The sequence below is a fragment of the Salmo salar genome, chromosome 06, assembly GCF_965601325.2.
Source record: "Salmo salar chromosome 06, fSalSal1, whole genome shotgun sequence".
NCBI lineage: Eukaryota > Metazoa > Chordata > Actinopteri > Salmoniformes > Salmonidae > Salmo > Salmo salar.
The window spans coordinates 35556431-35628364 of NC_138296.1; the positions used below are offsets into that span (position 1 = coordinate 35556431).

Sequence of the window (71934 nt, forward strand, 5' to 3'; positions counted from 1 at the left end):
CCTTTTGAAAACGTTCTCCTTGCATTTCTCATATGTGTTAATAGAAAATAGTTTCACATTTCATGCCAAGAAAACTCAAATACTATGAGTCAGAAAATAATATTCATATGATAGGTAAGATATAAAAATCTTGCAGAGAGCCTATCCAGCTGACAATCTCTTAGAACAAAATATAAACTATTGGAACAAAGACCTGAAAATAACTGATATTGGCACATGGAGGGAATGTTGGAACACAACTAATGAAATTACAGTTAACGAAAATGTACACTTAATCCAGTATAAACTAATGTATAGAATTTATTACACAAGATACCAAATTCTACAGCACAACGGTAGAGTCATGTCTTAAAAGTACAACTAATAACGACACAATAATCCATGCCTTCTGAGAATGCTAAAGTCCAACAGATTTAGAAAGTTGCCTGTCAGAAGTATTACAATGTAAATGTACTTTCAATCCGTCTATTTGCATATTTAAAGACATGGCATATGAGGGTGCAGTGAGATACCCGATGACTTGGATGAAACTTTTTTCGTCAATCATCTTGAAAAAACGAATACTTAAAAAATGTAAATCAACCAATCCTCCATCATTAACACAATGGAAAGGTCAAATGCTTTATTATCTAAATGTTGAAAGTGTGTGGGCAATAGAGAGAAAGAATCCAAATGGTGCAGTTTGAGGCCATCCGGCAGAGAGGGATGCGGGTGCTTGAGAAGGGAGTGTGAGCAGGTGGGTTTGGGCAGTTGTCGTTTGTATGTGTACGTTTTGTATTGTAAAAATACAACTTTTCTTGACACTCAGTAACTTATCTATTTGTGGATGGAGGCTCAGTCAATACCAGACTGCTTTTCAAGTCCTTCTAATAACGCTGCCGTGCTATCAGGACTCCAGACTGCAACACTTATATCATACAAATCCAATTAAAGCTAGAAGTCTTCATAGGATCCCAAAGTGGGTCAGTCTTAAAGAGAGGCGCGGCTTCACGTGATGGTTCTGACGTTACATTCTAGATGATTCATACTGGGTCAATTCCCTGCCAGCGGAATAGAGAAGATTCCAGAGTGTGCTTTATATCATCCCTTGCACCAAAAAGGAGATAACTACTCAGAATCATGGAGCTTCTCAAGTCTGTGAATAATGATGAATGACCTCATTAATGTACATATTCTATAGCAGGCTCTCGCGCTCTCTTCATCTCGGAGTCCTGTGTGTGACCTACAGATGTCAGATGTTAATTTGACCCCATTAATCGCAGGAGGAGAATAATCCCGCAGCAGGAAGATATGAATATCTGGATGGCAGCTGGAAGTAGTGTTTATATACAATGCAGTACCATACCTCCATTGTACAGTCGTGGCCAAACGTGGTCTTGTAGCCCATTCCAGCCTTGTGTAGGTCTACAATCTTGTCCCTGACATCTTTGGAGAGCTCTTTGGTCTTGGCCATGGTGGAGAGTTTGGAATCTGATTGATTGATTGCTTCTGTGGACAGGTGTCTTTTATACAGATAAACTGAGATTAGGAGCACTCCCTTTAAGAGTGTGCTCCTAATCTTAGCTCGTTACCTGTATAAAAGACACCTGGGAGCCAGAAATCTTTCTGATTGAGAGGGGGGTCAAATACTTATTTCCCTCATTAAAATGCAAATCAATTTATAACATTTTTGACATGCGTTTTTCAGGATATTTTTGTTGTTATTCTGTCTCTCACTGTTTAAATAAGCCTACCATTAAAATGATAGACTGATCATTTCTTTGTCAGTGGGCAAACGTACAAAATCAGCAGGGGATCCAAAACATCAATATTTTGGTTCCATGGCCAGGAAACTCCCCAGACCTTAATCCCATTGAGAACTTGTGGTCAATCCTCAAGAGGTGGGTGGACAAACAAAACCCCACAAATTCTGACAAACTCCAAGCATTGATTATGCAAGAATGGGCTGCCATCAGTCAGGATGTGGCCCAGAAGTTAATTTACAGCATGCCAGGGCAGATTGCAGAGGTTTTGAAAAAGAAGGGACAACACCGCAAATATTGACTCTTCGCATCAACTTCATGTAATTGTCAATAAAAGCCTTTGACACTTATGAAATGCTTGTAATTATACTTAAGTATTCCATAGTAACATCTGACAAAAATATCTAAAGACACTAAAGCAGCAAACTTTGTGGAAATTAATATTGTGTCATTCTCAAGACTTTTGGCCATGACCGTACCTTCTGTAGGCTAGGTGCAGGCTACAGCATGTCACTCGTGAATTCTTATGTGGATTATAATAAATTTACATATTTGTAGGAGGTAGACGCATATTTTGTTAGGGAAAATATATTATTTGGGATCAATTGTTTCATTATATGTTGAAGGCAAGCAATAAGCAGAATAAATTATTGGTTTCCTCAGTGCCTTTGGGTCATCAGACTAGAGAATGGAGAAAACCTGGCACCATCCCTACAGTGAAACATGGTGGTGGCAGCATCATGCTGTGGGGATGTTTTTCAGCGGCAGGGACTGGGAGACTAGTCAGGATTGAGGGAAAGATTAATGGAGCAAAGTACAGAGAGATCCTTGATGAAAACCTGCTCCAGAGCACTCAGGACCTCAGACTGGGGCAACGTTTCACCTTCCAACAGGACAACAACCCTAAGCACACAGCCAAGACAATGCAGGAGTAGCTTCGGGACAAGGATCTGAATGTCCTTGAGTGGCCCAGCCAGAGCCCGGACTTGAACCTGATCAAACATCTCTGGAGAGACTTTAAAATAGCTGTGCCGCAACGCTCCCCATCAAACCTGATAGAGCTTGAGAGGATCTGCAGAGAAGAATGGGAGAAACTCTCCAAATACAGGTGTGCCAAATCTGTTGTTCTGCCCCTGAACAAGGCAGTTAACTCAGTGTTCCTAGGCCGTTATTGTAAATAAGAATTTGTTCTTAACTGACTTGCCTAGTTAAATAAAGGTTAAATAAATAAATACAAATAAAATAAATAAATAAAAATGACTGCTTGCTGAATGCTTTGAGAGCCCATCCCCCTTCAACAGTGTGTTCCTAGAACAGCCTGTTCCTAACCTCACCCATTCACACCCACGCATCATCACTTACACCTCTGGGGCCGTGAGAGCAACACACCAGCTCAATATCACAGCAGCTGGGGGACTATATATTCTCTTTTGCTGTCGTTCTAGTAGTGTTACACATACAGGGGAATTTAGGGGGAAATTCTAAGTAAACACATACAGTGACAGGACTCTAATATTACTTTCTGGACTCGTTAATAACTGAGAGCTGAATTGCTGGGGGACACCGAGCCATCAGTAAACACAAGTTTTGGCCTGGAAAGGACAGGACTTTTGAAAGGGTCAAAAAGTAATAGAAATGAGGCCAGACTAAGTGAGGCAACGTAGAACATTCAACTGAACAGGAGATTAATTCAACGAGATTTGACCTTCAGGTTGAATGTCTGGAGCCCAGGGAGGACTCATTTTATTTGACAACTTCCTATAAGTGACAACTCTGCACCAGAAAATATATAAAACATGCCTTTGGATGACAGAGATGATGACTTGAGACAACAGTGCGAAGCAAGGCTGCTAGATTAAGCTAAAGGCATACACTTTCTACCCAGCTCCACTCACCATTAGTAATAGGCATCACATCTGCCTTGAGAACCAGCCTGGATGTTTTGTCTAGCTACCAATTCCTCAACTTCTTCATAAGATCTTCAAAAAGGGAAGGTTTTGACCTAGTAAGTAGCCTGAGAGTTGAACTCTACCCTAGTCATGAAACTTGAGAAACTGTGATAAGGCTTCTACAGACAGTCTCAATCCCATTTAGCACAATAGTACTCAAATGAGGTGGCAATCACTCTATAACCCCCTCATATCTGTCACGTCCTGGCCAGTATAAGGATTAATTGTTATTGTAGTTTGGTCAGGACGTGGCAGAGGGTATTTGGTTTATGTGGTTCGGGGTGGTGTTTTTTCTAAAAGGGCATTTGATTTATGTATTCCGGGGTTTTTGGGCACTGTTCCTTGTTTATGTAATTCTATGTTTAGTCTAGGTAATCTATTTCTATGTTGAGTTAATTGGGGTGGACTTCCAATTGAAGGCAGCTGTGTGGTGTTGCCTTTGATTGGAAGTCCTATATTAGTTGGGTATGTTTGTCTGTGTATTTGTGGGAGATTGTTTCTTGTTTTGCCGAGTGAGCCTTTCAAGACTGTTTCGTTTTGGTGGTCACTTAGTTTGTAAATAAATACACAAGATGAGCATCAACATTCCTGCTGCGTTTTGGTCCTCCTTAACCAACGACAACCGTGACAATATCATAATGCTACCATAATGCTACTAAAAATTACAATAATTCAGAACAGCACATCAGCAATCAACGCTGTGAATAATGATGCCTTTAATAAGGCACAAATCCCTGCTCATTAAATAATTGTAGCTGTACAGTGAGTGAGTGAGTGTGAGTGAAGCCAGCTAAAGTACATTGGCAATTCCAGGATAACAGAGATTTTTCACTTTAAAATGTATGCTAAACCAAAACCAATGATTGCAACATTTAAAATAAACAAATACAACTTTGTAATGAGGCTCTTTCAAGTGAATAATTGAGTATGACAGCTGAGTGCAATTCAAATCAAATGTTATGTCCATACACGTGTTTAGAAGATGTTATTGTGGGTGTAGCGAAATGCTTGTTTCTCTAGCGCCAACAGTGCAGTAATATCTAACAAGTAATATCTAACAATTTCACAACAACACACACAAATCTAAAGTAAAGGAATGGAATCAAGAATATATAAATCTTTTGACGGGCAATGTCAAAGCGGCTGTCACGCCCTGACCTGAGAGAGAGGGTTTGTTTCTCTATGTGGTTAGGTCAGGGTGTGGGCTGGGCATTCTATGTGTTGTATTTCTTTGTGTTGGGCCGAGTATGGTTCCTAACCAGAGGCAGCTGTCTATCGTTGTCTCTGATTAGGAACCATACTTAGGCAGCCTGTTTTTCCTTTAGGTTTTGTGGGTAGTTGTTTTCTGTTTTGTTCCTTGTAACCTGACGGAACTGTTGACGGTCGTTTTTGTTGTTTTGATTTAGTGGTTTCATTAAAGTAAAATATGAGCACTTTACATGCCGCTGTCACGTTCTGACCAGTAAAGGGGTTATTTGTTATTGTAGTTTGGTCAGGACGTGGCAGGGGGTGTTTGTTTTATGTGGTTCGGGGTTTGTTGGGCTATGTGTTTATGTAGAGGGGTGTTTGTTTAGAGTGTTCTGGGGTTTTGGTTCATGTTCTATGTTAGTATATTTCTATGTTATAGTCTAGACTTTCTATGTCTATGTTTAGTTAATGGGGTTGACCTTCAATTGGAAGCAGCTGCTCTTCATTGCTTCTAATTGAAGGTCTTATTTAAGAGGGGTGTTTTTGTCATGGGATTTGTGGGTAGTTGTCTCCTTGTTTAGTGTCTGAGCACATGACAGGACTGTTAGTGGCATTAGTTGTGTTTGTATACATGTTTTGTTTGTTTTTTCCTTCTTTTACCAATTAAAGAAGATGAGTATACACGTTCCCGCTGCACCTTGGTCCAATCATTACGACGCCCATTACAGCCGCGCCTTTGTCCCCTTTGTACGACCGCCGTTACAGCGGCATAGACTAAGATACAGTAGATACATGAGTAATGAGATTAATGTTTACATATTTTGCATTACTCAAGTGACTAGTGTTCCATTGCATGCAATATAGCAGGAGGATCCACTCATAAAGACACACAGACAGACCCCTTAGCTGAGCTTTGAAGACAGAAGTCCTCCAGAAGAGAACTTTAGTGTAGAGGAAAGAGACTACAAAGCCAGCCGGTGAAGGAGGGAGGGAAATGGGAAAATAAAGCCCTCTCTGCACAACACACACATTGTCATTCCATGCAAATTCTCACTCAGTGTCCATGTGGCTTAACGAGAGCCTAAGTGGCCATGAGGGTGATTTGAGAGAAAGCCTCCTACGCCACGGCCAGTCGAGGGCGTAAGTAGTGGGGCTCCCAGGTCCAGGCCGCCTCACACAGGACCAAAGGGAGAGATGAAGAGCCACTCGACTTGGTCCTCAGTGCCAGACATGTGAGCTGGGCACTGGGATACACCAATCCATTGAATGCCCCCTATGATGAGCAATCCCACTGAGTGATGCAATACCCTCTCAATGCAAGGGAAACTCCCACTGTGACTCTGGCTTAACTGGGACACAGCAGGATGACAGAGACATAGAGATAAATTGCATGCAAGACAAATTGCATAAAAATGCATTGGGATTTGACTAAGTCAAAGTCTGGATCCTTCAACAAGTTCTTATAAACAGTAATAGTGATTAACACAGACGCTTCCAGGACAGAATCCCTTTTACAGCGCTGTTATAACAACCTCCACTTCACCTGTTCAATCAGCTGTTCATTTGGATTGGCTATTAGAAATAAAGATGCATTGACAATTCTCTAATGGAGAGGAATTCATGCATATTTAACACCATTTTCTTTCTATGCCATTTTCTCTGAGACAGTGACACAGTACCGGCATTTCCTCGAGTGGTGTGGTTCATTTGAGACCACAATCTTTCGAAACGTGCTGACCGTTTGGGTCTGGCAGGTCACAGAATGATGAGCATCAAATAACTAACCGGGATCCTGTGGGAGGTGGAGGGCTGAGCTGGACTGACCACACAGACTGCTGGAGAGGTTTATAGGAAAAGCTAGGGTCTTACTAGAGAATGAGTAGAGCTGCTTTATATAAAAGAAACTGAGCTCCTGAAGGCTCTCTCTCACACTGAGCTGAGGAATGGAGAGCAGAAGGACACAGAAGCCTGATAACCACTTGATAACCAGGCTGTGGTAAAGAAGTAGCTGTATCCATAGATACACATATGTACTCTTTAGTACAGTATCTATGTCTATCAATAGCTCAAAGCACAGTATGTACTAGGGCAGAAGCCATCCTCACAAAGATATTGGAATGTATCACACAATGCATCAAACACGCAAGCTCCCTTGTCAACACCTTTTGTAGGCATAAAAGCAAGTGAGCTTTTCATAAATTTATTCTGCCGTGCTCACTCAAGGTCCCAAGTGTTGTAAAAGATGAATGGTTAATTGCTGGTCCTTTATGATCAACATGGCATACCAATGATGTCATATAAGAAATGAACATGCAACTTGTGCTATCTTAATTTGATCTCTTGTTGCAGAGAATGTGGAATGCAAACTTGTACTGTTTGAGGTTCATTTTAACTGTATATCTGGTTTTGTGATGGCTATCGTGCTTCTTTTTCTTTTTTGGTGATGTGCTATGCTAAAATAATCTAATGTTTTGCTTTCACCATAAAGCCTTTTTGAAATCGGACAATGTGATTGGATTAACGAGTAGAGTATCTTTAAAATGCCGTATAATACTTTAATTTTAATTTTGAGATTATTTTGTTTTGAATTTCGCGTCGTGTTCTCTCACTGGTTGTTGCCCAACCAATCCCGTTAACGGGATTGTATCCCCAACAGGTTAAAAAGGCTTACAAAAGTTTGTAATTTCCACTTAACAATTTCAAACTTGATTTGCCCTAACAATTTTTTTGATCAACCCCTACAAAAATGCCCATTAATTATAATCATTCACATTTCCTGTTTCTGCAGGATTCATTTTCCTACTGTGAGAAACAGGTTAAATTAAGATAATACGTCTGTACATACATATTGCATAAAAGAACAGTCAACGTACATTCTATAGTACACAAACACATAGGCTGATTTAACAATCCCATACACAGAGCAGACAATTGCTTTTTTGTGTGCAAATGGTCTTATGAAAGTATACATCTCACTGCAAACAATGCATCCTACATACACCCGCTGGTTTGGGCTCACTCCTATCCATCACCTCCCTCCTTCGCAATCTGATTCTGTCATTTGCATGAGTCTTTCTGATTGGCTGCTTTGAATTCACTCAAAGAGACACTCCACTCTCCTGATTGGATGAGAGCAGGAGGGGGCGTGGAATCTCTGATTGAGAAAGACCATAAATAGCGTGCACAGGCAACCAGACATACACAGATGCAACTGCCAGCTACTCTCAGTGATTTACTACAACAACCTACCACACTGTCCCTGTTCACTGAATAACTCCAGCAGCTTCTGCAGCAGAGTCCAACTTCTCCATCATCTCTAAAGGTTCAAGGAGAGTTATTTTGTAAAAATAGCAGAATTGGAAGAGAGAGAGCTAGTGTTAGAGGAAGTGTGTCAGAGGAAGTCATCATGTCTCTAGAAGTGAAGGAGAAGACTGAGGTGCGTCTGGTGTTCCTGGGGGCGGCCGGCGTGGGGAAGACGGCCCTGATCAGCCGCTTCCTCCAGGACACATTCGAACCCAAGCACCAGCGCACCGTGGAGGAACTGCACAGCAAGGAGTTCGACATCGGAGGGGCCAAGGTCACCATCCACATCATGGACACCAGCGGCAGCTACTCCTTCCCGGCCATGAGGAAGCTCTGCATTCAGAACAGCGACGCGTTCGCCCTTGTGTACGCCATCAATGACCCTGAGTCCCTGGAGGCTGTCAAGAGCCTGCGAGACGAGATCCTGGCGGTCAAAGAAGACAAGTTCACACCCATCGTGGTGGTCGGCAACAAGACGGACCGGCATGGCGAGCGGACGGTGTCCAGCGAAGACGTGCTGTCCACTGTGGAGCTGGACTGGAACAACAGCTTCTTGGAGACGTCTGCCAAGGAGAACAACAACGTGCTGGAGGTGTTCAGGGAGCTGCTGCAACAAGCCAACCTGCCCAGCCGGCTGAGCCCCGCACTGAGACGACGCAGGGAGACCTTCCCCAAAGACGGCAACAAACGGCCCCCCATGAACAAGACCAACAGCTGCCTCATTTCCTAAGGCAGAGGGGCTGGAGAGGTCTGACAGATAGACAAGACAGACAGGGGCCAGAGAGGCTGAGGATGGGGACCCGAAGCTGGGTCAGTGTTACAGACAAACACAGTGGTGTTGAATGTGCTACTACTGCTGCTGCTATAGACCGTGCTGCTGAGTTGGAGTCTGACGGCTTCAATTCCTTATAAGCCTCCTCATCTAACCATCCTAAGTATCTCCACCACAGCATTTCCACTGAAGTAGAGGAAAGGAACACTGACTGTTAAAGGGGAACCAGAACTAATGACATCACACAGGTGCGGGACATTGATAAAGCTGAAACTAAATGAAAGAAGTGCAAGAACACTGAATGTCCTGAATGTGGCGGTGTCATTGTTAAAAATATACTGTGACAGTGCAAAAGTGTCAATGAGCTTACTTTGTCAAGTTTTCAATCTATGTCCTACTATGTTACTGTTGTGTTTGCCTTTTGTACGTGTCGACGGTGTTCAATTGCAATAACTGTGAAGATAGACAGTTGTGGCTAATTGGGCAAAAGCTGAATTTGGACATTGTGTCATGAGAGCTTTTTTATTCATCAAGTGAAGTTTCTTTGTGACAACTCTTTATTTTGCTGGTCATGGCAACAAAGCATAGTATGTTCTGAATCAACTCTGGTTGCATTCCTCATTCTATAATACCAATTTGTTGTTTGGAAATATTCATATGCACTTGGAGTTATTTTGCACAGATATCATTATTTATTAAAAAAACGTACAAAATGTGTTCAAATATAAATGATATAGAGTGTATTGTTTTTCTATGAAAATTTGAAGTACATGTTGATGATTAAATAATGTTTATTCACCAAAACAGTATAACAAATACGTTATGGTTTTATTACTTGTTGTATATATATTGTCTATTCATGATAAATAAAATCTGATTATATATCAAAGTATTAGTCATGGTCATTTTCGGTGGACTCATTTCGACAGGTGCTTATTGGGAAAGAAAGTGCAATAAACTAATGGCCAAGTAATAACACATCTGGTATGATGTGTGACAAGGACTCATTTATCATGCAAACATCAAATCTCTTTACTCAAGTCAACTCAACAAGCCAGAGACTGTATAACAGACTAGCCAGAGATGATATTTAGAACAACTTACAAAGGAATGCCTCAAAAAAAATCTGTCAATTTCCAGTATGATTGCAGCAGAGACCTGGCCAAGCTCTGGAATAAATAAAAAGAACACAAACAAGCATATAATCAACAAGACACAAATGTGGTTATGCTGATAATAAAATCAGCTTCATTTCCAGGGGTGTAGAATCATTCCAAAACATCATACCAGCATCACAAATCCACTTCCTCAAAAATCACTTCCTCCCAAAACCTTCAACAAGTATCCTACCTCTTCAAGCATCTTCACCATCCTACCCTTGCTAGATTACGGAGACGTAATTTGTAGATAGGCAGGTAAAGGTGAAATCGAGCGGCTAGATGTTCTTTACCATTCGACTATCAGATTTGCCACCAATGCTCCTTAAAGGACACATCACCGCACGCTATACTCCTCTCTAAACTGGTCATCTCTGTATACCTGTTGCAAGACCCACTGGTTGAAGCTTATTTATAAAACCCTCTTAGACCTCAGTCCCCCCTATCTGAGATATCTACTGCAGCCCTCATCCTCCACATACAACACCTGTTCTGCCAGTCGCATTCTGTTAAAGGTTCCCAAAGCACACACATCCCTGGGTCGCTCCTCTTTTCAGGTAGCTGCAGCTAGTGACTCAAACTGGACAGTTTTATCTCAATCTCTTCATTCAAAGACTCAATCATGAACACTCTTAATGACAGTTGTGGCTGCTTTGCATGATGTATTGTTGTCTCTACCTTCTTGCCCTTTGTGCTGTTGTCTGTGCCCAATAATGTTTGTACCATGTTTTGTGCTGCTGCCATGTTGTGTTGCTACCATGTTGTTGTCGTCATGTTGCTACCATGCTGTGTTGTCATGTGTCACTGCCTTGCTATGTTGTCTTAGGTCTCTCTTTATGTAGTGTTGTGGTGTCTCTTGTCGTGATGTGTGTTTGGTCCGATATTATATTTTTTTATCCCAGCCCCTGTCCCCGCAGGAGGCCTTTTGGTAGGCCATCATTGTAAATAAGAATGTGTCCTTAACTGACCTGCCTAGCTAAATAAAATGTTAAATAAAAAATGTTAAACTGTCACCAGTTACAGTAAGTTGTCTCACATTACCCTCTAGTGGTAGGCCTATATGTTTTTGACATTGCTTGTCTGTCACACAATGCACCTTGAAATCTATGGGGAAACCTGTTAGTAAATACAAAACCTGGCCAGAGCAGAAATAAAATACTATGGAACCTCTCACTGTGCCAGACAAAAGACCATTGTTTGTGTTGCTCAGCAGGATGTCAACTTGTTCCTCCAATGCCCAGATCATTGACATGGCTAGTAACAGAAAACATTCTGCAGGGAATCATGTCTAGGTTCCATATGAAAAGAGTGTGAAATTCTCACATAAGGATCTACTTTCCTGATCAGCGCATCATTAACCTGACACAAATCATTTCAGTTATATAATATGGTTGCATGGACATTTCAGATTTAGCATATGACTTCCTGTAGCTATCTATATCAACAATTACCTGCAGATAATGTTTCCATCGTAACAATCAGAATCCAGTATAAGTGTACTTAATGAAAGTTAAGACTGTAACAACTGTGCTCTAGTGATAATTCTAATATATAGTACTGTGCACACATGCACACAGAAATATGTTTCCCCTTTCCAGCCACACACAGAGACATGGTGAATTGTTTCCCTCTGCCCAGACGAGGAAGTGACCTATGATCTGTGACACTCTAGTTCCTCTTTGAGTCCTGTTTAAACACACAGCTGTCAATACACCAGCTGGTTCACACTCACCACCGCGCACCGACAGAGACCCACACTCAGGTGCGTACCACTCTCTCCGGGGTTGGAAGGGCTTCCGTTTACCATCTATCAAAACTTAAAGAATGTACAATTTAAGTTATAGGCGATGGGCTAACTTACAACTCCTAAATATTATGCATGCAAATTATTTTCTGTGATCCAAGACTTCATAGGGCCAACATCAGAAGTCAGCACTTCTAGTTAAAAGAGATTCTATTACTAGTCTATCATGTCTTTATCATACCTTTTTACAGTTCTTAGGAGTGGGGGTGAAGTATTTTAGCATGTGCATCCTTACCAATGTCTCCACTGCATGGGATAAGAGTTTTCTAGTCTGTCTTTGCCCCTTGACTTGGTCAAAGCTCCTCAGTGATGAGTAGAAACCTGAGAAGTTTGGAACAAGTAAAGGGTCCCTGACTTCATCTGAAGAAGTTGTCTCATTATACTGTACACTCGCTGCATTCGGTAGCTATACTACAACACAAACCAGAAGTAATGTTCTCTGATCAAAGCGTTGATAAAACTCAATGGTATTTTCCCCTGATCAAGTATAACAACTGACAATATTGGGATTGTACGATGGTCAAATAATTGTGTAACTACAAATCAATAGTTCTGGGATTTGATGAGGGTTGATGAAGGTTGACCTGAATAATGTGAAGGGTTCATTTTAACAGAAGAGTAAATTGATTGTTAAGACTAGAGATACTAGAATTCTCCAGAATAAAATGTAACTGGTTACATTATTAAACACATAACAATTTTGTTCACCAATAAAAAGTCTGGCAAAAACAAATGAAGCCAAAGGTTTATTTTAACTTACAAAAAATTGGATGCAGAAACCAATTATTCGATTAAATCATAAACTCACAAAAAGGCTACATCAAGATCAGACAACGAGGGTGAAGTAACAAATCAATGTGCTATCGGAAGACATGGATACGAGTTGGCATAGCAACAGTTATTTCTCTCCAAGGACCTTTCCTCATGTCTGTACCACACACAGGTATAGTTAGCGGTTTACAATTAGCACATCCTACAGGATAACAAAGGAACGAATGTCAACAACAAATGTAACAAAGAATGGTAAAGAGAAAGTTCTGCCGAACGGAATGCAACACATTTACATTTGCAGACTTTGCTGTACCAGAGACATAGGCACAAGCATTAAGAGCGTTTTTTCTTCACATACATTATGCATTTGCCTCAGAAGCATATCTCCCTGAGCTTAAAGCTCCAACAGAGTGTTCAGACACGACTTCCCTTGAACATCAGTTTGACTATTAGTCCACATCTTTTCATCATGACAGATCTCAGTCCTCCTGATCAGCAAGTTGATACCACAATTCCATACATTATACGGTAAAGTGTCACGATTACAATTTCTATATTCAAAACCATGACCTCAGCATGGACACATAATGCATATATTGTCAGTCTTTCTGAATGCCAATGAGAAGCAACAAGACTTTATAGGAAAGTCTACTTCAGAGTCAGGATGTCATATCCCCCTTTAATATAAAAGGTTATATCCATTCAGATATCCAGCTGATGTTATACAGTTTGCCCAACAATCTGTGGCAATCATGACATTTGTTACAGTTACACAGAGAATAGTTGACTGACTGGACCAATACAGTAACAATGACTAGGACAGTGTTTGGGATTCAAACATGGTGGGTCAAAAGTTCCTAATCTGTGGCCTAATGTGTGGTGGTAGACAATACATGTGGTCTTACTAGATGTATTTGGTGAGTCAGCCTGAATTCACAAGGCTTAGGTGTCACACAGAACACAGAACTGGTGGGGAGCTGCTGTACTAGGGTTCCTTTAGCTTTGTTCTCAGTAGGTTTTGCATTAACACACCTGCATCCAAATGCAAAGCAGTCACAGTGCTCGGTAGACCTGGAGGGCCAGGGGTGTGGGAGGAAATGATTCAAGCAATAAGTGATGTTATTGGGAAGATACTTAAACAGAGTGAAATACAGTCACCCTCCTTCATAACGGAGAACTGAAGAAAAAGACATCATTAGATATGTTGACAGTGGCTAGACCAGGGGTGAGCAATCATTTTGGCTCGAGGGCCACATTGGGATTTCAACATTTATCAGAAGGCGGCACAGATTTCTTTCAAAAGCAATTTGTGGGCCAGAAAAAGCGCAGTTGTTTGAAAAAAATATCGGTCCATTATAATATCTACATACTTTCTATCTAGCTTCAGACGTTCAAGAGTGACCTGGAGTTTTTTGACCCAAAATAATAGTTTTCATCGTAACACTCACCCTACACCTTTTATTCAGGTGGGCAAAATAGTGAACAGTGAACCAACAAAATAACAAATCCCTTCATATCTTGAAGCATGGAGGAATTAAAAAAGACATCAAAACTACCATGGAGGTGAGGTACAGTAATTCATGCATTGCTGGTTTGGCAGACCTTAGCATAGTAAGGCAAAAAAAACAGATGACCTGACAACAAATATGCACATTAAATCAACCTTTTAGTATTTCTTTACTTTTGTTTCTTTTATCACTTTTATTGAGCAACTCCATGTTATGTTTCGGGCACTAAAGCTGATGAAAATGCATTTTATTGGTTTGTAAGAGGGGATATGATGACGGTACTCCCCCTCGTCCTAGTCATCTGAACTAGGCTGTGTGTGAAGGTGCAGACTACAGGGACAGTATGTACTTCTAGCACTATGGAGAGAGGAGGGGACCATAGCGTGTATACCACCAGCCTTTCTCCGAACACCTCACATCCAGCACAGACTCAACCCTATGTCTCTGGCCTAGTCGTCCACTGTGATGTTGCGGAACAGGTAGGCCATGGACTCCCCGTTGTGGATGCGTCGGATGGCCTCGGCAAGGATCATACTGACGTCCACTGTCTTTATCTTGGGACACTGGAGCTTCTGTACCTCGTGAGGGACGGTGTTAGTCACCACCACCTTGGGGGCAGACAGACAGGGATCAGAGGACGAAAAACCATAATGAAGGTCGGCCTGGTGCATTAGATCACCTGCTGGGTGTCCACGAACAGTGTTGATATTACATGTAGAATCGCTTGGAAATAAATAGAGAATGATGGACAATGTACTGTGGTCAAAGGCGATAGGATAGCCGGGCCACCCACTGCTTTCAACCGTTCGTCGGCGTGGTCTATTTTGTCTCATTCCCAGACTGAACTGTGCCTGACTACCGTATCTTATAACAGCCTTTATACAGGCGACGAAACATCCTAGGAATCAAGTTGCAATACCTTGCACACAGGTGGTACATAGAAAGTGTTGCCACTGCCTTTCTATTGTAAAGTGATTGAAAAGCTTTTACGATGAGGAACTGAGCACTTCCCCATTCAAGATGTAGTGATAAATTCAGAACACAGGGCTGCTGTTACAGATGTAGGATCTTAATTTGATCACCCTGTTGCAGGAAATGTAATGCAGGAAATCTAAAACTTGTAGTGTATTTGAAGTTTAAAAAGGCTTCTGAAGTTTGTCATTTCCACTTGATTTTCCCTCATGAAAAATGTATCAACCCCTACAAAAAACGTCTATTAATTACAATCCACATTTCCTGTTGCTGCAGGATTCTTTTCCTGCTGTAGCAGACTGTCTGAAATTAAGATCCTACATCTGTATCTCACCTCGTCGATGGCGGACTCCTCAATAAGACGGGGGGCATCGGCAGACAGCAGCCCATGTGTAGCCATGATGTAGATCTTATAAGCTCCTCTCTCCTTCAGAATCTCAGCTGCCGCCACAAAGTCCTCCACGTCGTCTATGATGTCATCCTGGGAAAGAACGGCAACCACGGGATTGGAAATTATGTAGGCCTGTAGTTCCTTCATGCATAATCTAAGGCTGTCATATTCTGTTATTAAATACAATGTGGCAAAATGTTGCAAATTCATTTCAAGTGGCTCATTTTAGCACAGGCCTTCTAGGACAAAATCACAAATGGCCCAAACAAAGGGGCACATTTCTTACAACAATGATTGCGATTCTTCCTCCCACATCTCCTACAACAGTGATCGGGGGCTTCTCCTTGGCCATCATTACTGAAAAGGAAGAACGAACTGGTCACTGCTAGTCATCACATACAGTATCCATAGGCATAAACTGTAAAACTAACGAGGATACATCTCAGAGTAGATTGGGTAAAATGGGTTAAAAAGTATTTCCACAATTACAAAGTCCAATTTCAATCACTGTTATGATTATGTATTCTGCAATTAATAGTTGATGTTCCATGCAATTCCCCCCCTTCTGGGTAACTGATTAACATTCTCTTTTCAAAATAAGATGTAACTGGGAAATTAGATAAATTCTGTCAATTGTCCCAATTATACCCTTATAGATTTAAATGGAATGCCAAACTCATTCCAGCAAAAGGATAATCAAAATGACAGGCTTTTTACCCAGCATACCCAATCAGACGCTGATATTAAATTGCCTCCACAACACACTGTCTGCTCAGAGCTCAGTGCAGACATTTGGCAACAGTTTGCATGTAGCAATATGCACAACCTAATCTTGTCATTAATCCATCAAAAACGATAGAGGCAGACAAGCACTGATGAGGTAATCACACGCTTACTAATGTTCCAGGTTTGTCTTATTGAACACCACTGTTGTCAGTCAATGGGGAAGCACACAATCAGCGGATGGACAATCAGCCAGCCAGAGTGGGGAAGCTGATTGTGGGAGTGGAAGCTAGAGATGAGCAGGGAACACAGGTTCATGCCAGGAACACATTCCTTCCTGGAACACATGCCTTCCTTACAGGGGACCACACACAAGCAATAATAAGCACTGGAACATTTCAGCTTTTCAAAATGCATCAACATCACCACTAGGTCTTAAAACCTTCTGTAGTCTTAAAGAGATACTACCTGGAATGTTTTCAGGTAGAATATAGAAATTAATCAAAATGATCTAGTAAAAACTATAGTTAGGCCTACACATATGTTAGAGATAAACTTGTCTTGGATATATGTGAGGCAAGAGTTGAAAAGCCTGAAGATCTCAGCAATCCTCTCAATGATGCTAGAAGCCAGCATTGCTGTGCTAAGGAATACATATGCTATAATACAACTAATATGTGATAGTCATGGTTTGATGTTATAATCAGATTTGCATATTCACACCCAAACCAGTAGATGTGTTGTTATTGACATGTAGGGTCCACGTTTAGGATTTATGGTTATTTAAATGTGGGAAGGCCCAAGGTGTGTGACACAGCAGCTCTTTGGTTTGTATGGGCAGCAGGGAAGAGGGTGAACACAACATAACCCTGACCTGACCTACTGTGGTGTTCTGTACTGTGTGTTCAGCAGCCCACTGGTTTGTATGGGCAGCAGGGAAGAGGGTGAACACAACATAACCCTGACCTGACCTACTGTGGTGTTCTGTACTGTGTGTTCAGCAGCCCACTGGCTTGTAGTGGCAGCAGGGAAGAGGGTGAACACAACATAACCCTGACCTGACCTACTGTGGTGTTCTGTACTGTGTGTTCAGCAGCCCACTGGCTTGTATGGGCAGCAGGGAAGAGGGTGAACACAACATAACCCTGACCTGACCTACTGTGGTGTTCTGTACTGTGTGTTCAGCAGCCCACTGGTTTGTATGGGCAGCAGGGAAGAGGGTGAACACAACATAACCCTGACCTGACCTACTGTGGTGTTCTGTACTGTGTGTTCAGCAGCACACACAAGAACAACATGTTGCCACCCACCCAAAAATCTGGATCTTTGCTTTAGATTCTGAAAAAAAGGATTATCCTGTTTCCTCTTCCTATCATGATGTATTAGGCCTACATAACAAAGGCATGCTTAATTAGTATTCAAAACATGCATTTCTGAAGGCCAGGTGTTAATCAGACTCCTTCGCGCGAGGCTTCAATAGGGAAGCATGACGTGTTGATTGGCAAGATGAGTCCGGATGAAAATAAAAACATGTATCTGGGAGAAATGGTTCCATTTGTCAGATGATTGAAGAGAGTCTCACAAAGCAACTAACAGAGGGCTTTCAGGCCATCTTGCAGAACAGTCTGAAGTCTCTGCCTCCAGCACACTGCTGGAGTCTCTGCCTCCAGCACACTGCTGGAGACCTGACTGGGGATCAAGGAAGACATTGATCCATTCCTGATGAGGATCTCATCTACAGTATGCAGTGAGGGTACATAGGCGTCAGTACATCCACTATGGATCTGTAGCACTAGACCACATCAACTAACTGATCCATATCATTTGTAATTGGTCCATTGATTGTCTTTGTTATGCTTTCCTCAATCACAACTGAGGACCATGCACTTAAGACTGTTTGTTGGCAAGATGATTCGAAAACCCTTGATCACTACATGCACGCATTTAGGAACCATTTGGAGAGGAACCATTTGGTGGTCAAAAGGGAATTAAGTTTACGGTCGTACTTGGGAGCTCTATGCCTGGGAACGGAGCTTGTTGTTTGCTGCCAGCTATTATCAACAAATAAACACCACGTTAACACACATCCACAGAGACTCGACATAACAGACTACGAAGACATGAAGCCAGGACTGGGAAAATCCTCTTACAGGAAGCAAAATCTTAAAAGCTAACCCGTGAAGAATCCAAAACCATTCCTCTAAGCTTATTCATTCAAGAAATGTGTAGGACAGTTTGCAACTGACCAAGGCTTACAATAAGAGGATTTTTAAAGTCAAGGATAATAAATTAAGTAAATAATACAAATATTATTAAAAACACTAAAGCTGAAGGGGGACATAGCCAGTTGGGCATAATAAATACTCTGGAGTCATTTGCCAATGACACAAAGCCCAGACAGAAAGTCTGACCCTGTTTTGTCAGACCCAACTGTTTTAACAGCCTTACCACAAATGTACTGAGAAAATGAGACATATCCAATATTAAGTTAGTGCCATTCTCTCAAAATGAAAAAGAAAATGTATGTTCTCTTATTCAAAATGTCATTTTTAAACATGCAAACCATTCTAAAACGATTTGGTATGAATGCCTTTACATTTTAGGGAGGCTAAGGTCGCAACATTAGTAGAGGCAGTGTATCTGTGGAATTAGAACGTGCAGTAAATAGGCTACACAATTCAAGATCCTTTAAAAATAATGTCAGGTGTTAAAATGGTTATAGCAGAATCATCACTTATGAAGCTGTGGGTGCGGACATTAAATCCATATGATGAGGATTTTGCCATGGATATTTTGGGGGTTTGAAATAATGATTCAAATAATTCAGAGACTTGAACATTTCACACTACACTAAACATATTTTTGGATGCAACCATTGACGAGTACAGGAATCTATGCATCCATCTAGATCTTACAGACACAGCCTGACCAACACTAAAGAATTGGGGAAGCTACAGACAAAGATACGGTTTCAATTTGATCTGATGGCAGACTGACTACAACTACACCTGGCTAGTTACCAAGCTATAAGCTATATAGGGCTTCTAGAGAGGTCTTACAAGGCAGCTCCAGCCCAGGGTGTCCTGAGGTGTTACGGACACAGGGGGGAGAGTGTCGTCCGTCCGCCATGTCAGACTCTGAACACTGAGCCTCGCCATGCATCACTGCCAGGCCCAAACGCAGTCGCTCTGCATAGGACTGAGCTCTGAAAGACAGCAAGAAAACACTGGAGAAATGCAGACACGCTTTTACATTATTTACATTAGATGATCACACTCCAGGCCTCTGTAACTAAATAGTATGTTACCTCTTAGCAGCAGACGGTGACTTTGCAACAATAATGGCGTTTCTGTAATCTGGGACCTGAAGGGAAGTGAGAGAAGCCCACATTTTACATCGAATAGGCTGCTGTGTGTAGTTTACTATCTTACAACTTTACTACCTGGAATGGCACATGAGCTACAGTGAGATGGTTACCTCCTCCTGGATGTACTGAAGCAGAAAGGGGGAGGCACGCAGGTTGTCCACTGGAAAACTGAAGAAGCCCTGGATCTCCTTCTGATGTAAGTCCATGGTGATGATGTGAGTTAAACCTGGAAGGAGAAAGAGAGAGGATGAGAAAAGAGACTGAAGAAATAACAGACTGCTTTTAAGAGAGGGTGCAGAATGAGAAATCAGCCACAGTGGCAAGTTTAAAAAATGTTAAACATTTTCCACTTCAAATTCTTCTCCAGCACAACCCCAACATCAACACGTGAAAATGGCACGTTTCTGTTTTGTAGTAAAAAAGATAGGTGGATAAGTGCTTCCAATGACATCATCAACCAATTAGTAGACAATTAGAAGTCAATGCCTACTCATTATTGGTTAAAATCACGTGATGCACACCGCTGACGTCATTGGAAACATTTATCTTCCTCTATATTTTTTCCCCACAAAACAAAACAACGTGCCATTTTCACATATGTTGATGTTGGGGTGGGGCTGAAGATTACAAATATGAAGTTGAAAAATGTATACATTTTCCTTTAACACAGATGGTCAAGGGCAATCTAAACAGAAAACTGTTAACACTTGCATACAGGCTGTAATTACCTGCTTTGGCTAGCATGGAAGCCAGCAGCTTGCACACTATGGAACCCCTTTTTCTCATCTTGCACTGCTTGCTGTAGGGGAAATAGGGAATGACCCCAATGATGTTCTTTGCACAGGAGGTCTTAAGGGCGTAGGCCATGACCAGCAGCTCCATGATGGCCGTGTTGACATCTCTGGTTAAAATAAGGGAAAAGTGTCAATAACAAAATGGTCACATTTATGGTGTGGTCAGTGCAAACTCATGCTGAGCAACTCTCCAGCAGAGGGCAACAACATATGCTCAGTACAGCTTGTGCACGCCAAGTCAGATGACAGATAAGAGGATGGCTATTAATAACACTGGTAGCTATTCATATTATGGTAGATGAGCTTGTGCCTGATTTATAGTGTGAATCAAACAGGTTTGAATATGGGTAATGCAACCTAACACGTGATATGACTGTGTGAATACCCCTCCTACAACATAGATTGATATGCATAGTCCTTTGGGCCGCACAACATTACACACACAGTATAGGTGTGTGCGTGTCCTAGACACAGAAGTGTGGAGGAGATTACATATTTCAGTCTACTCACCTGGGTATGGTCTGGATGATGAAGATAGTTTGGCCGCGAACAGATTCCTTCACGTCTACTCTGGTCTCTATCATGGGTCACATAAAGTTGAATCAACAGCAAGTGTGGGTAAAATGCTAACTTTACACTTACAGCTCCCCAAATGTGCCTAGACTTGTTTATGTCAACTAGGGCATAACACTCAGTTCAGGCATAATTATCAAGCCATTGTAAACACTTATCTGTAACATGTCATGTTTTCCAAAAGAGAAAAATGATTTGCATCAGGCCAAACAAATAAGTTGTTCTTTGTGTTAGCAGAGTAGGCAGAGTGACTGGGTTTCAACTAGGAGTTGGAACTGGTTCAGGGAACAGAACAAATGTTTGTTTTTTGGAGGAACAGAATCGTGAACGAACGTGATCTATACTGTTCCGGAACAGAACAGTTATTTTAAAAGTATGGGAACCGGTTAAAAACATTATTTTATGTTCCAGGCATTTTTTTCCCTGTCCCACAAAAAATGCAACAAAGTGCCTATGCAAAGCCCTCACTCTGTCACTCAGACTACAAAAAGGTAAGACATGTTTTTATTTTAATTCTGGTGCCTCTCTGCACACACAAGCTGGTTAGCTAGCTCTGGTCCAACAGTCAACTCTCTGAAGGTCAGACATTCAAAGTTAATTCATGGAAGCCGCTCCTCCGTGAGTATAATTCCGTGGGCCTAATTCAGATAAAACATGTCAAAACAACAAGATGCCCAGCGCGTCAAGCCAAGCCTCCTCTTCCTTCTCTCGCTCTCAATTTCAGTCCCATCTAGCACCCTACACTTGCCTGTCCAATCCATGTAAATAGCTTGCCCGCTCCATAGCAAGCTATTCTATCCTCACTAATTGGTGGTGATTTAATGTCGAACTAAATGTTTTTAAAAAATCTATCAATTTCAGAGGTTTAAAAAGGAACAGAAATGAATGATATAAACCGTTTTTGGGGGTTAGAAACGGTTCACATTAATTTTGCTGTCGGAACAGTTCAACAGAACGAAAAATAAAAATGATGGTTCTGTTCAGAACGAAACAATTGGGAAATAATTTTGGTTCCAACGCCTGGTTTCAACCAATGATTTATACAGTGCATTCGGAAAGTATTCAGACCCCTTCACTTTTTCCACATTTGTTACGTTACAACCTTCATCTAAAATTGATTAAATATTTTTTTTCTCCCCCATCTACACACAATACCCCATAATGAAAAACCCCCCAAAAAGTTTACAAATGTGCAAATGTATTACAAATAAAAAACAGAAATATCACATTTACATAAGTATTCAGACCCTTTACTCAATAATTTGTTGAAGCACCTTTGGCAGCAATTACAGCCCTGAGTCTTCTTGGGTATGACGCTACAAGCTTGGCACACCTGTATTTGGGCAGTTTCTCCCATTCTTCTCTGCAGATCCTCTCAAGCTCTGTCAGGTTGGATGGGGAACGTTGCTGCACAGCTACTTTCAGGTCTCTCCAGAGATGTTCGATCGGGTTCAAGTCCAGACTCTCGCTGGGCCACTCAATGTCTGGCTGGGCCACTCAAGGACACTTGTCCCGAAGCCACTCCTGCTGGCTTTGTGCTATGGGTCGTTGTCCTGTTGGAAGGTGAACATTCGCCCCTGTGGTTCCAGGTTTCCTCCAGACATGACGCTTGGCATTCAGGGGAAAGAGTTCAATCTTGGTTTCATCAGACCAGAGAATCTTGTTTCTCATGGTCTGAGACTCTTTAGATGCCTTTTGGCAAACTCCAAGCGAGCTGTCATGTGCCTTTTACTGAGGAGTGGCTTCCGTCTGGCCACTCTACCATAAAGGCCTGACTGGTGGAGTGCTACAGAGATGGTTGTCCTTCTGGAAGGTTCTCCCATCTCCACAGAGGAACTCTGGAGTTCTGTTAGAGTGACCATCGGGTTCTTGGTCACCTCCCCGACCAAGGCCCTTCAACCCGATTGCTCAGTTTGGCCAGGTGGCCAGCTCTATGTAAAGTCTTGGTGGTTCCAAACTTCTTCCATTTAAGAATGATAGAGGCCACTGTGTTCTTGGGGACCTTCAATGCTGCAGAAATGTTTTGGTACCCTTCCCCAGATCTGTACCTCAACACAATCCTGTCTCTGAACTCTACGGACAATTCCTTCGACCTCATGGCTTGGTTTTTGCTCTGACATGCATTGTCAACTGAGGGACCTTATATAGACAGGTGTGTGCCATTCCATGTCTAATCAACTGAATTTACCACAAGTGGACTCCAATCAAGTTCTAGAAACATTTGAGTCTCATAGCAAAGGGTCAGCTTCAAAATTGTAATACAGTTACAGACATTTCTAAAAACCTGTTTTCGCTTTGTCATTATGGGGTATTGTGTGTAGATTGATGAGGATTTATAAAAAAAAATGTAAATCAATTTTAGAATAAGGCTGTAACGTAACAAAGTGATGGGGTATGAATACTTTCCGAATGCACTGTATAGCAGTGGAGGCTGCTGAGAGGAGGATGGCTCATAATAATGTCTAGAACTGAGTCAATGGAAAGGTATCAAACACCTGGTTCCCATGTTATTATTCAAATTATTATGAGCTGTCCTCCCCTCATCAGCCTCCCGTTATATACATAATTAGTTTCAACTCACCTCTATTGGACTCTTGATATACCACCGACTTGCCCAATTCAACTCCTAGTCGTCTGTGAAAAAACACACCAGACAAATCAGTACAAGAGGTATGACACTGTGATGTCTTTTTCAGACAGGACAGAGGCCCTGCATGGAAACTGATCCCACTCTGACTAAGTCTGCTGTACCTCTACCATTTGATACCCAAGTAAAATTGTGTAATGTGTCACATTGTAATTCAGAGACAGTGGGCCCACTACCTTGCATATCTAGACATGGGAAGAGTTCAGCTAGATCACAGGCACTCGCTCCCTGTTTCAATGTCACTAACAGACAGTTCCCAGTTTCACTAAGCCGAGACACCCAACATTGTCTCACATTAAATCAATTCCCTTAAGCCTCTGAATGTCATTGTCAACATCTAGGAAATGACCAACTCATAAACCCAATAGATTAATGACATCTGGCTAAATTCAAATGACTTCATATGTGGCCATGCACCTGCAAACACCAGCATACACATTTTAGCGAGCTAGCTAGCAACATTATCTGGTTAGCTATCTATCATAACACGTACATTTAGCTAGAACAATAAAATATACATACTCAGTTATCTTCTTGGCTAGTTCTGTACATGCTGCAGTAGAATTGGCAGAGAAGACCCGATAACCACTTTTTGCGACATTCATTCTGGCAGCTGGTTAGCTAGCTAGCACCTGTGTAAACCGCTAGTTAGCTTCTTCTCAAACTAACGTTACCACACTTGCAGCTTGCTAGCAAGCTAAGCTAACTGTTAGGTAGTCATACGAAGAAAGATACAAAAACGTGCGACGTTGATGTTAAAATGCACTTTGTTATTATTAGACCTTATTAAATCCAGTATAAATATAATCTCCCAAGATAGTTGAGAGTTGAGTAAAATAAATTGCTTGCGGCTAGCTCCTCTTTAGCTTTGCTGTCTGTCTGACTGTGTGTGGTTGGCTGGCTGTGCAAGAGATGAACTAAACCACAAAAAAAGAATCCTGAACCGAATCAAAATACCAATCTGGGGAAAGTATTTTTTTATTTATTTGACAGACCTGCCACCTGTTATTAGTTGAGTTAGCAATGTATGTATTTTTAGTTGGAAACGGGACTGTTTTTTAATCAATTAGTTATATAAATTCCTGCACTGGGAGTCAAATAGCCCAAAGGCCGGCAGACAGCGATATTGAGTCGTTTCATTTCACCGTCCATCTTATTCTAATGTTGTATTTTATTTAACCAGGAAAGTCAGTTAAGAACAAATTCTTATTTAGAATGATGGCCCACTCCAGCCAAACCCAGACAACACTGGACCAATTGTGCACCATTCTATGGGACTCCCAATCATAGCCAGAGATGATACAGCCTGGATTTGAACCAGGTAATGTAGTGACACCTCTTGCACTGACATGCAGCCCTTAGACCACTGCACCACTGGGCTGGATTTATGAGATGTGAATGAGAGGCTTGTAAGAATCATAACTCCTTGGAGTTTTTAGTTCATCATTTGCTGGTCGGTGGTCCTGCGTGCTCTGGGCATTACTTACTCAAATGAACGAAATTAGTCAAAACTTTTGTTATTTTGACTGAATGAGTCGAAAAGATCAGTCATGAGCAAGCAGGGATTTGTAGTCTTGCATGATGTCTACTTTGATGCTAATTAGCTTTTTCGATTATATGAGAATAAATAGAGCTGAATATTTTGATACATGGTTACATGGTTATCAAAACATAATGCCAATGTAAGCCTACACGAAACACAGCCCTTATTTTAAGTGTTTCTAAAATCCCCTATGGGAAAAACGAATAGTGTAAAAATGATTGGAACCATTTCCCTGCTTGACAACTACGTTCTATTTGTATTATGACAACTCCACTGTGGGGCTCTATTAGGTTAGGGGTGAAAAAACAGACTGCTGCAGCCTGATTAACATTTAGCCATCCGGGATTAACATTTAGCCACTTTAGCAGGGCGGGTTTTTTTATTAAGAAAGTACACATATTTTCCCAATCTTTTTCTGCCTTTCTCTCCATTAAATAAAGCTAATGAGGAAGGTGAAGCCTATGCAGCCTTAATGGAGAATGTTTCAGGTACAAAAAGGTCCACTAGGGATACGAATGTATTGCCGGCTGCATACAATGCGTTTGGACGGTAAAATGAAATGATTCAATATCGCCAACTGCCGAACTTTGGGCTTGAAGTCAGGAGCTTAGTTGAACATCTGATTTGCTTCTTGCAGAAATCATCATGCGGATAGTGCTGATGTGATGCACTACTGCTGTGTTGACAGGACATCTCTGATCTATCTATCCTACAAAGGACACCCAAAAACAATACATTCATGTTTTCCTTTAGGCTATGTATAAAATAAGCATGGAAACATTTTAGCACCTGTGATGTCTGTGTGTGTGGGTGGTTCCTGCGCATTTGTTTTTTTCTTGCAATTGCTCAAAATAACCGCAAGAGGTCAACAACTGTCAAGTTTTAATCAGACCCCTGCGTTAATCTAAGTAACATAATAAAAAAATGCCCATCAAAATCCGTCACCCCCTAAGGTTGATGTCAGCGCCCCTGTGGAAATCTAATTAGCATAATAATAAATAAATAAACGTCAAAAGCTGTCAGTTTAAGCTAGAGATCTGATTTTTTTTTTTCATTGGATGTGTCTCAATCCACCGCATTTGCCTATGTCGCACTTCCACATCTGCGGTGAAGGAGACCAGGCTAGAGCGGTGTTTGTCAGACCATGAGATATCCCGAAAATCGGTCTTCTCACAAAATCGTCTGTAGCGTCCAAACGGTTTGGCCTAGAAAACGATTAGGACCTCTCTATGGGAAGATAAGACTCTCATGAACACAATAGTGTTCTCAAGCGTTTTGGGCGATCTGCCAACTTCTGTCTGTAGCATCCAAACAGTTTGGGCTACACACTAATATGCCATAACATAAAGAGAAAGATCAGTGCTGTAACAAAGATCTTTTTTATGTGAAACACTTTGCAAGCCGTGTCTTGTGAGTGTAAAGTAAAGCCTACTGAAGACTCTGGAAGATCATTAGCATCATGTGGAGAACAGTCAGTCCAGTGTATCAAATTCACAATATCAATTACAGAGTCACAGTGGCACATGCTCCAGCTTGCACTGCTCACCGCTTGACAAACCTATTCCCCATATATTTCTCATTGACAAGACAACGTCCACACCCAGCAAACCTGCCCTTAATCCTTGGGTATATGTTCAAGTTCACACTACTTTATTGAGATGTCAAATTCTTTCAAGTTTATATCTTGCAAAACATCTACCCCTCTCATATGAAAAAGTACAAGTGAAAAACTGTCCTCTCTATGGACATCTTTCATGTGTTACATTGCTTTCCTTGATGGAGAAGTTTAGAAGAACTCTTACTGGAATTGGACCTCACAAAGCAAGGTGTTGAACATGTATCAGCTCAAGCTTGTAACCCTTATATGATAGTGATTTGTTTGACTCCTTGACTCCCATGTAACCTACTTTCTGCTTACACATCCAATCCACAAGTCTCTTGTTGATTAGGTCCCCAACCCCTTCTGTTGTTACTGTATCTATTATTACCAAACCACAAGGACGGAAAGAAGGAGATTGTGAGATAATAAGGTAACTTCTACACCAATGTCAAAGCACAATCTCAAAAGAAAAAGGAGGATCAAACTTAACTCATAACAAGACATGTCTGGAGATAACACTGCCAACAGTAAACAAGCCATGAAATGTCGAGGTTTGTAAATGTGCAACTTGATACTTCAGGGAGTGTATCTGTGGACAACAGAAATTAAATTCTAGTTACTGATATGATCTTTCCTTTTTTATGGAGGAAAACTAAACCAACAAAAGACTTCTCCATTTCTAGCATACCTTAATCTTTTGAGCAATGCCCTTTATCTGTGTTCATATGAGAGCAAACATAACATTTTGTCTAATGCAGATCATTTTCACAATGCCCTAAAGCTATTAACTGTTTTTCACATATGTCACACCCTGACCTGAGAGAGCCTTTTTATGTCTCTATTTAGGTTTGGTCAGGGTGTGATTTGGGTGGGCATTCTATGTCTGTATTTCTATGTTGGGGATTGCTTTGTTTCTGCCGGGTATGGCTCCCAATCAGGAACAGCTGTACATCGTTGTTGCTGATTGGGAGTCATACTTAAGCAACATGTTTTGCCTTTGGGTTTTGTGGGTAGATGTTTTCTGTTTAGTGTGTTAGGATACATGACAGGACTGGTTGGCTGTTGTCTGTTTTTCTTTGTGAAGTGCCTTTTTCATCTAAAATAAAAGATGAACAAATTCCATGCTGCACCTTGGTCTACTACTTCAGACAGCCGTTACAGATCTAGCCACCAAAAACGGACCAAGCAGCGTGGAGGGGAGCAGCACCAGGAGTGGAGGAAGCAGCGTGCTCGGGAGGAGATGGCATCCTGGCCGCTGGAAGTATTGGAGGCAAGAATAGACTGGACTTGGGAACAGCTATTTGACCAATGCAACAACCTGCCGGGGCAGCAGGTGGAGGTGAAGAGGCAGGGGGGGGGGCACACGGGGAGATTGGCGGAGTCAGGCGTTAGACCTGAGCCAACTCCCCGTGCTTACCGGAAGCGGCGTGGTACTGGTCAGGCACCGTGTTATGCGGTAGTGTCTCCAGTGCGCGCTCATAGCCCGGTGCGCTACATCCCAGCCCCCCGCAAGTGCCATGCTAGAGTGGGCATCGAGCCAGGACGGGTTGTGCAGGCTGTGCGCTCTAGACCTCCAGTGCATCTTCAGGACCCAGTCTATCCTGTGCCTGCGCCCAGAACCAGGCCTCCTGCATGTCTCCCCAGCCTGGTGAGTCCTGTGCCTGCGCCCAGAGCCAGGCCTCCTGCATGTCTCCCCAGCCTGGTGAGGCCTGTGCCCAGAGCCAGTCCGGAGCCGCCAGAGCCGCCCGCCGGTCCAGAGCCGCCCGCCGGTCCAGAGCCGCCCGCCGGTCCAGAGCCGCCCGCCGGTCCAGAGCCGCCCGCCGGTCCGGAGCCGCCAGAGCCGCCCGCCGGTCCGGAGCCGCCCGCCTGTCCGGAGCAGCCAGAGTCACCGCCAGAGTCGCCCGCCTGTCCGGAGCAGCCAGAGTCGCCCTCCAGTCCGGGGCCCGCTGCGAGGGTCCCCAGTCCGTGGTCGGCGGCAGGAGATCACGCTCTAGGGGAGCCAGTGAAGAGGGGTGAGCCAGTGGTGGAGCGGGGTCTGCGTCCAGCTCCAGAGCCTCCACCGCGGAGAAATGCCCACCCAGACCCTCCCCTATAGGTTCAGGTTTTGCGGCCGGAGTCCGCACCTTTGGGGGGGGGGGGTACTGTCACGCCCTGACCTGAGAGCCTTTTTATGTCTCTATTTAGGTTTGGTCAGGGTGTGATTTGGGTGGGCATTCTATGTCTGTATTTCTATGTTGGGGATTGCTTTGTTTCTGCCGGGTATGGCTCCCAATCAGGAACAGCTGTACATCGTTGTTGCTGATTGGGAGTCATACTTAAGCAGCATGTTTTTCCTTTGGGTTTTGTGGGTAGATGTTTTCTGTTTAGTGTGTTAGGATACCTGACAGGACTGGTTGGCTGTCGTCTGTTTTTCTTTGAAGTGCCTTTTTCATCTAAAATAAAAGATTAACAAATTCCACGCTGCACCTTGGTCTACTACTTCAGACAGCCGTTACAACATATTACTCTTGAAAAATCTGAATGCTTTTCCTCTCAATATCCCCACACACACGCAGCATTTCGCTACACCCACAATAGCACCTGCTGAGCATGTGTATGTGACCAATAAAATTTGAACACACAAACAGAAAATGGGCAAGTACCAAATTGGGTGGAGAGAGGTGTGTGCGCTTTCTTCCTTTTGCTTTTTAGTGTGTTCCTCATTCACTCAAAAGGTTGAGGGGACAGAGTCTCTCAGCAAGAGAAGGGTAATAAAAAGGGGATTGTTTGAACGAGAGATACTTGATACTTCAGGGAGTGTACCTGTGCACAACAGAAATAAAATTCTAGTTACTGATATGATCTTTCCTTTTTTATGGAGGAAAACTAAACCAACAAAAGACTTCTCCATTTCTAGCATACCTTAATCTTTTGAGCAATGCTCTTTATCTGTGTTCATATGAGAGCAAACATAACATTTTGTCTAATGCAGATCATTTTCACAATGCCCTATAGCTGTTAACTGTTTTTCACATTACTCTTGAAAAATCTGAATGCTTTTCCTCTCAATATCCCCTCCCATACACACACACGAAGCATTTCGCTACACCCACAATAACATCTGCTGAACATGTGTATGTGACCAATAAAATTTGATTTGATGAACACACAAAAACAGAAAATAGGCAAGTACCAAATTGGGTGGGGAGGGAGAGGGGAGAGAAAGAGAGAGGGGGGAGAGAGAGTGTGTGGCTCCTCCTCACTCTGTGTGCGCGCTCTTCCTCTTGCTTTTTAGTGTTCCTCATTCACTCACTCAGAAAAGGTTGAGACGGGACAGAGGGTCTCTCAGCAAGAGAAGGGTAATAAAAAGGGGATTGTTTGAACGAGAGAGACTAAACAAAGGGAACTGGGTGGGGGTTGTGTTCTTGGGGATCTTATCACCTGTCTTCAACACACCACTCCTGCAGCACTATAGACTCCTGGATGGAGAGGCAGCAGGGAGAGGTAAAGGCAGATCGCCTGGAGCGCCTAGACCCACTCTGTGACTCAGAGAGAGAGATGATCAAGGACACCTGGGCCACAGTCTACCAGAACTGTGATGATGTCGGAGTGGCCATTCTCATCAGGTAAACTTTACCTATACTCTCTTTCCCTTGTTTCTTGCCTATAACATCTTGAAATTGTCCGCCTAAAGACACTGATAAACTTGCCTAGGTGCACCCATTTCCATTTGGGGAGTTGTGGAGGGCTGATGACAGAAGAGCTGTAACTTACTGAATGCTAACTGTTTCAACACAGCACACACATATTGTTCTTGCTGAACACACAAACAAACACACAAACACACAAACAAACACACACACACACACACACACACACACACACACACACACACACACACACACACACACACACACACACACACACACACACACACACACAAACAGAGCTGGTGATTGCAGTCCCCTGACCAGTGGCAACAACTTCTGCCAACACAGGGAGCAAAACTCTCAGCAGCATCTTGTTATCATAGGGATGTTCAGGGCCTCAACCAAGGCTGATTTTAGAACCAGGCTAAAGTTTGCTTCTCCTTAATTATTACATTGCCAACATGGCAAGTGCACATGGCTCCTTATCTTGCTCAATGGTTGTTTTACCGAATCGTGTTGCAATAGTTGGGTGTAATAAATAACAATGTTCTTGCAACCTAGATTACAATCTCTCCATGACCCTTGCGTGAGCCCCACTATAAGTGAAGGGAACTGAAAGTTATTTTAACAACGTGTGAAGATTGTAACATGACGATTGACTTGACTTGCATGCTCTCAGTCTGTTAGAGAGAGCGCCATCACTCATATCTGAGCTATTGCATCTGAAATTGGCTCCCTTCCTATCAGTTGGCAGAATCAGAGGGGAAAGCGTGCAGCTCAATCCATCTTGCTGCTGTCACGCCCTGACCTGAGAGAGCCGTTTTTCTCTGTTTGGTTAGGTCAGGGTGTGATATGGGGTGGGCATTCTATGTCATTGTATTTCTTTTTTTTGCTGAGTATAGTTTCCAATCAGAGGCAGCTGTCTATCGTTGTCTCTGATTGGGAATCATACTTAGGCAGCCCTTTTTCCCTTTCAGTGTGGGATCTTATTTTTGTACAGTTCAGTTTAGCCTGCAGAACGTGACCTTCGTTTTCCTTTGATTGTTGTTTTGATCTAGTGTTCTGAGTTATAATAAACATTACTATGAGCACTTACCACGCTGCACCTTGATCTCCTCTCTCTTATTCCAATCTGACATATTTGGCTCTGCAGGTGCTCCCTCTCTGAGTGCAGATCATGTTTCACATATCTGCAGACCAGGGATTTCTGACCTGACTCACTGAACCCTCACAGGGATGTCTCTGTCTAATCCCTCATTGAGGTCCGTGAAGATCCGTGATTAGGGACACTCCCTCCATTCATCATTACATAGTGGACAGGAGGTCATTATACTGTATCAAACCATTAAAAGGCAGATAGCTTTGGGTATACTACCATCCATGACTTTGTCGTGTCTTTGGCTATGCCGGATTAAGTGATATGACATGCTAACCTATAAAATTCTCTCTGTAATTAATATTACCTGATTAAGCTAATCATGTAAATGTAATTAACTAGAAAGTCAGGGCACCACGGAATAACGTTTATAGAGCCGTTATCTTCCGAATAAACTCTTAAAATACTTAGTAATATTTTACATCGATAGCAGTCAATATAAGGGTTACCCTTATCTTATTTTCAGTCTCATAATGAAAGTTGTAAATTCTTGGCTATCTTCACGAACCCTGGCTAACAAGTTGAATCAGCAATACAAAATTGGGTTTAATTATTTATTTACTAAATACCTAAACTAATCACACAGAATTACAAATACACCGAATACAAATGATGTCATACATGATGGCTGGTTACACAAAGGAAAGGGGGTTGGGCTTGAATGAAAGAGCGGGAAGATTTAGGAACAAAGAAACAGCAGCTATGCTATCGTAAATACAGTATCTTATGCATTCTAAATTACCGCCCATTTGGAAAAGGAAAATGCAATAAATATTTACTCTGAGCTGCGCTTCGGTAGATTGGTCGTAGATGCTGGCCGGGTTGGCGAACAGATCTTCCTGTAAACTCGGAAGAATGTCTCTGGTGGTAAATTGGATACGTGGTGGTATCTTCGTCTGGTTGTTAGACTGGATCCGTCGTCCGTCCTTTCCTAGCCCACGTCTACAGCGGCCGCTGCTAACTCAACGGCTAGGAAGTATCACTTCTGTAGTGAATAAGCTCAAAGTTCATACCATTCGCCACCAAAGCTCACGCCGAGGTTGGCTTAGTTCTGTACTTGACATGTGTGTCCTTCTAACGTAGAGGCTGCAGACCTCCCGTACTGGAACAACCTGGTTATCTTTTCGTCAAAGGCTTACATAGTGGAGAGGGGGGAAGGATGTGTTTCATCGTTTATAACCCCTCCTCTTCACAGGGGTGGGCCACTGATCAAGCAGGGCACTTTCCTTATGAAAACCCAAATCTCTCATTTGGAAGCTAAAATTACATTTAATCTCCTAAAAAACAATTTCAATATCAAACATTTCAATTGCATAACAATTCCATGTTACTCTGATAACTAGAGGGTGTATACTTTCTCAGGTACAGTTTATGTCGTCCTGTCATCAGTCATAATGTCTCAGATAACAACGAACTGACATCCCTACTCATTACGTTCCAAAGCATATTTCCAACTGGTTTTATTACCAAAATATGGTTCCTTTCCCCATTTGTTTGATGTTCCCAGACTCTCTATATTTAACACAGGCTATTCAAGTCCTTCAGTAGGGTCAGAGAGGGGAAGGGAGAAAGGTATTTATGGGGGGGGTCATAAACCTTACCCACAGGCCAACGTCATGACAACTTACTGTATATATACTGCTCAAAAAAATAAAGGGAACACTTAAACAACACATCCTAGATCTGAATGAAAGAAATAATCTTATTAAATACTTTTTTCTTTACATAGTTGAATGTGCTGACAACAAAATCACACAAAAATAATCAATGGAAATCCAATTTATCAACCCATGGAGGTCTGGATTTGGAGTCACACTCAAAATTGAAGTGGAAAACCACACTACAGGCTGATCCAACTTTGATGTAATGTCCTTAAAACAAGTCAAAATGAGGCTCAGTAGTGTGTGTGGCATCCACGTGCCTGTATGACCTCCCTACAACGCCTGGGCATGCTCCTGATGAGGTGGCGGATGGTCTCCTGAGGGATCTCCTCCCAGACCTGGACTAAAGCATCCGCCAACTCCTGGACAGTCTGTGGTGCAAAGTGGCGTTGGTGGATGGAGCGAGACATGATGTCCCAGATGTGCCCAATTGGATTCAGGTCTGGGGAACGGGCAGACCAGTCCATAGCATCAATGCCTTCCTCTTGCAGGAACTGCTGACACACTCCAGCCACATGAGGTCTAGCATTGTCTTGCATTAGGAGGAACCCAGGGCCAACCGCACCAGCATATGGTCTCACAAGGGGTCTGAGGATCTCATCTCGGGACCTAATGGCAGTCAGGCTACCTCTGGCGAGCACATGGAGGGCTGTGCGGCCCCCCAAAGAAATGCCACCCCACACCATGACTGACCCACCGCCAAACCGGTCATGCTGGAGGATGTTGCAGGCAGCAGAACGTTCTCCACGGTGTCTCCAGACTCTGTCACGTCTGTCACATGTTCTCAGTGTGAACCTGCTTTCATCTGTGAAGAGCACAGGGCGCCAATGGCGAATTTGCCAATCTTGGTGTTCTCTGGCAAATGCCAAACGTACTGCACGGTGTTGGGCTGTAAGCACAACCCCCACCTGTGGACGTCGGGCCCTCATACCACCCTCATGGAGTCTGTTTCTGACCGTTTGAGCAGACACATGCACATTTGTGGCCTGCTGGAGGTCATTTTGCAGGGCTCTGGCAGTGCTTCTCCTGCTCCTCCTTGCACAAAGGCGGAGGTAGCAGTCCTGCTGCTAGGTTGTTGCCCTCCTACGGCCTCCTCCACGTCTCCTGATGTACTGGCCTGTCTCCTGGTAGCGCCTCCATGCTCTGGACACTACGCTGACAGACACAGCAAACCTTCTTGCCACAGCTCGCATTGATGTGCCATCCTGGATGAGCTGCACTTCCTGAGCCACTTGTGTGGGTTGTAGACTCCGTCTCATGCTACCACTAGAGTGAAAGCACCGCCAGCATTCAAAAGTGACCAAAACATCAGCCAGGAAGCATAGGAACTGAGAAGTGGTCTGTGGTCCCCACCTGCAGAACCACTCCTTTATTGGGGGTGTCTTGCTAATTGCCTATAATTTCCACCTGTTGTCTATTCCATTTGCACAACAGCATGTGAAATTTTATTGTCAATCAGTGTTGCTTCCTAAGTGGACAGTTTGATTTCACAGAAGTGTGATTGACTTGGAGTTACATTGTGTTGTTTAAGTGTTCCCTTTATTTTTTTGAGCAGTGTATATTACAGCAGACAAGCAGTAGCTAACCTCTGTGACCATTTGTGATGAGCAAGGCCTTTGTAGTGGTGATGTTTGCACCATGAGACAGCATTGCCCCTCACGAGTCAATAACTATGTACCAAGAGAGTTTTCATTTATATTTTTCGTAGACTTCTATTTACCACCACAAACCGATGCTGGCACTAAGACCGCACTCAACGAGCTATATAGGGCCATAAGCAAACTAGAAAATGCACATCCAGAGGCTCCTAGTGGCTGGTTATTTTGATGCAGGAAAACTGAAATCCGTCTTACCTCATTTCTACCAGTAGGTCTTTATTATAATTTTTCTTTTTCAAAGCTACAGAACTGTTTCACTAGCACAGACTGGAATATGTTCCAGGACTCATCCGATGACATTGAGGAGTTTACCACATCAGTCTCTGGATTACAGGCGATATCCGCACTGAGCTAAAGGCTACAGCTGTCGCTTACAGGACTAAGAATCCTACTACACCGGCTCTGTTGCTCGTCGGAGGTGGCAGGATTTGCAAACTATCACTGATTACAAAGGGAAACCCAGCCACGAGCTGCCCAGTGACGCAAGCCCACCAGACGAGCTAAATGCCTTCACTACTCGCTTCAAGGCAAGCATCACTGAACCATGCCTGAGAGCACCAGCTGTTCCAGACGACAGTGTGATCACTCTCTCCGTAGCCGATGTGAGTAAAAACTTTAAACAGGTTAACATTCACAAGGCCGCAAGACGGATTACCAGGACGTGTACTCATTGCAAGCACTGACTAGCTGGCAAGTGTCTTCAGTGACATTTTGAACCTCTCCCTGAAACAGTCTGTAATACCTAAATGTTTCAAGCAGACCACCACAGTCCCTGTGCACAAGAATGCCAAGGTAACCTGTGTAAATGACTAGCATTCACATCTGTAGCCATGAAATGCATTGAAAGGCTGGTCATGGCTCACATCCACACCATCATCCCAGACACCCTGGACCGACTCAAATTCGCATACCTCCCCAACAGATCCACAGATGACGCATCCTCTATTGCCCTTTCCCACTTGGACAAAAGGAACACCTACGTTAGAATGCTGTTCATTTACTATAGCTCAGCGTTCAATACCATAGTTCCCTCCAAGCTCATCACTAAGCTGAGGACCCTGGGACTGAACACCTACCTCTGCAACTGGATCCTTGACTTCCTGCCGGGACATACCCAGGTAGCGAGGGCAGGCAACAACACATCCGCCACACTGACTCGCAACACAGGGACCCTCAGTGTTGAGTGCTTAGTCCCCGCCTGTAATCCTTGTTTACCCATGACTGCGTGGCTGTGCACGACTCCAACACCATCATTAAGTTTCACCACCTTCCGGAGACACCTGAAACCCCACCTCTTTAAGGAATACCTAGGATAGGATAAAGTAATCCTTCTAACCCCCCCCCTTAAAAGATTTAGATGCACTATTGTAAAGTGGTTGTTCCACTGGATATCATAAGGTGAATGCACCAATTTGTAAGTCGCTCTGGATAAGAGCGTCTGCTAAATGACTTAAATGTAAATGTAAATGTAAGTTTGCCGACGTCACACCATTGAGAGCATCTTGACTGGCTGCACACCACTTGGTATGGCAACTACTTGGCATCCGACCGCAAAGCACTACAGTAGGGTAGTGCGGACAGCCAAGTACATCACTGGTGCCGAGCTCCCTGTCATCCAGTACCTCTACACTAGGCTGTGTCAAAGGAAGGCCATAAAAACTGTCTAAGACTCCAGCCACCGAAGTCATAGACTGTTCTCTCTGCTACCGCACGACAAGTGGTACCAATGCACCAATTCTGGAACCAGCAGGACCCTGAACAGCTTCCACCCCAAGACATAAAACTTATAAATAGTTAGTTAAATAGTTAAAAGGACATAATCTTGGTCATAAATTGCAATGCTTTCATTTGATGCAATACTTGAATACCGGTACTTAAAACATCTTAAGCCTCAAATTGCTCTGAGGCATTCCAAATGCCTGTAGTATTACATGGTGACATGGAGCATCTACAAGGAGCAAACTTTAGCTGTCAAGGGTTCTTTAAAATCTTTGGCATCTTTGGAGATTTGAAGGCATGTTCAAGTATAATGTCAAACCTCAAACCTCAACTGCTCTCTCTCTCTGTCAGTTTAATACTAAAAACTATGCTTGGTTAATTTAGCTCTCTAAATAACTAAAATATCCAATGTGAAATACCCATAGCTCTCTGAAAGTGTTTTATCAGTGATGCATCTCATTGTAACACAATCCAGGGTATCCATATGTAGTTGTATTTGCATTTATCAAATACCTATACAATTTCCACTCAGGGCAAGTATGTCACTTTTAGAACAGCCATGCAACTATCTCAGGAATGAGCCCTATCCCAGAGTAGGATTAACAGGCTGATGATTATAAAACACTAATGAGGCTATTTATATGCAGCCACCATAGGTCAAGGGAGAGATTAAACACCACTGTCTTCACTACTTATGAGTGAAACAGAGGATCTGGCTTTACAATTGAATGTCATTGCATAGACCCTCCACTTTAAGCAGAAGAGAATGAGACCCCGTCCTCTGTCTTCCTTGTCTGCTTCCTCCCAACACTTGATTTCACAGGTGAAGGTAGTGGAAGTGTCATGTTCGTCGTAAAGATGGGACCAAGGCGCAGCGGGAATGTGAATACTCATCTTCTTTATTTACGAAGAAAACCAAAATAAACACTTAAACAAAAACAACGACGAAAAACAGTCCTGTAAGGACACAGCTTACATACGGAACAACTACCCACAAAAACCCATGAAAAAACACCCCTACTAAATAGGACCTTCAATTAGAGGCAACGAGGAACAGCTGCCTCCAATTGAAGGTCAACCCAATAAACTAAACATAGAAATAGAAAGACTAGAACGAACATAGAAATATACCAACATAGAACATTGCCCAACAAACCCCGAAAAACATTAAACAAACACCCCCTGCCACGTCCTGACCAAACTACAATAACAAATAACCTCTTTACTGGTCAGGACGTGACAGGAAGCCATGTGCTTTCATCGAAACACAATGGCTTCCCCATAAAGGTTCCATTTTCTGTTATGGGTTTTAAAAGGATAGAGGTATGGGACATCTGGAACAGATACACACAGACAGCTGTATTGTATCTGTCCTGGTCACCGTAGGCTGTAATTTATTGCTCAATACTATTCTCTTTCACAATGTGGTCTCCAGTGTTCAAACCAGTTTATTACACAAAGAAAGCCTATATCATCATTGGAGTTATTCTGTTTTTATATGGTAGAGAATTTGATGGGTGGTACGTAAGAAATTTGTCTTATCCTAATACATTATTTGGGTGTTTACAAGAGCTGACAGGAATACACAAATACTGTAGCACACCAATGTTGAACATGAGTGTGGGTGTAGGTGCATCCGTCCAAACCAACCATATGGTACATCCCTATGATGTAGAGCTAATTGTCTCCAACCCCGAAAGTAACACAGTGAGAGGGAAGCAGCAGATGAAGTCACTGCTGCCTGAGTACACACAGCCATTCTGACCGTTTATTTCAGTGTGTAATTACACAAGCAACCAACTAACCATCTCAATTTCATTAGCACACTTCACTGTTGGTCTGCTAATCCTATGGCCAGACATGGAGATGATGAAACACCAGCTTTGTGAGTTTTAGGGGAGAGCTGTGCAGCTTGTATACAGTCACTGTCAGCCACTGAGACCAGACATCAGGGACCACATTGGAAACAAGTGGAATCGTTATACCGTGTTATCGCCTGGGTTGTACCCAGTGCATCTTTTTCCAAATAAATCAATCACCTGGACCAACAGGCCTCCTAGACTCAGGAGAACATAGCAGTAGCCACCGAAACGCCAGGATGTACACAGACCTGTAGCATGATGACAAGCTGGGTGTGATACTGTATAGATTCTTACCAATGCCTTGCTCTACATTGTGGTACATGATATAATTGTGCTTGTTTTTTTCTTCACTCAGTTTTTTTGTTAACTGACAAACATTTATTCTGCCTTATCAGCTGGAAGAAATGTATGTTTTTACAAACACAGTTATCTTGTATTTGAATAGCACATGCTTGTGCTCAGGCCATGGTTGAGTAAATGAAGCATAACCTGTACAGAACCTGGAAAGTGGTTAAACATTAAAAGGGAAGACATGCTCCGCAGCTGTGTCAACATGCTTCAACTATGTTCACTGATAATATCTCACTGGGCCAAGTAATGCACCTCCTTTCTTCTCCAGGCTCTTTGTGAACTTCCCCTCCTCCAAGCAGTACTTTAGCCAGTTCCAACAGGTGGAGGACCCTGAGGAGCTGGAGAGGAGTGCCCAGCTCAGGAAGCACTCACGCAGGGTGATGAATGCCATCAACACCCTGGTGGAGAACCTCCATGACGAGGACAAGATGGTGTCTGTTCTGAAGCTGCTGGGCAAGGCCCATGCACTCAGACACAAGGTGGAGCCTGTCTACTTCAAGGTGAGGAAGAACCAGGCAACATGTTTTCACATAACTATTATCCACAGGCACACCAAAGCATTCCATTTCCCCCTCTCTCTTTCTCAGAACCTGTGTGGGGTGATTCTGGAGGTGCTGGTTGAAGTCTTTCGTGATTACATCACTCCAGAGGTGGCAGTGGCGTGGACCAAACTGCTGGATGCCGTCTACTGGCACGTGAAAGGCGTGTATGAGGAGGTGGGCTGGGCCTCCAGCTCTGCTGTGTGAACCATCTGTCTGTCTGAGTCTACCGTCAGTGACTGCTGTGGACTCCCGGAGACTGACTGCTACTGGGCCTTGGCTTAGGAGGACGACAATCTACGTCTGACCATTCAAGGGAAGAAATGTATCTTTCCAGAGCTCATAGAATCTTCCTATGTATTATCATGGCTCCCTCCATGTATCTTTCCCATGCCCCACTGTGGGGTGTGTTCTTCTGATGGACTCTCTTATGAATGATGGGGTGGTGGTTTGTGCTGACTTTGTTTGGAATGTGTGTGAATGGCCATATGTGTGTATGCATTTATGTTTGAGGTAGAGCATAAGCCCTACACAGACTGATAGAATCTTGGATGTCTCTTCAGTTACATTGCCATGAGATTATGTTGAAGATTGAGGATTGGCAGACATAAGAACTATATTATGTCATATAGAGACAGTCTAAACGTACACTCTCATACACATGTTTTTATCTTTACACCAAAAACAGATATACAGGGGAGAGTAGGTCTTCTGCTAATCCCTCAGTTGTTAACCTGGGTTGTGCCTTTCTTTATCCCTGACACTGACATCAAGACCTTTGTTCATTTCATGCGATGCTTTGCTGGTGTTTCCTGGGCAGTATATTGTATTTCAGAATCAGTCACCCTTCAGAATCAGATCCAATTCACTGTCTCACAAAATGAGAAATAACTTGTGAGGTGTGGTGTCCACATTTAAGCAATGTTAATGTTTTTTATCAATGCCTGTATCTGCATAATAACATAATAAACCAAAACAATTCCGATATCTATAATGGAAATCATTACATGCATATTATTCTTAATCCCTTGTTTTTCACTGTGAGGTATTAGCACTCTCTTTCCTCCTGCTGTGGCCTACTCCCTGTGAGTCAGCAGTCCTAACGATAGGTGGATTAGCAGGAGGCCTAAAGGTATTTATACCTCCCATGTCACGAGACACTCAGAGAGAGTGTTGCTCAGTTCTGAATCCAGCCACCTCTCCCTGCACATTATTGATTGTTGTGGGAACACAAGTGCACATGTGGCCTTTCACACCAGCATCAATAAAGACTTGTGTACCGTATGTGCTCCCCCATACCAACCTACTGTATATAGATATCATTACACAATAGAAGGTGCAGTAACAATACATTACTATAATGAGTCTGGATTACTTAATGACTTCTATGAAGGTGCAATAGAACTACTAGTGATATGTTATTTACATATATGCCGAATCTGATACTGAAAACAATGACATGAACATGAACACACACAAACATTAAGACAGCTATGCTGTCCCCAAGATGAAGGCTTAATCTAGGTTTTCATTACATAAATGATTTTACACAAGATCAAGTTCAAGTAAACTCAAGAATTCTAGTAGCCTAGTAGCCTACAATATAGGCTACACGCTCTACTCTATCAAAGCCCTGAGACATTACACAATAAAGACAAAACACTCATTATGACTTTAAGCATGAGGGTATGCTACTACAGCAAAATCAGGGTCCATGACAGCCCTGCAGTGCTAGTTCAACCCACACCACATGAATGGCCACAGCACATAGTGCCCCTGTAAAGCTACACTAGTGGCGATGGAGGATTAAAAGGTTGAGCTCAGACCACAAACACTACTTTATGTTTACCTCCTGCCCCTGCAACAAGGCCTCCCCCTGATCTGAGCTAATCCCATAGGCTAATCTTGCCACTAGCTTGAGAGCTACAGGAATCATTCTACTCTCCCTCAATGGGAGGAATGGTCCCAGTGTTCTAACCCAGCTGCAGTCCCAAGACGGGATACATGTGATAGGACCATGTGCACCACTACGATGGTCCTCACCACTATTGCTGTCATCCTATACAGAAAGTTCTCAAACCGAGTCGAACCGTAAGTACTCTTGTTTTTACTCTTTCTCATCCTCTGCCTCTTGCTCTGGTCACGTTCACTTCTTGAGGGAAAACCTAGTTGATAATACACAGAGCCACATGTATCTGGTCACATGTACAGGTAAGGTTGACAGATTCTGTGAAATGTATCTTGGTTGGTTCGATATTTATCTATTTTTTATTGTTTTTGGTTGCTTTGTACTTACCTATTGCATCACGGTGTTATGTCACACAGTGCATCAGAACTGTTAACGGTAGTGTATTTTGATACTGCCATGGAATTTTCTCATGGGATTTGTGTAGTGTTTGTAAGTGTTCTCATGCCCTTCATAGAAAATTACAGCAAATGTCTCAATAGCACTGAATGTTAATTATTTGAACAGATATCTAATTACCAATCAAACATGAAATCAAACATTGATCAAAATGTGATTACTCTAAGGGGCAATCATCTAAATGCTAGATAAGTTATGCTATATCACTGAAACTATCCTGAAAGTCATAGCTTGTCTTCCTTAAATAATACACAATCTTGATCTAACATCAAGTGGAAAGTTTCCAGGTTTGCGCTGCGGCTGCAACCTGGACTCAGGGGTAGACGTAACATAGTAAACAAAAATCTTTGACACTCACATTAGTATGATATGCTGCGTTTGGTATGGTATGTATTAATTTGTGGTGCTAAGTAGTTGCAAAGTTGTTAATTAGCTAAAATGCTAAAGTTGTCCATGATGAAATTCGAACACGCAACCTTTGGGTTGGTAGACGTTCATGTTATACCTCCCTCCTTAAATAACCTTCTGTCTTATGTAACCACACAAAACGCAACATATCATACTAATTTGAGTGTCCCGGACAGAGTGACTATAAATTAACAAAATTGCATCTAATGTAGGGATGAATAAAGAAAAATGCATCTGAGCTCTTGAGCAGAGGGCTGCTAATTGACTCTAAGTGCAATCCTCTCCGCCCCCCTGGCCCTGCATGACCACTCACTGTCACACCCTGACCTGAGAGAAACGGTTTATTTCTCTATTTTGTTAGGTCAGGGTGTGGGGTGGGCATTCTATGGTTTATATTTCTATGTTTTGGCATTGTATGGTTTCCAATCAGAGGCAGCTGCCTATCGTTGTCTCTGATTGGGAACCATACTTAGGCAGCCCCTTTCCCTCCTTAAGTTGTGGGATCTTATTTTTGTACTGCTCAGTATAGCCTGCAAGACGTGACGGTCGTTTATCATTGTTTATTATTTTGTTTAAGTGTTCTGATTTAAAATAAATATAAAGATGAACACTTACCACGCTGCACCTTGGTCTACTCCTTTGGACAACCGTTACACTCACACGGCAACAGCACATAATGTCATGTGGCTGCAGCAACATATCAAGCTCAAAAGCATGGACACATATTTATTATCTGATTATATCAAATTAGAGTTCATAGTTTTATCAGTCTTACTGACAAGTCAAGAATTGTAATGAAGCTTCAATATGTGCTAACATCAACAACACTGAATTGATGAATGTCCCTCATCTCCCATTTCAGGCACAATGTTGATGATGCCAATGAGGTGCCCTACATGAAGAGCAATGGAGTGGACCCTAAGAAATAACAACCCTCACAGCAGATGTAGCTCTAGTCTACAGTCTAAATGGTACATAAAAGTAAAATAACAAGTAGCCTAGAGAACTGAATGCTGTCTGATATTTCAAGATGTGGAAAGGAATGCAAGGGGAGGAGGGGAAGAGAGAGGGAGGGAAAATGGAACATGTGACAGAAGTAGAGATGCATGAAGTGAGAAGATGTATGCCCGTTCCACATTTAGCTTTCAAGTACTCACCACTACGCTGCTCCCACTAAATGATTTAGTGGCAGAACAACAATCCATCAGCTCTGTGGAAGGTTATTATAAATGCATTACCTCCCCAAGCCTACCAGTTCAATGGAGTCGTGCAGGGCCTCATAAATTTGGGTCAATAAAGGGACACACACAAAAGACTCAGGATGAATGAAATAGGCTTTATTGTATTAGTGTGAACTTTCACCCAACCTGTGCGTAGAAGCTCTCAGATCTGAGGCGGGTCTTTTCAAATGAAGAGACGTGAGTTTATTCATTTATTCATAGCATGATATCTCCCTAAATGATTAATGCCCCCCCGCATGTAAGCTTTTATGCACCCTCTTTTCTCTCTTTTCTTCCAGACACGAACTGAAGACAGGTCTTCACCTTGATGGCTACACATCTGGTGAGTTCTCGCAATGGCTGCATTCTATGTCTCAAACTTAAACACCAGAAATGGAATACTACTGAATTACTACTCATTACTACTACCTGAGATCTACACAAAACCTACTGGTTTTACTACTTGATTGCTATTGAGATGTGTAGTTAACCAGTAGTGATTTGTGTAGTAATTAACTAGTAATGAGTGATACATTGAGACGTTTCACTACTGGTGAACACTACATATTTCCTATTCAAGTCAATATATAATTCTTCCTTGATGACTACTGAGCTTTTGGGTATCTGCTACTTAAACTTCTTCGGGATCAGTGTCCCTTCCAAAGGACGGTTGAGCTAACGTAGGCTAATGCGATTAGCATGAGGTTGTAAGTAACAAGAACATTTCCCAGGACATAGACATATCTGATACTGGCAGAAAGCTTACATTCTTGTTAATCTAACTGCACTGTCCAATTTACAGTAGCTATTACCGTGAAAGAATACCATGCCATTGTTTGAGGAGAGTGCACAATTTATTTTGAACATGAAAAATTATTAATAAACAAATTAGGCACATTTGGGCAGTCTTCATACAAACATGTTAACAGAAATACAATGGTTTATTGGATTAGTCTAAAACTTTGCACATACACTGCTTCCATCTAGTGGCCAAAATCTAAATTGCACCTGGGCTGGAATAATACATTATGGCCTTTCTCTTGCATTTCAAAGATGATGGTACAAAAAATACAAAAGAACGGTTGGTTTTTCTTTGTATTATCTTGTACCAGATCTCTTGTGTTATATTCTCCTACATTCCTTTCACATTTCCACAAACTTCAAAATGTTTCCTTTCAAATGGTACCAAGAATATGCATACCCTTGCTTCAGGGTCTGAGCTACAGGTAGTTAGATTTGTGAATGCCATTTTAGGAGAAAATTTAAAAAAAAGGGTCCGATCCTTAATACCTACACATACCGCACAATTCCTACATGTTCACTATGAATAACTATGTAATGCCTTCACATTACTGCTGTATGCCTACTCAATCCCTATTGAATAACTACTGCCATTTGTGTGTGAAGTGTTATGTCACTACTGATCACTAGTGAATTGCTCCTGATCCTTTTTCATTTCTTACATAAACCATTTTGAATTACTATTGAAAACGGACACATATACTACAATTAAAAATCACTATTGACATCTTCTTGTTTGACTACTGTGTCACTACTAGACTAGTGCACATGTTATTTCCTCAAGTTTCTGACTGAAGTTATTTCATCAAACAAGAGATAATAAGCTTTCACAAACATAATTTCATTTTTTAAATAAAATGAATTACATGTTAAATTCAGTGGCGATTTTAGCATGTAAAGCAATGTGGCAAAAAAAGTGGGATACATGACAGCAAACCATTACACAACACAACACTAAACAATACATTAATTGCACTGTAGCAAACGGTGCCCACAAACGGCCTACATAAAGCTGTCCCAACAGCAGTCCCAACATCTTACCACTGCTCCACCTGGCTATCAGCGGAGCCTTGTCTCGCAGCGAAACAGTTCATTCAGCCTCATTTACTGCCTTTTAGAAAAACATAGCTGATATGGCTGACTTCCAAATGTGGTTTCTAATGACAATTAAGATGTACAAACTATGGCAAAAGGGGACGACAAGCGTATTAGAGGCAATCCATAATTTTGATTAAGACATTAATGAGCGAGCTAGGACGGACCTAGTCAATATAACTATTTGTTTAGCACTTTTGAAATGTACAGCGACAGAATTCAGAACATGGGCCATTCTTCCAGTGTTCTCCCTGTACACCAAGTCAGAACCGTAGGATAAGTTAAGGGGGCATATAAGCAGACAATGAAAGCTCTTACACTATTCAATGATTACATCTCTCTAAAACAGGTTATAGGCTACATGTGCACCACCAAGCCAGAACAGTAGAAGAAATTAAGAGGGGTAAATAGACCAAATTATTAGGGTGAGGCACATGGGCTACTAACATCTTACTATACAACATACACTGAGTATTACTTTCTTAGCTACAGTATACATATCTCCCTGGCATATTACATAATTTACGCAGCAGCATACAATACCTTTTGGGCTCACCTTGTTGTGTTGTGCTCACTTGAACAGGAAGGTGGCACGGCGGTCCATCGTGGGAAAATTCTGTCATCAAAGTCTGGCATTCTCTGGATTTATGGTGCTTTCAAAACAACTGGGAACTCTGTAAAAACAAGGCAGAATCATGATGACATCATTGATCTTCAGGTCATAGCTCTAGAAAAAGGCTGGATTTACAATTCCGAGTTGGATGACTTATTTTCCCAGTCGGAGCTTGTTAATTCCTGACTTCCCAGTTGTCTTGAACTCACTGAAGTCAAGTTTTCGCAGTTCTGAGTTAACAGTTGTTTTGAGCGCGGCACAAATCATGCTTCATTGACAGCATGGCCAAGGTTGAATGTTTATCATTTTAAACTTGGAAAAGAGCCCCTTAATCCCAGATTTATTTTTTTTATTTTTTTATTTCACCTTTATTTAACCAAATAGGCCAGTTGAGAACAACTTCTGGGACCACACAGCTACTCCACTAGTGATTGCTTTGCAATGCTTGCAGTTAGCCACTGTCACGGATTCTTTCCAAACCACTCATTGTTGAATTCCTGATTTCCAACTTGTTGTGTAATGTTTATGTCCAATGGCCGATGAGCACTGATACGTTTTATCTTTATTATTTCTCTTCATATGACAAGAATTAAAAAGGATTTGCCAGTAGATTGTCGACTTGATCCATAATGATGACTGCTAGCTAAGATTTTGGAAGTATGATGTTGACATGATCAGTCCAATCAAAGCTACTGTACATATAACGTGATTTGACATCATTTTATCTGTGGCCAATGACCTTGAGCCTTCTTGGATGGGCACTTTTAATGTAACTCTATGGTAGCACCCAAGGGGCTAGAATTTTCTAGCTCTACCCTTAGACTTGGCAGTGATGCAGTGTCCCCATGAGTGACAGAACACTGAGCCAATCACGGTGCAACGCTATTTTCTGCTGGCTTGCCCCACCACCACAGAGAGCACTGAGCTAGGCTGAAACACCTGCATTTTGGAGCTACCTTACTCAAAAAAACAAAAAAGAGACCATGTTTGTATGCGGCTTTATTAACTCAATGATATACACTGCTCAAAAAAATAAAGGGAACACTTAAACAACACAATGTAACTCCAAGTCAATCACACTTTTGTGAAATCAAACTGTCCACTTGGAAGCAACACTGATTGACAATGAATTTCACATGCTGTTGTGCAAATGGAATAGACAACAGGTGGAAATGATAGGCAAATAGCAAGACACCCCCAATAAAGGAGTGGTTCTGCAGGTGGGGACCACAGACCACTTCTCAGTTCCTATGCTTCCTGGCTGATGTTTTGGTCACTTTTAAATGCTGGCGGCGCTTTCACTCTAGTGGTAGCATGAGACGGAGTCTACAACCCACACAAGTGGCTCAGGTAGTGCAGCTCATCCAGGATGGCACATCAATGCGAGCTGTGGCAAGAAGGTTTGCTGTGTCTGTCAGCGTAGTATCCAGAGCATGGAGGCACTACCAGGAGACAGGCCAGTACATCAGGAGACGTGGAGGAGGCCGTAGGAGGGCAACAACCCAGCAGCAGGACTGCTACCTCCGCCTTTGTGCAAGGAGGAGCAGGAGGAGCACTGCCAGAGCCCTGCAAAATGACCTCCAGCAGGCCACAAATATGCATGTGTCTGCTCAAATGGTCAGAAACAGACTCCATGAGGGTGGTATGAGGGCCCGACATCCACAGGTGGGGGTTGTGCTTACAGCCCAACACCGTGCAGGACGTTTGGCATTTGCCAGAGAACACAAAGATTGGCAAATTCGCCACTGGCGCCCTGTGCTCTTCACAGATGAAAGCAGGTTCACACTGAGCACGTGACAGACATGACAGTCTGGAGACGCCGTGGAGAACGTTCTGCTGCCTGCAACATCCTCCAGCATGACCGGTTTGGCGGTGGGTCAGTCATGGTGTGGGGTGGCATTTCTTTGGGGGGCCGCACAGCCCTCCATGTGCTCGCCAGAGGTAGCCTGACTGCCATTAGGTACCGAGATGAGATCCTCAGACCCCTTGTGAGACCATATGCTGGTGCGGTTGGCCCTGGGTTCCTCCTAATGCAAGACAATGCTAGACCTCATGTGGCTGGAGTGTGTCAGCAGTTCCTGCAAGAGGAAGGCATTGATGCTATGGACTGGCCTGCCCGTTCCCCAGACCTGAATCCAATTGAGTACATCTGGGACATCATGTCTGGCTCCATCCACCAACGCCACGTTGCACCACAGACTATCCAGGAGTTGGCGGATGCTTTAGTCCAGGTCTGGGAGGAGATCCCTCAGGAGACCATCCGCCACCTCATCAGGAGCATGCCCAGGCGTTGTAGGGAGGTCATACAGGCACGTGGAGGCCACACACACTACTGAGCCTCATTTGTACTTGTTTTAAGGACATTACATCAAAGTTGGATCAGCCTGTAGTTTGGTTTTCCACTTTAATTTTGAGTGTGACTCCAAATCCAGACCTCCATGGGTTGATAAATTGGATTTCCATTGATTATTTTTGTGTGATTTTGTTGTCAGCACATTCAACTATGTAAAGAAAAAAGTATTTAAAAAGATTATTTCTTTCATTCAGATCTAGGATGTGTTGTTTAAGTGTTCCCTTTATTTTTTTGAGCAGTATATATTTTTTTTACATTGTTTGCAAACTGATATGGAACACATATTAATGCCAAAATAATATGCAAAAGAGGAAAGCCCCCCCCCCAAAATGCTATATATATTTTTTTATTTTACCTAAAAGTGTGGTGCTCAAAAACTGCCCTGAATGACGGGTCGCCACTGATTAAATTACATATTTACACTTTTGTTAATCCCTTTGAGGCCTTGTCTTCATTCAGCTTTGACTTCTTCAGGATCGGTGGGTCCCCCATGGGATGGTTGAGCTAACGTAGGTTAATGGGATTAGCATGAGGTTGTAAGTAACAAGAACATTTCCCAGGACATAGACATATCTGATATTGGCAGAAACCTTAAATTCTTGTTAATCTAACTGCACTGTCCAATTTACAGTAGCTATTACATTGAAATAATACCACACTATTGTTTGAGGAGAGTGCACAGTTTTGAACTTGAAAAGTTATTAATAAACAAATTAGGCACATTTGGGCAGTCTTGATCCAAAAATGTAACATAAATCCAATGGTTCATTGGATCAGTCTAAAACTTTGATCATACACTGCTGCCATCTAGTGGCCAAATTCTAAATTGCACCTGGGATGGAATAATACATTATTGCCTTTCTCTTGCATTTCAAAAATGATTGTACCAGATCTAATGTGTTATATTTTCCTATATTCCTTTCACATTTCCACAAACTTCAAAGTGTTTCCTTTCAGATGTTATCAAGAATATGCATATCCTTGCTTCAGGGCCTGAACTACAGGCAGTTAGATTTGGGTATGTCATTTAAGGTGAAAATCTTAAAAAAGGGTCCGATCCTTAAGATGTTTTTAACTATCTTCAGATCCTCTTTTTTTGTTGCAGCCACGTTTCTCCACCACGTAATCTTTTAGAAAATTAAGACAAGCACCAGAGACAACAAAATATAAGCCATTATCAATAATTTGCTATCAGAGGTCATATAAGACAACACAGAAAAACATTTGCATACAAACACGCGTACTTATTAGCTAGCGTGACAAAAACAGAGGCTACATAGCTACATTCCAATGGGGCTAGCAAATAACTAGGCTAAACACAACACCGTTTTGGCTAACAATCTTTTTGATGTGGTAAAAAGTTATATAAACTGCTAAACAACAACATGAAACTATTCAGAAAACATAAACAAAAGTTAAACTTACAGATGGTGCCAGCATAAAGGCTATGAAAGACAGGATGATGAAGGATGGAATATGATTACATTCGGAATTGTCAAAAACAGTAGCTACCCAACAACAACCAACTACTTCCTGTTTTGCCTTCATCTGCGGTTGCGAAAAGCCTGTGTGATCTGGCAATAGTGTTGAAAGGACTTATTTCCTACCAATATCAAGTAGTAAAAACTATACCTGATTACTATTGAAAAGCCTGTGTAGAAAAGCAGTAGAATTTTGACTACATATTTATTACATGCATCATGTAGTAAAAAGCTCTACCTGATTACTACTGTAATCACTACTGTTTTCATGCTGAACACTACAAAACACTACTTGTGTATCTTGAGTAGTGCATAATCTACACAATCCTTACAAGTCTCTACATAGTCACTACTGCACAAATAGGTTTTGTGTAATAATTCAGTAGTACTTTTTCACGAGGGCTAATTTACCCAGTGGTGTAAAGTACTTACAGTAAGTAAAAAATACTTTAAAGTACTACTTAAGTAGTTTTTTTGGGATATCTGTATTTTACTTTACTATTTATATTTTTGACAACTTTTACTTTTACTTCACTACATTCCTAAAGAAAATAGTATACTTTTTACTCCATACATTTTCCTTGACACCCAAAAGTACTCGTTACAATTTGAATGCTTAACGGTACAGGAAAAAGGTCAATTTCACAGACTTATCAAGAGAACGTCCCTGGTCATCCCTACTGCCTCTGATCTGGCAGACTCACCAAACACAAATGCTTAGTTTGTAAAATATGTCTGAGTGGCGGAGTGTGCCTCTGGCTGTCAAAAAATAATAATAATAAGGATATCGTGTCGTCTGGTTTGCTTAATATAAGGAATTTGATGTATTTTTACTTTTACTCAAGTATGACAAGTATACTTTTTCCACCACTGTACTTAAGTACATTTAAAACCAGATACTTTTAGACTTTTACTCAAGTAGTATTTTACTGGGTGTCTCACTTTTACGTGAGTCATTTTCTACGAAGGTATCTTTACTTTTACTCAGGTATGAGAATTGAGTAGTTTTCCACCTCTGAATATACCACTGCTGATTGAAGCTCCTTGCTAACATGTTAACTCCTGTGCTTTGGGTATTTTCCAGTCTAGTTTGACAGGCAACATCCTATAACCTAAACCCCAAAATTGATTTGTTACAGACAACAGCAGCAGCTCCATCTCAGTCATCTGGAATTGATGCAGCTATTGTCTGTCCAGTGTTCAGAGACTGTGCATTGCCATGTGAATAGCATCCAGAATTAATAACAGGCCAGGGCGTGGCCAGCACAACAAGGATCTTTTTTTTATCACATCTTCAATCCCCCATCTGTCCTGCAGATCCCTCTAATGATATTTCAGCAGAGGACAGTCCCAAGAGGCCTCCCTCCTCCTTCTTGAGGCAGGAGAATTCCATTTCTGGGAATGAAACCTCAACCAATCACATCTTCGTGGAGCTGAATCTACAGAACAACATCTTGGTTAATTGTGGGTTTCTTGTTTTGTAGAGTTGGACGTTTTCTTAAGGCTTAAAGTAGGCCAATGGTCAATGTAAAACTGTTGGAAAGTGCTCTGTGCCTCAAAAAACAGTAGTTTTCTTTGATTGTCATTTTTTGTCTTTGAGCAAATAGGGCTATACAGATTTGTGTCCATTGAGTAAATTATAATGGCTTTTAAAGAAGAGGCAGAACTTTAAAATTATGCACTTTAAATGGTAGGTTGTTTTTGGTAATCTTTCACATTCCTAAAGTGACCTAAATCTTGTTTTTGACTGAAACAAGGAGCTATGGATAAGCAATATGTTTAAAATGAATCGCTTGAACCCATAAATATTTGACCAAATGTCAGAGAACATAAATGTCTTGTAGTGAAGATGTATGTGCCATGGCTACTCAATCTAAAGAGCAATGGAAAGAGGCATCTGTTTTGTACCTCTCTGTCAACCCTCTCCAGTCACAATGCATTGCTATGTGATGAAAGAAAGCCTGCAAGTGAATCACCTCTTCCCCTACACCTTTAGCATCCCATTGGTCCCATTGAAGGAGCAACAGTCAGAAAGAGGTGTGTTACTAGCCTGCCTATGTTCAAAACACAGCTCCAACTTTACTGGTATTTTTAAAAGCAGCTAGGTGTCACCTTAGCAAACGTCTGCCTTGAGTCAGAGCTTGGTGATGATGGTGGTTACTGGTAGGATGGTTTGTTACAGAATCAACTTTCCTTTGACATGTCAACTTACAACCTGCTTCTTCTCTCTAAAGCAAAAATGATGTCTGTTCTTTGCTCTCCCCACCTGATCAAATAAAGAGATTGGAAGAAAAAAAAATTCGTTTGTACATGTTTTTATGGCCTTGGTTTTAGTTTTCCCTTGTTGTAGGATACCTACTCCCAAATGTTGCATTGTATGTACTGCATGATGACCATTACTGTATTACCACTTGTAAGAGACCCTTCAACATGTAACATACACAGTCTGAGATATTGAATCTGTTCATGCTTGGTTTTTTAACCACTCCAAACAAGAAGAATTAAGCAGATGCCTCAGGATGACGTCACCTGACCTCATAAGGATAAAACAGTGATCATTCCACTCCACAGTATTAATCCATAAACGTGAGCAGGTAAATATAGCTCTGCTGCTGACACAACAGCCTTGTGTTATTTACTTCCAATCTCACCAGGCGTCAACATGACAGTGGTTACTATCAAATCATTAGACTGGCAAATGACCCCACAAATTGATTGAAGGACCTTAAAAAACGTCCATAAAGAAGCCAAACGAGTCGTGTTTTGGAAGACGCATGGCTCTCGACCTTCACCTCTCCCGAGTCCATACGGGAGTTGCAGCGATGAGACAAGACTGTAACTACCAATTGGATACCACAAAATTGGGGAGACAAAAGGGGTAAAAAAACTACAAAAAAAAACAAGAAGAAGCCAAACGAAAACACCTATGGTGTTACAGGCAACACAATATTATCTTTACTAATAACACCAGTTTCATGACAATAACAAGATGCTCCTGAAGAAATAGTTTGCAAATGTAGACTTTGGGAGAGTGTATAGAAGACTTTCATTACCTCTGATCTCCCCACCTCCCTCAAAACTATAAAGGGATGGCAATACCCACTAGAGATAAATGGAACAGTCACAGTTACAACAACCATGAACAACCCAAAAAAACGTGAAGTGGTGGTTAGAGGTCCCTCCATCTTCTACAAGCCTCCTCAGAGTAAGGCCTGCAGTGGAGACATCTGAAAGGGCCTTTGAGTGCTGGGGAAGTGGTGGCAGGGGGGGGGAAGTTGTTAGTAGGGCTGTTACTGTCCCACTAGACACACTCTAGTTGAATCAACGTTGTTTACATGCTATTTCAATGAAAATACATTGAACCAACCGCCACACCGGCAGTCACGAATCATGACCACAGTCAAATTCCACGTGACTGTTGAGGTATATAGGCTTCTCCAAAACTGCATGCTGATGGTCATTAGCAGCCTACCAAACTTGCTAACGGCCAGTCGTTAATGGCCTGGTACTCAGCGCTCTGTTGTCCTGCTAATCACTCTGGCATCAATGCAAATGCAATTGAAAATAAAATCAAACACTTCATGAGAGCCCTGGCATTCAGAGTTTGAGCGGAATACATTGTGTTCATATAAGCCCATGTTGTACAAAATTTCTACAGGCTATATGCTATGAAAACAAAGTTTTGATGGCCTATATTAAAAGGAGGAGGATCCCATAAGCTTTCTATAGGCGAGGCCTACTACATTGTACAAAAATATAAATGCAACAAATGTTTTGGTCCCATGTCTCATGAGCTGAAATAAAAGATCCCAGAAATGTTCCATATTCACAAAAAGCTTATTTCTCTCAAATGTTGTGCACAAATTTGTTTACATCCCTGTTAGGGAGCATTTCTCCTTGGCCAAGATAATCCATCCATCTGACAGGTGTGGCATATCTAGAAGCTGATTAAACAGCATGATCATTACACAGGTGCACCTTGTGCTGGGGACAATAAAAGGTCACTCTAAAATGTGCAGTTTTGCCACAAATGTCTCAAGTTTTCCAGGAACGTGCAATTGGCATACTAACTGCAGGAATGTCCACCAGAGCCGTTGCCAGAGAATTTAATGTTAATTTATCTACCATAAGCCACCTCCAATGTCGTATTAGTTCATTTGGCTGTACGTCCAACTGGCCTCCCAACCGCAGATCACGTGTATGGTGTCGTGTGGGCAAGCGGTTTGCCGATGTTAACGTTGTAAACAGAGTGCCCCATGGTGGCACTCTGGTGGGGTTATGGTATGGGCAGGCATATGCTACAGACGACGAATACAATTGCATTTTATTTATGGCATTTGAATGCACAGACATACTGTACCGTGATGAGATTCTGAGGCCCATTGTCATGCCATTCATCTGCCACCATCACCTCATGTCCCAGTTCTTCCATGGCCTGCATACTCACCAGACATGTCACCCATTGAGCATGTTTGGGATGCTCTGCATGTCGTGTTTATACACTGCTCAAAAAAATAAAGGGAACACTAAAATAACACATCCTAGATCTGTATTAATGAAATAATCTTATTAAATACTTTTTTCTTTACATAGTTGAATGTGCTGACAACAAAATCACACCAAAATAATCAATGGAAATCCAATTTATCAACCCATGGAGGTCTGGATTTGGAGTCACACTCAAAATTAAAGTGGAAAACCACACTACAGGCTGATCCAACTTTGATGTAATGTCCTTAAAACAAGTCAAAATGAGGCTCAGTAGTGTGTGTGGCCTCCACGTGCCTGTATGACGTCCCTATAACGCCTGGGCATGCCCCTGATGAGGTGGCGGATGGTCTCCTGAGGGATCTCCTCCCAGACCTGGACTAAAGCATCCGCCAACTCCTGGATAGTCTGTGGTGCAACGTGGCGTTGGTGGATGGAGCCAGACATGATGTCCCAGATGTGCTCAATTGGATTCAGGTCTGGGGAACGGGCGGGCCAGTCCATAGCATCAATGCCTTCCTCTTGCAGGAACTGCTGACACACTCCAGCCACATGAGGTCTAGCATTGTCTTGCATTAGGAGGAACCCAGGGCCAACCGCACCAGCATATGGTCTCACAAGGGGTCTGAGGATCTCATCTCGGTACCTAATGGCAGTCAGGCTACCTCTGGCGAGCACATGGAGGGCTGTGCGGCCCCCCAAAGAAATGCCACCCCACACCATGACTGACCCACCGCCAAACCGGTCATGCTGGAGGATGTTGCAGGCAGCAGAACGTTCTCCACGGCGTCTCCAGACTGTCACGTCTGTCACATGTGCTCAGTGTGAACCTGCATTCATCTGTGAAGAGCACAGGGCGCCAGTGGCAAATTTGCCAATCTTGGTGTTCTCTGGCAAATGCCAAACGTCCTGCACGGTGTTGGGCTGTAAGCACAACCCCCACCTGGGGACGTCGGGCCCTCATACCACCCTCATGGAGTCTGTTTCTGACCGTTTGAGCAGACACATGCACATTTGTGGCCTGCTGGAGGTCATTTTGCAGGGCTCTGGCAGTGCTCCTCCTGCTCCTCCTTGCACAAAGGCGGAGGTAGCGGTCCTGCTGCTGGGTTGTTGCCCTCCTACGGCCTCCTCCACATCTCCTGATGTACTGGCCTGTCTCCTGGTAGCGCCTCCATGCTCTGGACACTACGCTGACAGACACAGCAAACCTTCTTGCCACAGCTCGCATTGATGTGCCATCCTGGATGAGCTGCACTACCTGAGCCACTTGTATGGGTTGTAGACTCCATCTCATGCTACCACTAGAGTGAAAGCACCGCCAGCATTCAAAAGTGACCAAAACATCAGCCAGGAAGCATAGGAACTGAGAAGTGGTCTGTGGTCCCCACCTGCAGAACCACTCCTTTATTGGGGGTGTCTTGCTAATTGCCTATCATTTCCATCTGTTGTCTATTCCATTTGCACAACAGCATGTGAAATGTATTGTCAATCAGTGTTGCTTCCTAAGTGGACAGTTTGATTTCACAGAAGTGTGATTGACTTGGAGTTACATTGTGTTGTTTAAGTGTTCCCTTTATTTTTTTGAGCAGTATATTTTTGCTCAGTAAATAATTACTACTGTCTAAATAAAAATATTCAAAGTACTTCACCAGAGAGCATGACTTAGCCACACAGGATCATTAGCTTGTTTAAAAAGAAAAGCTATGGATAGTTTCAAATCACAAGTGTGTAAGCCTATGCTTATTTGGGAATCACGGAATTTGGCAACATGAACGGCAATATGTCTAGCTGATTGAGTTGCGTCTGTCAGTGACAAGCATCTAAATATGTGTGAAGATAATGTCTTGAGTATAATTTAAAATGTTGCAACAAGAAGGAGGGGAGGGGTGGGTGGAGAAGACATGTCTCTCTCCAGAAAGCATGCACTCAGCTCTCCAGAATGCGCTCAGTAGTCTCCTAACAATTATTGCGCATTAATTGTTTCATTATGTGAATTGTTTGTCCTTTGATTGTTCATTTTTTTATCAATTTCCCATTACATACAGTTGAAGTCGGAAGTTTACATACACCTCAGCCAAATACATTTAAATTCAGTTTTTCACAATTCCTGACATTTAACCCTAGTAAAAATTCCCTGTTTTAGGTCAGTTAGGATCACCACTTTATTTTAAGTATGTGAAATGTCAGAATAATAGTAGAGAGAATTATTTATTTCAGCTTTTATTTCTTTCATCACATTCCCAGTGGGTCAGAAGTTTACATACACTTAATTAGTATTTGGTAGCATTGCCTTTAAATTGTTTAACTTGGGACAAATGTTTTGGGAAGCCTTCCACAAGCTTCCCACAATAAGTTGGGTGAATTTTGGCCCATCCATCCTGACAGAGCTGGTGTAACTGAGTCAGGTTTGTAGACCTCCTTGCTCGATCACGCTTTTTCAGTTCTGCCCACACATTTTCTATAGGATTGAGGTCAGGGCTTTGTGATGGCCACTCCAATACCTTGACTTTGTTGTCCTTCAGCCATTTTGCCACAACTCTGGAAGTATGCTTGGGGTCATTGTCCATTTGGAAGACCCATTTGCGACCAAGCTTTAACTTCCTGACTGATGTCTTGAGATGTTGCTTCAATATATCCACGTAATTTTCCTACCTCATGATGCCATCTATTTTGTGAAGTGCACCAGTCCCTCCTGCAGCAAAGCACCCCCACAACATGATGCTGCTTCACGGTTGGGATGGTGTTCTTCGGCTTGCAATCCTCCCCCTTTTTCCTCCGAACATAATGATGATTATGGCATTATGGCCATAATGAGTCATTATGGCCAAACAGTTCTATTTTTGTTTCATCAGACCAGAGGACATTTCTCCAAAAAGTACGATCTTTGTCCCCATGTGCAGTTGCAAACTGTAGTCTGGCTTTTTTATTACAGTGGCTTCTTCCTTGCTGAGCGGTCTTTCAGGTTATGTCGATATCGGACTCGTTTTACTGTGGAAATAGATACTTTTGTACCTGTTTCCTCCAGCATCTTCCCAAGGTCCTTTGCTGTTGTTCTGGGATTGATTTGCACTTTTCGCACCAAAGTACGTTCATCTCTAGGAGACAGAACGTGTCTCCTTCCTGAGCGGTATGAAGGCTGCGTGGTCCCATGGTGTTATACTTGCGTACTATTGTTTGTACAGATGAACGTGGTACCTTCAGGCCTTTGGAAATTGCTCCCAAGGATGAACCAGACTTGTGGAGGTCTAAAAAAAAAATCCGAAGCCTTGGCTGATTTCTTTTGATTTTCCCATGATGTCAAGCAAAGAGGCACTGAGTTTCAAGATAGGCATTGAAATACATCCACAGGTACACCTCCAATTGACTCAAATGATGTCAATTAGCCTATCAGAAGCTTCTAAAGCCATGACATAATTTTATGGAATTTTCCAAGCTGTTTAAAGGCACAGTCAACTTAGTGTATGTAAACTTCTGACCCACTGGAATTGTGATATAGTGAATTATAAGTGAAATAATCTGTCTGTAAACAATTGTTGGAAAAATTACTTGTGTCATGCACAAAGTAGATGTCCTAACCGACTTGCCAATACTATAGTTTGTTAACAAGAAATTTGTGGAGTGGTTGAAAAACAAGTTTTAATGACTCCAACCTAAGTGTATGTAAACTTCCGACTTCAACTGTATGTCACCAGTAGGCCTAGAAAATGTCCCGTTAATCTCCAGTCATTTTGTTACATTAATATTTGTTAATGCATGTATTAATTACAGTAATTTACCGTTCTCATTCTCGGAATGGAAACGTTGTTTTCAAAGTTCACAACCTCCTACACTTGTGAGAAACAAGTTAATGTAGGAAAGTGCCCATTTGGCAATGTCTGATTTCTGATTGTCTTAACTCACTACGTCCACCCACAAATAAAATGAGATACTCAGAAATGTTTTCTTCACCTCAAACAGTATGTCAACAGTCTGTTTTTTTAACATCCATTGCAAATGATTTGAAATATTTTTGTTGAAACATCATTCCAACACCGCCAGCCTCCATAATCACCAAACCTTGGTGTGAAAGACCATAATATCATGATCTGATGATACCATATACAGTGCATTCGGAAAGTATTCAAACCCTTTGACTTTTTCCACATTTTGTTAGGTTGCAGCCTTATTCTAAAATAGATTAAATAGCTTTTTTCCCTCATCAATCTACACACAATACCCCATAATGACAAAGCAAAAACTGTTTTTTAGAAAAACAGAAATAACACATTTACGTAAGTATTCAGAACCTTTACTCAGTACTTTGTTGAAGCACCTTTGGCAACGATTACAGCCTTGAGTCTTCTTGGGTATGACGCTACAAGCTTGGCACATCTGTATTTGGGGAGTTTCTCCCATTCTTCTCTACAGATCCTCTCAAGCTCTGTCAGGTTGGATGAGGAACATTGCTACAGCTATTTTCAGGTCTCTCCGAGATGTTTGACCAGGTTCAAGTCTGGGCTCTTGTTTGGCCCCTCAAGGACATTCAGAGACTTGTCCCAAAGCCACTCCTGTGTTGTCTTGGCTTTGTGCTTAGGGTTGTTGTCCTGTTGGAAGGTGAACATTCACCCTGAGGTCCTGAGCGCTCTGGAGCAGGTTTTCATTAAGGATCGCTCTGTACTTTGCTCTGTTACTCTTTCCCTCAATCCTGACTAGTCTCCCAGTCCCTGCAGCTGAAAAACATCCCCACAGCATGATGCTCACACCACCATGCTTCACCGTAGGGATGGTGCCACGTTTCCTCCAGACGTGACGCTTGGCATTCAGGGGAAAGAGTTCAATCTTGCTTTCATCAGACCAGAGAATCTTGTCTTTAGGTGTCTTTCGGCAAACTCCAAGCGGGCTGTCATGTGCCTTTTACTAAGGAGTGGCTTCCGTCTGGCCACTCTACCATAAAGTCCTGATTGGTGGAGTGCTGCAGAGATGGTTGTCCTTCTGGAAGTTTCTCCCATCTCCACAGAGGAACTCTGGTGCTCTGTCAGAGTGACCATCGGGTTCTTGATCACCTCCCTCACCAAGGCCTTTCCCCCCCGATTGCTCAGTTTTCCCGGGCGGCCATTTCTAGGAAGAGTCTTAGGGGTTTCAAACTTCTTCCATTTAAGAATGATGGAGGCCACTGTGTTCTTCGGGACCTTCAATGCTGCAGAATGTTTTGGTGCCCTTCACCAGATCTGTGCTTTAACACAATCCTGTCTCGGACAATTCCTTTGACCACATGACTTGGTTTTTGCTCTGACATGCACTGTCAACTGTGGGACCTTATATAGACAGGTGTGTGCCTTTCCAAATCATGTCCAATCAATTGAATTTACCACAGGTAGACTCCAATCAAGGTTGTAGAACATCTCAAGGATGATCAATGGAAACAGGATGTACCTGAGCTCAAATGTGAGTCTCATAGCAAAGGGACCCATTGTCATTATGGGGTATTGTGTGTAAAATGATGAGGATTATTTTGGTATTTAATCCATTTTAGAATAAGGCAGTAATGTAACAAAATGTGGAAAAGGTCAAGGGGTCTGAATACTTTTTGAATTCCCTGTATCCAGTGGAAGAGTCATTAAAACAGCTGTATGTCCAGAGCTCACTGGCATGTAGGAAACTCTGAGGGCCTGGAACAGGCTAGTTGATCAAATGTTGCAAGTTAGCTACAGCTTCCAGCCACACCAAGTTGATGTTTTGATACAATGTGGCACTTCACTAGCAAGATAGATAGAAAGGGAGACAAACAGTCGGAATAGAAAGATGAATGTGATTGAAAGAAACAAAATTTTCATCAAGATATTTTCTGCTGTTTTTATTTGTCGGCTTTATGTATTTTACTTAGTTGACATGGAAGTTATAGGTCTACTGCTGCATTGGCCTATAGGCTATCTATGCGCTAATTTCTCTTGCCGCCAATGGACCACAGTGTATTAATTTGCCCGTATTTTAACTTTTAGATTTGTATGATTTTACTTCAGATTTTATGATTATCCACGTGAGAATGATTTTGAATAAAGAAAACGTTATTATTGAAATGAAACTGTTCCACAAAAATGCGCACATAAAAATAATCATAACTGTCACGCAGATCGGTAGAAATGGTATGATAAATTGTAAGCTTCCCCAAACTTGAAACTCAGGAGCTGCCTATGGGCTTCAATATAACACCAATAAAAAAATTATGAACGCGCAAGCACGTGCACACAGAGGAGGTCCAGTGAAAAAATGTGCCCACCTACGGATATCAAAGGCCGGTCCAACGGATTAATTCTGGCAACGGCACAATTCTGGCAACGGCCCTGGTGTGGAGTCTAAAGAAACAGTGCATGCATTTTTTTTGCGACTTGTATCCTAGCCCATAGGCTTATATGTTTTGATAATGTTTGTATCGCACCTAAAGTGTCCAAATAACCGCTAGAACGGGGTTGGAGAGCCCATAGCCTACAGAGCTTGTTGAAACATGTATTCTTATAAACCCAGTCATTGTGCAATTTCTTCTGAAAACAGAGTTTTGACTGGCCACTATTTATGTTGTATGTTTTAGGAAAACTTCCTGCATTTCAACACAGTTTGCCATGGGGCAGAGAGAAAAAAAAATCTGCAGTTTTATAATGCTATTCTACACATATTTTCATGAGTCTGAGAAAAATGTACAGTTAAGGTAGTTTTCTGCTACTCTTCACATTTTGCCAAGATGCTGAGAGAAAATGTTGCAGTTTTAAAGTGAAAATCTCACTTTTAAAAGTTCATATTCTGTAAACTCATACCCAAATAATGTTGACTCATCCTATACCTGTATTGGTGGCCAAAGCATGAATTTGAGAAAAAAACACCCCACCTCAAACTTGTATCTCAAACAGACCATTTAAAAAAATGCTTGCTATTTCCTCATAGAGGATGATGTCATCTTCCTTGAAGAGGATAAACTGGCCAATCAGCAGTCTTTATTTTTATTTAACTAGGCAAGTCAGTTAAGAACAAATTCTTATTTACAATGATGGCCTAGTAACAGTGGGTTAACTGCCTTGTTCAGGGGTAGAACAACAGATTTTTACCTTGTCAGCTCAGGGATTCGATCTAGCAACCTTTCAGTTACTGGCCCAACGCTCTAACCACTAGGTTACCTGGTCTACTCGCAATAATAATTTTAATGACTGGTATACGCCCACACCATTCTGCTGTTGGGGGTATATATATCCCCCCCCCCACACACACACACCACACACACACCACACACACACCACACACACACACACACACACACGCACACAGAGAAAATTATCAGAGCACAAGGTGAGACCCAGATGCAGACACAGGAGGCAGATGGTTGGAGTCTTAGATGTTTATTGATCCAAAAAGGGGTAGGCAAGAGAATGGCCGTGGACAGGCAAAAGGTCAAAACCAGTTCAGAGGTCAGGAGGTACAGAGTGGCAGGCAGGCTCGAGGTGAAGGCAGGCAGAATGGTCAGGCAGGCGGGTAAAGAGTCCAGAAACAGGCAAGGGTCAAAACCGGAAGGACTAGCAAAAAGAGAATAGAGAAGGCAAGCGACCGGGAAAAACCCGGTGGTTGACTTGGACATATAAGACCAACTGGCACAGAGAGACCGGAAACACAGGGATAAATACACTGGGGAAAACAAGCGACACCTGGAGGGGGTGGAGACAAACACACAGACAGGTGAAACAGATCAGGGTGTGACAGAAAAGCTGCTTTTTAATATACATAATAATAAAAAAAATTGGAAGGAAAATTATTTCACTCATATTGTAATTAATTATAGGGGGGGGGGAAATCGAGCTGTTCTGAATATTGGAGTCGCATCATGCAGCCTTAGAAATCTCTAGCCCCTTTAATAATTAAAAATTGGATGTAATAAATGAATCACTAGTCACTTTAAACAATGTTACTTTATATAATGTTTACATACCCTACATCTCATATGTATATACTGTACTCTATACCATCTACTGCATCTTGCCTATGCCGTTCAGCACAAGCATTTCGCTACACTCGCATTAACATCTGCTAACCATGTGTATGTGACCAATAACATTTGATTTGATTTGATTTAGAATGTATTAGAAATCAAAACATACAGCTTAAGGTTTGTATTACAACTAAAGTTGCATAAATAATTAAGCATATAGGAGGACCTGTTTCAAATGATCACTTTGTTAACTGTGCTCAATACAGAATAGCAGCACGTGCGCACTCCCTCTGAAATCGTTTGGGGAAAATATATTTTCTATTTTATTCAGCAATATTCAATTGTATTCCTCTTACTATAAAATAATGCCATGGGAATTATGAGCAAACCTTGTCTGCTAAATGAACTAGTGTAGCCTACAGCCATATTGCATAGCCAGATCAGGACCTAACATAAGGACAACTCAGAATATGCTTTTCTGTTCTTCTGAAATAGGCAACATTTTCTTCATATCATCATTTTCTTTAGACCTGTCTAAAATAAATAATAGATTGATTGTAATGTGTAGGCTATATTAAATGGATTTGTTAAGAGATTTTTTTTATGTAGATGTTCCAAAGGTCTGCAACAGTGGCTTGTAGGCTATGCGTGGAAGCCTATGTACGCTAAATGTGTTTATGTTAATTAACGGTCAATTACCGTGAGACCGGCAGTTATTTGCATGACAATTACCGTCTGACACAATTTCATGATCTCTACTGCCCTACTTGTTAGGAGTTCAAATAGAATTGGTTTGATCCCACCTCACAAACCTATGTGCTCTGTGTTGTTGGTGCTGGAATGGGAAGGGGACAAGATGCTTTGCATGTAACCAATACATTTTTCAAGATCTATAACTTTCAAATACAAAACGCAGCATCATATGATGCAAAATGCATTTGTATTTCTGTATTTTGAAAGTTATATATCTTGAAAACTTGATTGCTGACATGCAAAACATTTTAAGACTGAATCAACAATGGACTAAAGAAACAAATACCAAAAGATAGTTTTTGGGTGGAGTTTTCCTTTAATTCATCTGTTGGTGCCACAGATTTTGTTGGGTATAGTTGATACAGTCCATCACCACCACTGACTGAATGCTTAGCTATGTAGACCCATTAACAATGTTGTTATATAATCAGTTACTTCGCTTATGTACACCAATACTGACCTGCAATTATACACAAAGTATTTAGCTAGATAAAAACAATATTTGTTATTCTATATTCTGCTCTTTTGTACAATAATATATCTTGATATCTTGAAATGTTCTAACCTGAAACGCCACCTAGTGGTGACCAAACAGAATGTTTACCAATAATTCACTGAAAATGCTACAACAGAGGAACCTGCGGGTAAAAGCATATGGATTGGTATTTTATTAACTTAAATTGAGGGGTGGTTAGATTTACTCTAAATATTTAAGTTAGTATTCAGTCATTCAACCTGGTCAATCAGAGGGAGTACGTTTAGCTACACAGTTAATGCATTCCTGATGAGACAACCGCCTTTCCATGTCATTTGAATGTAGCTAGTGCTGGTGGTAACGTTACAACACCTAGCTGAGTCCACACTCAGCATTATTTGTTCGTTGTTTCTAAATGCTTAAAAGGTAGCTAGTGACCAAATATACTAGCTAAAGTTTGTGAAAGAATAGCTACAGACAGTAGCTTCTAGTCATCTAGCCAAAGCAAATTTGCAGACTTGTTGGGATTTCCCTTCGTTGTGGTTACCAATAGTCACCATGACGCTTTACTTTAGCTAGTTAGCTAACATTAGCTAATTAAATTTGCTCAGATTTAACGCTGCTGCAGTCAGAGAAATATCATAGTAAGTATCGTATACTATCTAAATCAAGATACGAGTCATTAATCACACGTTTCCTCATACATTCTTGGTAATTCTGCAAGATCAACCCTCTTAAGATGTAATAGTGCTCAGTATAGGTTGTTGAGAGCTAGCTAATTCCCCGCAACAAGATAGCTTCTAGTTAAAGCTTCTAGTTTATTCAAGTGCCAGTCACCCCCATTGACTGCAGTGAAATTTGTTTTAAAACTCCTAACCTGGGTGGGTATAATTTATGGAACGTTCCAACAGGAATCTGTTCCAGAAACTTCGTAAATAACAAAGTTGTATAGCGGCCGAATAAGGTACCTGGTAGGGAGTGGGCTATGTCATTAAGTTTTTCACTCACCACGTTTATTCCGAAAAATGTCTGTCCTCACTCTGGTAGCCTATGGACAAACATTAAGAATAAGCTATGTGGTGAGTTGATGCCTATTCGACACCTAGTTAGCAAGGTGAATGTATCGTGCTACTTTGTATGCGTTGTTTGGCAATCTTGTATTTTACGACGTTTTTGTAACAGATTCCTGTTGGAAAGTTCCACAAATTAAACCCACCCCCTATCCTATCCTATGTGTTCATAATCGATACAGGCTAAACAGAAGAAAGGACAGAAGAGTAAGTCCCTCTGATGTTGTTATTTACCTATTTAAATCCTGCACAATACAACTTGAATGGAGCTCACATTCAATATTATGTTTTTGTACTACAGGTTCAATTGATGATATGTTAGGAGACATGTTGGGAGATGATGGTATGTAATTACATCCCTACAACAGATCTATGACCATTCAAACTGACACATCATTAGTATAATATACTGTACGTACACACTGTGTAGTGATGGTAAAGTTTTCCTGTTTATTTGTACAGATTTCCCAGTGAAGGCCAAACTCTGGCCCGTGAAGCAGGCAGACTAGGACCTCCTCTACCATCACGCAGTGGAAAACGGTGAGTTAACTGGGACTGAAATAATGTACTGCCAGATCAGAGAGTAGTCTCAACTCTTTCTTTCCTGACTATTTAGATAGCAAGCAGACTGTGACAGTATCTGCTAATTCTATGCGTTTCTGCTCTCCAGCTCACTATTGGGCGACGACGACTTCTTCAGCAAACTTGCTGAGGAAGCTGAAAATGATGAGGTGAGTTGGCAAGTCATACATTGAGTATGGTAGGGAGGCAGTTGACTATGTTTTCCTTCATATACATCTTTTATATTCATTTCCAATCCAAGGTTCTGATGTTTCTGAGGCTGATCCCACAGCCTTACTGGAGAGTATGAAGGTAATGATGCCTTGTTCTAATGACAAATCCCCAGGGAGTAAGACTCCAGGCTTTATGTGTGAACGTTCATAACCCAGCTGTGTCTGTTCTATCCTTACATAGGACATAGATGATATGGACGCTGATCTCTTTGGATCAAAGAAAAAGCCCAGTTCAGCCCCAGCTCAGATTAAAGGCTCCGGCATTGGAGGACCTACGAAAAATCCTCCTAAATCAGGAAACAAGTTAAAAGGAGGAGGAATCTCAGATGAGCCAGACATTGAGGAGAAGAAGCCAAGTTCTGCTCCTGCATCGACAGCACGTGGCTACAAAAGGTTCAGCTTCACTAGTGAGCTGACTGTCCTGTCTGGGTCTTTGGCTAGTCTGGCTACACCATTGGTTATCAATGACCCGAGCCACCAAATTATTATTAATACAATGCAAATATCCATAATTGTACATTATTTCTCCCTATTGCTGCATTGCTTCAGATGACGTTCTTGCCCCAACAACTGACACAAAAGGTACCAAAGCTAACAGTTGGACCCATGTATAGACCCAAAAATATCAGGTCAACTGTAAAATCTATTAGAGTGGCCCTAAGTGTAGAGTTCTTAACACCATAAAGCATATCGATATCAAACCAGTATCCCCAGCTCTGGTATCGTATCTGTTGTCTACAGACTTTGATGACCCTTTGGCTGACCTGTTAGATGATCTACCCATAGAAGACAAAAATGAGCCAAAAATCATCAAAAAAGCTCCTCCAGAGAAATCAGTGCTCCCCCCAGACTCCCCTATCATAAAGAAACAGGTTGGTGAACTTTTTGTGTTTTATTTGTGAATTTATACATTGTAACATACACAAAAAAAGAGAGAGACAGAAAATATCAAATGCATATATTTCTCGTATAGCCTCACCAGCTCCAGTTCCAAAGAAGCGGGACGAGCTTACATTTGATGATGACGAAGATGACCTAATGGATGCATTGGGGTTTGGGGAGAGTCCCAAAGAGAGCCTTAAGAAGAATGAGACCGTGCTCATACCAAAGAATGAGAGGTAGGGTCTCAAATGCCTCAGTCAACATAAGTTCCAACCAAGGCTATCACAAAACCTATGGACTATGATAAACCCAACAAAAAGTTCACTTGAAATGCACCCTCCCTATTCCTCTGTGCTGACTGTCTCTAGCAGCAGTGAGCTCCCTCAAAGAGCACGCACCAGGCTAGATGAGATTCTGGGGCGTGGGACGTCCCCTCGCCTTCTGGAGCGCCCTCTAACAGGGGAGAGGAAGGACCCTCCGCAGCAGCAGGAAAATCAGAAGCATCATCAGGAGACCCCCACTACTAAAGGTAGCTAACACTCCATGTTTTTGTATTTAAAGTGTGATATAGTATTCTTGAATGAATTAAATGAGAGTTGATGTTTCCCTTTGTCAGACCCCTTCCTAGAAGAAGACCTGACGTTTGGTTCCTATCAGCCTACACTGGTCACTACACCTGAGGGACGCCACTCATGCAGACAGTCGGTCAGGTAAGTCAGAGCTGTAGCAGAAGCCCTCCTCATAGTTTGTTTTGGTCAATGCCTGGATCAATGCTTAGTTGGGTCAATAAAAAGTCCATCATATTTAGATATAATCTGAGTTCCTGAAGCTTATCTATGTCAGCTACTGGACCAGAGTGTATGACAAAGGAAATGGCCACCATCATAGATTAGCCACTCCTTTTCAGATTCTCCACTGAGGACAACAGTGCCTCTTCTCCTGAGAAGAAACCCAAACCCATCACCCCCACGCTCACTCCTACCTTTCCCCGGCCTGCTGCAGACTGGCTGGGGGCGCTCGCAGGATGATGATGATGAGGAGGAAGAGAAGGAAGAGCCCCCACCTGTACCAGAACCCTTGAAGACCCCCTCTTCGTCAGTGGGAAGCAAACCCTCCTCGTCTGGCAACCGCATTCCACAGCCATCGACAAAGACTCCAAACACCTCCTTCAAATCCCCCAAACCAGTAGGACCCAGTGTAGAGGTCTCTGCAAGCCAAAAGGACAAAGATGATTGGCTATCAGGGGCATTGAGCAGGAAGAAGACTCAATCATCCACACGGTCAGAGGAAAAGAGGACAACCCAGAAAGACGTTCTGGGGTTTGGAGACGAGGTGGATCTGGAGTCGTTTCTCAGGTAAGGCCAGGAATAGGGTACTCTACAGTGAAGGCTGGGTCATACTACCAGAGTTCTAGAGAAACACCTACATTAGAAGCGACTGCTTACATCTCAGTATGTTGACATTGATTGTCTGTTAATTCCTCAGCAAACGTGGTTCTTCACCAGCTTCCAGGAGGAAAGATGCATCCACCCCCAACAAGGAACCAGGGTATGATCAACCTTAATCTAAATAGCTGTGATGTATAATATCTATCACTGCAATATTGCCCCAGTGAGCTATATGAGTTCTGGTGCTTTTGGACATTGAGGTCAGGATTATGTTCCTTCTCTTCAAGAGATTCTCCTCTGCCCAGGGAGCCCTCCCACAGACAGCCCAGCCCTACTGCTCATTCTACCCCAGTGAGAGAGGACCAGTTCAGGCCTGGTATGTTACTCACTCCCGTCTTATAGGACCCAGCTAACCATGTCTATTTTCCCTCTACGTTGTGCTATTTAACTTTTACCTCACGGGAAGCATCTTTTATAACAAACATGTTTTGTTTTTCCAAGCCAAGTCTCTTTCTAGTCATTTGGCTGACCCAGAGCCTACTAGAACGTCTACCCCTATCCCAACTGACCCTCCTGAGCAGACACAGGAAACCAATCACACATTCACTAGTGACCCAGCTGAGCCAGTAGGGACAAAGAGTCATGCCCAGCCCCGACCAGCTCATTACACTGCCGAAGAAACTGAGCCTATCAGGCAGAATTCACACACAGACCACACCCCTCACTCACCAACACCTAAGACCCGTACTGAGCTTGTCTCACATCCACAACCCACAGTCCTGTCAAAGGCACACATCAGCTCTCCCCTCCCCATAGATACCAGTCCACTCATCTCCTCCACAATAGTCATCCAACATCCACCCACCAAACCTCAGCCTTTCCCTTCCTCGGTACTAGTCTCCCCCTTTCTATCCACAGCGATGTCTGCTAGAGTAGGCTTCTATCCTGACCAGACCCCTCTCCCCTGCCAACCTCTGCTACCATTAGCTTCCCCTTGCCCCAGCAGTACCATCCACCAGCCCTGCAGGATCACAGGGAGCCAGGATGGCCAAGTCAAGCAGAGCTACCCCCTAACTACCCTGCCCAGCCATGGCAGTCTATGTCTGGCCCCATGCCCCATGCTATGATGCCTGCCTCTATGCAGTGTGGGTACTCTTAGGGAAACATAGGGATAGCTTATGGACAGTAGTCATTTTGAATAACTTTCTAACTATATTTGTATTTCTAATAGTTATGCCTCTAGTTTCTTATCAATCACTGTCATTGATGATGGGCAGATTGTCATGATTGACACATAATGTTCCTGGTTTCCCAGTGCCACAGCAAAGCCAGATGCAGAACACTGCACCTGTTGTCCAACCACAGGTATGTAGAGGCCTTTCTAGTTTTCGTTTATATGCCCTAATGTCATTATGGAGGATTTGTGTTTGGAAACCATAAGTCACTTATTTAACTCTTCCTCTCTTTTAAACAGGTGTCTCATTCAGCCAACCGTTTGCAACAACTCTTACTACAACAGCAGCAGGTAAAACAAATCTCCAATCACAATTACCTTTTCATTTGATGGAAACACTTCGCATTTCATTCGTTTGACTAATGTGAACACCGATATCTCAGGTTATATCAGATGTTCTCTTTTGAGTCTCTTCGGTAACTTGACTTTGGTATCCGTCTGTGTCCGTACTTTGAGTCCCAGCTGCTGGGGTTAGGGGGAGCTGTGGATGTAGCTGGGCTGCAGAGACAGAAGAGAGAGACTGAGAAGCAGAATGGACATCTAGCTTTACAGGCCCGCATCATCAAACTGGAGGGACAGGTATCTATCAACTGTCTTTTTGACAGTGATCTTCCTCTTTCTGCCTCTTCCATAAACAACATTCGGCTCTGACTACGGCGTCTTCTCTTCCAGGTGAGATCTCTACAGCTGGAGCTAGACCAGAACCAGATGTTGCTGGAGAGTGTTCAGCAGAGACACGACAGGAATGCGAGGACCTAGCAGAGCGCCTAGCCACCATCACACATATAGCTGAACAGGAGCGTATGGAGCTGCAGGCACAGCACCAGCGCAGACTGGCCTAAACCCAGCAGGACAGAGACCGAGAGGTGGAGCGACTCAGAGACCTACAGAGGTAGGGGGCTGAAAGATACCACATTAGAGAACAAGAGATTGTGGCCATGCCTGTATTTTTTTCCCTAAAGCCCAGCTATTTTCACTGCTTGTGGCTAAAAGAATGTATGTTATCTTTATATTTCCATAATCTACCTTAATTCTTTCTTTGTCACAGTTTCCTTCCTCTACGAAGTCTATTTTGGAGATGAAGAAAGACCACAAGGATCAGGTCCAGAGGCTGAAGAGATTGAAGGATGAGGAGATTGATGCTGTGACCAGTGCCACATCACAAACCAGGTTACACATGCATTTCTACTCAATACTAATTTTTAACCATACTCTGCTTAATCGCCAACCTTTGCATAAGAATTATACAGAGGACATGCTACATGTAACCAAACTCGTAACTTACTACAAGTTGACATCATATAGCCTCTCTCATTCTGTGTATTGGTGTTGTAGGTCCCTGACAGTGGTGATTGAGCAGATGGAGCTTTTCTCCCACAGGCTGGGGGACCCTTTGTCTCGGGTGGAGAGCACCCACGAGAACACAGCCCAGGGGCTGGAGCAGGGGGCACGGCAGAGAGACGAACAGCTCCGAGGCATCATACCACTACTCAGTTTTATGAAAAGAAAACAATGATTTTCATAATACAGTAGTTTCTATTTATTTTCCCTTCAGTCAGTGAGAATGTCATGACGTTATGTGAAAGTCAGCTTGTCTACTCGTTTCAGTGATGCAGGACCGTCTGGGCCAGCAGCAGTGGGCCATGGCAGAGGAGAGAACAAGGCTTAAAGAAGTCATCGCCAAGATGGACACCCAGCTGGCTGAGCAGCAGAGGCAACTAGAGAAGGTCAGGAGTCACTCAGAGGTTAGGTCTTTGTCGACTGTGCTTCTATCACAGGTCGTCATTGTAAATACGATTCTCCTTAATTGACTTACTTGTATAAATAAAGGTCAAATAAAAATGTTGCCATGTCACTCTGGGGGAAAAAATGGGATTGTAAAGGAAAAAGTGTCTTGAGTGACTTCATTTGAGGTCTTGTGTGTCAACACAGGGCTCCAGACTAACGTTTTCAGTTGGTTGCACCATGCCCCTACATTTTTTTGGGGCAGTTTCACAATAGAACACATTTGAGGCACCATCTTATAAAATCATTCACAATGCTTTATCATCATATATGCAGTCACTAACTATACATTCATGTACATACTATCTCAATTGGGCTGACCAACCAGTGCTCCCACACATTGGCTAACTGGACTATCTGCATTGTGTCCCGCCACCCCCCTTTTACGCTACTGCTACTCTCTGTTCATCATATATGCATAGTCACTTTAACCATATCTACATACTACCTCCATCAGCCTGACTAACCGGTGTCTGTATGTAGCCTCGCTACTTTTATAGCCTGTCTTTTTACTTACCTATTGTTCACCTAATACATTTTTTGCACTATTGGTTAGAGCCTGTAAGTACGCATTTAACTGTAAGGTCTACAGTCGTGGCCAAAAGTTGAGAATGAGACATTAATTTCCACGAAGTTTGCTGCTTCAGTGTCTTTAGATATTTTTGTCAGATGTTACTATGGAATACTGAAGTATAATTACAAGCATTTCATAAGCATCAAAGGCTTTTATTGACAATTACATGAAGTTGATGCAAAGAGTCAATATTTGCAGTGTTGACCCTTCTTTTTCAAGACCTCTGCAATCTGCCCTGGCATGCTGTCAATTAACTTCTGGGCCACATCCTGACTGATGGCAGCCCATTCTTGCATAATCAATGCTTGGAGTTTGTCAGAATTTGTGGGGTTTTGTTTGTTCACCCACCTCTTGTGGATTGACCATAAGTTCTCAATGGGATTAAGGTCTGGGGAGTTTCCTGGCCATGGACCCAAAATATCAATGTTTTGTTCCCCGAGCCACTTAGTTACCACTTTTGCCTTATGACAAGGTGCTCCATCATGCTGGAAAAGGCATTGTTCGTCACCAAACTGTTCCTGGATGGTTGGGACAAGCTGCTCTCGAAGGATGTGTTGGTACCATTCTTTATTCATGGCTGTGTTAGGCAAAATTGTGAGTGAGCCCACTCCCTTGGCTGAGAAGCAACCCCACACATGGTCTCGTAATAGCTTTACTGTTGGCATGACACGGGACTGATGGTAGCGCTCACCTTGTCTTGCTTGCTGCCCTTCTCGACACCAGGCCATCCTCCAAAAATCTTCACCTCACTGTGCGTGCAGATGCACTCACACCTGCTGCCATTCCTGAGCAAGCTCTGTACTGGTGGTGCCCCAATCCCGCAGCTGA

The 71934-nt window shown here is 42.4% G+C and overlaps 4 protein-coding genes and 1 pseudogene across 6 annotated transcripts in view; 4 read left to right on the top strand and 1 right to left on the bottom strand.

Moving 5' to 3' along the window:
- Nucleotides 1-8094: 8094 nt before the first annotated feature.
- On the top strand, nt 8095-9831 carry LOC106606999 (ras-related protein Rap-2a). The gene has a single exon (XM_014203529.3). It carries the CDS (start codon nt 8286-8288, stop codon nt 8910-8912), a length of 627 nt encoding a protein of 208 aa, XP_014059004.1. The 5' UTR covers nt 8095-8285; the 3' UTR covers nt 8913-9831.
- A 2817-nt stretch (nt 9832-12648) lies between these two features.
- On the bottom strand, nt 12649-24583 carry LOC106606986 (phosphoribosyl pyrophosphate synthase-associated protein 1). Of its 2 annotated transcripts, XM_014203519.3 has the most exons (11): nt 24184-24583; nt 23596-23648; nt 20952-21018; nt 20376-20548; nt 19758-19873; nt 19588-19643; nt 19340-19485; nt 18287-18331; nt 15844-15914; nt 15501-15647; nt 12649-14802 (listed from the first exon to the last, which is right to left on the bottom strand). In XM_014203519.3, exons 1-11 carry the CDS (start codon nt 24264-24266, stop codon nt 14644-14646), a joined length of 1116 nt encoding a protein of 371 aa, XP_014058994.1. In that variant the 5' UTR covers nt 24267-24583; the 3' UTR covers nt 12649-14643. The 2 variants fall into 2 exon arrangements, with proteins under 2 accessions (XP_014058994.1, XP_014058995.1); XM_014203520.3 differs by lacking the exon at nt 18287-18331 and having other exon boundaries at nt 24184-24582.
- A 5483-nt stretch (nt 24584-30066) lies between these two features.
- Nucleotides 30067-40373, top strand: LOC106606987 (cytoglobin-2). Its single transcript, XM_014203521.3, has 3 exons — nt 30067-30409; nt 39109-39340; nt 39428-40373. Exons 1-3 carry the CDS (start codon nt 30267-30269, stop codon nt 39584-39586), a joined length of 534 nt encoding a protein of 177 aa, XP_014058996.1. The 5' UTR covers nt 30067-30266; the 3' UTR covers nt 39587-40373.
- Nucleotides 40374-63523: 23150 nt separating this feature from the next.
- On the top strand, nt 63524-69038 carry LOC106606982 (fas-binding factor 1 homolog). The gene is made up of 14 exons (XM_082976507.1): nt 63524-64656; nt 64751-64792; nt 64912-64989; nt 65120-65180; nt 65273-65322; nt 65425-66115; nt 66217-66361; nt 66494-66654; nt 66742-66835; nt 67033-67480; nt 67611-67673; nt 67801-67889; nt 68829-68878; nt 68988-69038. Exons 7-10 carry the CDS (start codon nt 66282-66284, stop codon nt 67151-67153), a joined length of 456 nt encoding a protein of 151 aa, XP_082832633.1. The 5' UTR covers nt 63524-64656; nt 64751-64792; nt 64912-64989; nt 65120-65180; nt 65273-65322; nt 65425-66115; nt 66217-66281; the 3' UTR covers nt 67154-67480; nt 67611-67673; nt 67801-67889; nt 68829-68878; nt 68988-69038.
- Nucleotides 69039-69082: 44 nt separating this feature from the next.
- LOC145850361 (fas-binding factor 1 homolog) overlaps nt 69083-71934 on the top strand; it is a 4831-nt pseudogene continuing 1979 nt past the window's right edge. The window contains exons 1-4 of the transcript XR_014392640.1: nt 69083-69326; nt 69420-69639; nt 69796-69917; nt 70083-70474. The product of XR_014392640.1 is annotated as a fas-binding factor 1 homolog (transcript). The remainder of the gene's footprint in view (nt 69327-69419; nt 69640-69795; nt 69918-70082; nt 70475-71934) is intronic.

Coding starts and splice junctions, on each gene's coding strand:
- LOC106606999 (XM_014203529.3), top strand. CDS start 8,286: ATGTCTCTAGAAGTGAAGGAGAAGACTGAGGTGCGTCTGGTGTTCCTG.
- LOC106606986 (XM_014203519.3), bottom strand. CDS start 24,266: ATGAATGTCGCAAAAAGTGGTTATCGGGTCTTCTCTGCCAATTCTACT. Junction 19,486..19,587: donor TCACCGTCTGCTGCTAAGAG/GTAACATACTAT, acceptor GCTGTCTTTCAG/AGCTCAGTCCTATGCAGAGC. Junction 14,803..15,500: donor AGGAGTCCGCCATCGACGAG/GTGAGATACAGA, acceptor TCTGCCCCCAAG/GTGGTGGTGACTAACACCGT.
- LOC106606987 (XM_014203521.3), top strand. CDS start 30,267: ATGGAGAGGCAGCAGGGAGAGGTAAAGGCAGATCGCCTGGAGCGCCTA. Junction 30,410..39,108: donor GGAGTGGCCATTCTCATCAG/GTAAACTTTACC, acceptor TTTCTTCTCCAG/GCTCTTTGTGAACTTCCCCT. Junction 39,341..39,427: donor TGGAGCCTGTCTACTTCAAG/GTGAGGAAGAAC, acceptor TCTCTTTCTCAG/AACCTGTGTGGGGTGATTCT.
- LOC106606982 (XM_082976507.1), top strand. CDS start 66,282: ATGGATGCATTGGGGTTTGGGGAGAGTCCCAAAGAGAGCCTTAAGAAG. Junction 66,362..66,493: donor CTCATACCAAAGAATGAGAG/GTAGGGTCTCAA, acceptor GACTGTCTCTAG/CAGCAGTGAGCTCCCTCAAA. Junction 66,655..66,741: donor GGAGACCCCCACTACTAAAG/GTAGCTAACACT, acceptor TCCCTTTGTCAG/ACCCCTTCCTAGAAGAAGAC.